General features: G+C 47.5%; 1 protein-coding gene across 5 annotated transcripts; it reads right to left on the bottom strand.

Annotated features, from left to right (window-relative positions):
- Positions 1 to 25655: 25655 nt before the first annotated feature.
- KCNJ15 (potassium channel, inwardly rectifying subfamily J, member 15) lies at positions 25656 to 66041 on the bottom strand. Of its 5 annotated transcripts, XM_005861294.2 has the most exons (4): positions 65799 to 66041; positions 31506 to 31645; positions 30616 to 30704; positions 26814 to 28430 (listed from the first exon to the last, which is right to left on the bottom strand). In XM_005861294.2, the coding sequence occupies exons 3-4, from the start codon at positions 30686 to 30688 to the stop codon at positions 27304 to 27306; spliced, it is 1200 nt and encodes a 399-aa protein (XP_005861356.1). In that variant the 5' UTR covers positions 30689 to 30704; positions 31506 to 31645; positions 65799 to 66041; the 3' UTR covers positions 26814 to 27303. The 5 variants fall into 5 exon arrangements, 4 of the variants coding, with proteins under 4 accessions (XP_005861356.1, XP_005861355.1, XP_005861357.1 ...); XR_001361118.1 differs by lacking the exons at positions 30616 to 30704; positions 31506 to 31645; positions 65799 to 66041 and adding exons at positions 25656 to 26801; positions 29411 to 29429 and having other exon boundaries at positions 26961 to 28430; XM_005861293.2 differs by lacking the exon at positions 31506 to 31645 and having other exon boundaries at positions 65724 to 66041.
- Between the last annotated feature and the right edge of the window lie 5484 nt (positions 66042 to 71525).

The following is a 71525-nucleotide window of genomic DNA, read 5'->3' as shown; positions in this document are numbered from 1 at the left end:
GTCTAAAGCACCTTCCTCAGACCACCTCCTCTTTCCTTCCCCAACGACGCCCCACGTTAGCACCTCACTGCCCCGCTCTCGGACTTCTGCCCGGGTGGGCACCTCCATCCATTGCGTTAATCCAGTCTTCATATCTACACCAGAGTAAACTTCTCTCAGATCCTTTTCCTGTCCCCACTCATCCAATTTCTGTTCCCAGCTCCTATATATAAAAAATCCCAAACCCCTATCCTCCGAAGGTTCTCAGTGTCTTGCCATTTAGCAGTAATCGCCTGCCACGCCATTCTACCTCTTCCAGACAAACACTATGTTAGCTCCTCTGTTTTCCCGATTCCTGGCGTCCTCAGTTTGCTCATACTTGGAAAATCCTCTACCCAGAGCTCCGGGCCCTGTATTTCTCCCCGCCAAGGACCTCTCCATCCTTCCAGGCCCAACGTCAGTGCTCTCCCTCTGTGGGGACGTTTGTGAGAAGTAAGCCACCACTCCCCTGACTTCCGTGTGCTATGGATGTTGCTGCGTAGCCAGAAAGCTCTTTGTATTCAGGGTGGGGTCTTGCCCATTCATCCTGCCCAAAGCCTGGCCCAGCACCAGGCATCCTGCAGGGATGAGGACACATTGATAGGCTGAGGGAATGAATGAACTGTTGATAAATTACTGTGTATGAATGACCCTCCTCACTATTTGAGCCTCATGATTTCCACTGATTAGTGGAGGTGATTGGGCAGAATGTTTTTGCACCTCTAACCCCAAATATAAAAGCAAATGTATATCAGTTTATCCTTCCCCCCAGAAGACAGAGGGTGACAAACACAAGATACTGTTGCTGGTGGAAATGGGGTCTTTCCATGGAGGCTCAAGGAAAGCATGTCCGGGACCCACGTATGGGGGTTGAAGTTGTGGTGAGATTTATTGGGATAGACCTGGAAGGCTGCCCCAGGTTCCCGATGTGTCATCTCCGTCCATCCCGCTGTGGGACAAGTCCAGCCTTGTCTCCATCAAGCCCAGAAGAAAGGCCAGTGTGCATACGTGCTGTGCCATGGTTCAGTCCCACTCAGTCCCTGTCCTCCTCCAGCTAACTTAGTCTGTGTTCCCGGCTGCGCTCTGGCTGCCACTGCATTGCTGTACCCGGGCTGCTGCTTGGGGCCTGCATTTGGAGTCTGTGGCTGCTATAGAGAGAGAATGTGTGAATGAATGGAGAGAGAGAGAGAGAGAGAGAGAAAGAGAGAGAGAGAGAGAGAGAAAGAAAGAGAGGGCTTTATTAAGCTTGGATTATATCAGCGAACCTATGACACGCTTGTCAGAGGTGACACGCGAACTCATTTTTTTGGTTGATTTTTCTTTGTTAAATGGCATTTAAATATATAAAATAAATATCAAAAATATAAACCTTTGTTTTACTATGGTTGCAAATATCAAAAAATTTCTATATGTGACATGGCACCGGAGTTAAGTTAGGGTTTTTCAAAATGCTGACATGCCGAGCTCAAAAGGTTCGCCATCACTGGATTATATTATCTCCGGCTTGGGAATGATCAGGTACCCACTATAACTAACCAATCAACTTCCCAATACTTGACCGGCTTGTGTTGGATCCTCCCCCTAACCAATCCATTTTCTAGATCTTCTGGGGTCCAGCGTCCCTTATCCAATCCGATCCTTTTCTAGGGCTAGGTTCTGCCCCTTATAACCACCGTCTTAGTTCCTACTGTGCATACCTCAGAGTGGAAGGACCTTCTCCCGCGCCATCATGGCTTCTACCGGGCATGTCCTCAACCAGGGAGTTTCCCCTTTATTGTTTGTTCCTTCAATAAACAATATGGATGGCTGTCCCCTGGGGGATGGACAGTGTCCTTTCTCCTACCCAGGGAAGGGAGGGTGTTAATCCCCTTGCAGGGCAATGCTGTGGTGCCCTAGTTTCATGGTCAGCAAACTGCGGCTCGAGAGCCACATGCAGCTCTTTGGCCCCTTGAGTGTGGCTCTTCCTAAGCCTTAGGAGTACCCTAATTAAGTTAATAACAATGGACCTACCTGTATAGTTTAAGTTTAAAAAATTTGGCTCTCAAAAGAAATTTCAATCGTTGTACTGTTGATATTTGGCTCTGTTGACTAATGAGTTTGCCGACCACTGCCCTAGTTGATGATGCTGAATAATGTCAGATTCCCTCTGCTCCCTTCCTTTATTAATATCCGCTGCCTACGCTACAATCCACAAAGGATTCATGCAAAGAAGAGAGAAGAAAACAAATTCTGATTGTCAAATAAGTAAAGTTATCTGCGTTTTAGAATCATTACTCTTACTCATCCGGTTGATTCAGAGCTATGGAAACTGTTCATGCTTTTATGCCATGGACTTGAACTGCCTAAAACCATCTTCAAGGTCAAGTTGAACAGTGTAGACTTTGGTTGACATGACCTTAAAAAAGAGCATGAAAACAAAGCCCTTTGAGGTTCGCTCTGGGTAGACGTCAGAGATGGCCACTACGTTCTTCTCTGGGGAGTGTGGGCGACAAATCAGATAAAGTGGATTCTCCTGTTTCTTTTTGAAGTCTAGCCAGGCTCCAGAGAGCACAACCTTCCCACCTTCCACTTCAGGACCTCAGTGCACGCTCCGGCTCTGGAATTACCCTGATCGCTGACGCGGAATGATGTTTTCTTGGCTGCAGCCTCCTGGACGGGCTGTCCACCCTGCCAGCGGTCCCCAGGTAATTTGCAAACACTGCTCCACTCTGCTCCCGGCAGCTCCAGCCAGGGCCTGCGGGACAGCGCGAAGAGTCATTGTTTCCATAACTGTCCACGAGCAATTTTCTCACTTAAACCACATCTCTCTGACCCTCCTCTCAGAAAACAACCCAAACGGAGACTATGTTTTCTTAACAAACCTCAGTCAAATATCTTGGCTGGCTGGCCATTTTCTCTTAGCAGATTCCAGGAAACAGGGCCGTCGGGGTGGCTGATGAAGCCCAGCCCGAGAGTTCCAGACACGTGAGCTCCTCCCGTCGGGTGAAAGGGTAGCGAGGGGTCAGGTGCACGGGCCTTTTCTCTCTCCTCTCTCTCCTGGCCACACAAAAAGTATAAGCTCAGCTTTTTTTCTTTTCTTTTTAAACAATGATTAATTTTTTTAAAAACTGTGCTCATGAATGTTTTTCCTCCCGCTTAGGTGCAGATAGTGGCAATCTTGGGAAATTTAGCTACTTCTCTCTCTCTCTCTCTCTCTCTCTCTCTCTCTCTCTCCCTCTCTCTCTCGATTTGAGCCCAGTTTTTAATTGTTTATTTATTTATTTATTTTTTAAAATATATTTTTATTGATTTCAGAGAGAGGAAGTGAGCGGGGGAGAGAGATAGAAACATCAGTGATGAGAGAGAGTCATTGATTGGTTGCTTCCTGCACACTCCCTACTGAGGATCGAGCCTGCAACCCAGGCATGTGCCCTGACCAGGAATTGAGCCATGACCTCCTGGTTCATGGGTCGACACTCAACCCCTTAGCCACATTGGTGGGGCTTATTGTTTATTTTTTAGAGAATGAATACCGAACGTTAATGTGCCTTTCATAGTGTTACCCTTGTTAGACCAGCTATTCAATACCAACATTTCAATCCCAAGGGAGCATATTTAAAAAACAAAAAGAGCTCCCACATCTGCATCACTATGAATACTACAGGCAGGGAGGAAGAGGTTCAGGTAGGCGACTCCTGCAAGATCTAGACCAGGTTTACTGACTGTCAGTCGTTGACTACATTTTACAAAAATCAGCTTGGAGGCTCATGGGAAGGGCGATGTGAAGGGAAAAATTCAAAGACAAGGGGTAGCATGCTGCTGCTAGAACTGCCTGAGCTTTTCCCCCGGGCAGTTCGCAGCAGGAGGGTGAGGCTTGGGACAAACTAGCTCATACAACATTGCATTCTTCACACACGCGACTTCCATGGATATGCACACTGTTACAGCTCCTTGTTCCGAATGCCAACAGTGACAGCATCTCGAGGCATCTCAGCAAAGGCCCTGTGCTCTTCCTTGAGGGTGGCTGGTGCCCTGGGCTGCAAGGAAGGGGGAGACCTATCTGTAGAACTCTCCCTCCCCCATGAAGTCCCGTCCCTAAGTCAGGCACCATTGTGCTCCCCAAGGTGTCACAAGCAGAGATGGTTCCCTCCCAGGGTTTGGGGTCTCCCTCTTCCCTTCCAGCCATCAGGGTCTTGGCTGCCCCATCTCCTGTCCGACTCTCAAGGTCAGAAGTCTCTAGTGTCCTGGGCAGCAGGAAAGCGTGCGACTCCGCCACCTGGCCTAGCACCCCAGATGGGGCCACGCACATGCGGTCCAGAGCCTCTGGGACTGGAGGCCTCAGCAAAGAAAACCTCTCAATGGAGGCTAAACACCACAGCTGCTCCTTCTCAAGGGAAACTCCTCGGGGGTCACAGGAGGTGCTGACCTCCCCCGGGAGCCAGCGGTGAGGAAGGAGAAGGATTCGCCATAGAGGGGATGGCTTCATTCATTATTCATGTGGAAAAATGACTGTCCAGTGTCTGGGACTCTCTTCACATAAACTCCTTTCCTCTGCATGACTTCCTCCTCTCACCAGCAAGTTCTGAGGTGGGGCTTCCTTAAAGGAAGCGAAGGCACACATTGTTGTGGCGGAACAGGGACAAACACCTGCGATTCAGGAGCATTCCTCTCCGGGAAGGTCCTCAGAGACATCCTTGGGGCGCAGGGCCGCTCTGCTTGCAAGAAAGGCCACAGGATTCACAGAGTGAGGACAGGAGGTAATGGGTGGCGATTCCGATGGTCTCAGGGATCCCAGGGCTGAAATCCACAGCAGTCCAAGAGAGATCAGCGACTATGGTGGCCTCTAGAGGTAATAATTGCGACCATTGCTCGCCTACTGCATGTCAGGCTCTGAGCTTATCTGTATCTCACGTATATCATCTCCTTGCATCCTCTCAGTGACCATACTTTACAGATAGAAAGACTGACATTTGGAAAGATGAATGAATTATACAAGGATTTAATCTCACAGTTCACAAAAGATAGGGCTTGGAATCTGTTATGCACTGAAATGTGTCACCCCTCCCAAATTCACCAGTTCACAAAAGATAGGGCTTGGAATCTGTTATGCACCCCTCCCAAATTCATATGCTGTGGTCCTAACCCCCAGTGTGGAGATACAGCCTATAAGGAGGTAATCAAGGTTAAATGAGATTCTAATCTGATATGTCTGGTGCCCTTATAGGAAGAGGAAGAGACCCCAGAAATCTTTCTCTCTCCATGGCCCTCGGAGAAGAGTCCATGTGAGGACACGTTCAGAAGGCAGCCATCTACAAGCCAGAATGAGAGTCCTTACCAGAAAGCAACCATAATGCATCTTGATTTGAATGTGCAGCCTCCAGACCATCCTATATAATAAAGAGCTAATATGCTAATTAGACTGAATAGCTGAACGACCTTCCAAACATCCTTCCGGATGAAGCCAGGGCTGCGAGGGCCGAGCCCCTTGCACGAATTTTGTGCATCAGGCCTCTAGTGTAACAATAAGTGTTTGTTGTTTAAGCCACCCAATCATTGCTATTTTTGTTATAGCAGCAAACTAATAGACACCGTGATGCCTGGCCCCAACTTCCCCTCACCGCCCCCACCCCCCACCCCAGCTGCAGGCAGAGCCATCAGCCTCTTCTCAGGTGGCCTTTGTGGCAGAGGATGCCTGACCAGGTGGCTCACAGGCAATGACAGATCAGCATAGTGATAAAGCCCAGCACGGTGTCAGCTGAGGCTGCCACCCCCACATCACACTGAACTTCTCCCTCGTCCCACGCATGCTCTCCTTGTCCTCCTTCCACTAGTTTCAGTCTCTTAATAAGCATTCTATGCTCTAGACTCCATCTCAGGGTCTGCTCCCAACTTGTAACACATAGGAGATAGGGCAGATGGGATCATCCGAGATGAGGAGAATGAGAAGGGCAGGGACAGACCTGCCAGGCATCGCAGTGTCTACTATGCCAGTCCCAGTTTCCTGCCCTCTCTGCCTCATTTATGGTTCCACCCTCTCTCTTACTCCTTCCCTGCTGATTTAATCCCTGTCAGTCTGGAAAGAACTCCCCGAATAAGTCTCTAGTGCTACGTGTCCTGACGATCAGGGGTGGCTGTGTCCCAGCGCGTGGGATGCTCAGTCTGTGATACCAGACACTAGAGCAATTGTGGGTCCTTGGTCATTAAAGACGAAGAATAAAAGCAAAGGGACATTCCTGTTTTTTTCCACTTGTGATTTATTTTCCCACCCCACAGTTCCTATTCCTCTAAGGATAATTCCTACAAACTGGTTGATTATGTAATGCGTATCCTTGCAAAAGACACAGTAGCAGCACTCACAGGCCTTGCTTCTGTGGGGCAGGTGGACCTCGGAGGGCTCCACCTCTCCTGCCCAGGTGGGCACAGCAGGCACAGCCCCTTCCTGGACCCAAGAGGACACGGTGCCAACTCACGGTGCCAACTCCTGGCACAGCTAAAAGGAAAACATGGGTTTCTCAACACTCAGATCTTTTCATTCTTTTAGGTTTCAGGGAGAAGGTCGGTCAAAGAGGAGTATCCTTTTGTGTGATGGTTTAACTTTTGTGCAAACATCTTTAGTCCTTTTATTGTCTGAGGAGATCATTCAAGCTGTAAAACTTGAGATCATTTGCTTTCTTTTTGGTGTCAGAGGGACATGAATCTGGTATTGGCCACATTGTTCCGGCAAACCCCAAGGGAGTCAGAAAGTGTAACCACCAGCAGAAGGAAGCAAACAGCTCAGCGGAGGCTTATTGAATGCACTGTCATTATGATGGCAGTAACTGTGATCATAGTTACTGTCATTCTTCTTGTTGTTTGGCCTCTGCAAAGATGGGCTCTGGTCTCAATAGAGTGAAGCCTTAAGTTGGCTCTTTGCTACGCCACTCACTCTCTGCTCTCTGCACTCGCAATATGAAAAAAGGCCTGTAAATCCGTGCTACCATCTCTGTTTTGCAGACAGTCTGAAGATTATTTTGACTGGACAAGAGATTGCTTTTAATTTTCCGCATGTAGACACAAGCTCCTATCAGCCCAGCAACCTGGCAACGGCTGTGACTTGGGCGGCTCTTTTTGTTCCTTCCTTTCCTGTCGGCGAGCTCCTAATCTCTCTTGGCATCGGGACTCTCACTGTGGGACCCGCACCAGTGGATGTCACTCAACCAAGTGACCCTGAGCCGGACTCCGCATAAACACGGCCCTCCTGAGCCAAGCATGGGGGTAAGTGATCAGACGCTGGGCGGAACACCCCGAACCGGGTATTGTTTAAGCGCTATCACCTGCTCCTCGATTCTCCCTGTCGCCCGGCCCACAGCCACACCAAGGCCAACATTTTATCAACACTCAACTGCCAAGTAAACACTCGACTCCCGGGCTTTTTCCTGGCTTCGCTCTGTGTGATAACAGAGGAAGTGTTCTGGGGAGAGAGGGAGGTGGTGGTGTCAGCAGAAATGACTGTTCCAGCCTCAGTGGTGGTCAACCAGATGCTCACCAGAGTTTACCCTCCCTGCTGGGCCATGGTCATGGACGGGAAAGGCTATTTCTCACCCAAGTCAACTGTGGCCTTTTTCACTGTGTGAAGCTGTTGCATTTGACTTCACTGAGAGTGAGGACGGGCTTGTTGATCATTCTGAGCTGGGGAAGACTGACCAGGATTGCTTCACAGTCCACATCAGTGAGACTTCCGGGTGAACGGGGCTGATCTTTCATCTTCACTCAATCCCTGCCATGCTCTGAAGACCTACCTCTAGCCTGTATTGCCTTGGGGGCATTTATGAAGTCCGTGTCTCTCAAGCAAAAGCAAGGCCAGAACCTGTAGTTATAAACATGGTTATGAATGTGTGATGACAGTGCAGTGTGGTAGACAGCCTGCGTACTTCACAGAGACCTTTACATCCTGAGTCGTGCTTCTATTTTATGATTGTTTTGGGAAAGTGAGGTGTTTGAGGTGGGGAAAGTGAACGGAGTTTGAGAAGATGGTTGTGGAGGGGATGTTTCCTCCTGGCTGGACCTCTCCATGTATTCCTGATCCCACTTGGAGATCCACTAGTGAAGTAAGATGATAGAAGAGGTCCAACCCCTGTCATAGAAGCAAGGAAGAGAGAGTGGGGCCGTCAGTAAGTAACATCTTTGTAATAAGGAGCTGAGGTTTTCTCCAGAGCAAAGGGCCCGCAGCTGCTCCTGGAGACCTTCTGAGGGTGGCCTATCAGGAAGGGAGGAGTGAGCCAGGGAGGGAAACTTAGGATGGACACGACTCTATCCTTTCATGATCCTAGTAGACACAGGTTCTAGCAGAGGTGGAATTTTCCACTCCTTCTGGTCTACCTGACTATGATTAGAAGTGTATCTTCTATTAGAAACATTGGAGAACAGGGGTGCATGGGATCAAAGGTAGTACAGGTGAATTGATGAGGGCGATCTTTATATCTGGTTGGCATGGTGATGAGGCCCTGCAAAGAAACCTCTGCAAACTCTGAAAAATTAGAGTGAAAGGGCTAATAAACAGTGGTTTCCTGTGTTTGCTGGAGTAAAGAGCTCAATAAACATCCTTTCAAATCAGAGTGATTATTCATTCTATCAGCACTTGTTTAGTACTTATTAGGTGTCAGATCTAGGCATTATGGATGAAACAACCTCACAGCTAAAGCGTTGCTGTGTGACTAGCTGGTTACAGACATGGCTACCACAGACAACTGTATGGGTTTTTCTGGAACCCTATCAGGTGTCAAACCTTTTGGTGGAAAACATGTGAGATCTGAGTATAAGACTCTGCAAGCTTAATTACCTGTGTAACCACAAGGGACAAGATCTTAGGGTGAAGACCACCCTGGAAATGTCCATTTAAGCCTCCTGCCCTCTCCACGGCTGAGACTCTTAACTTTGCTACAAGGGGATGGGAACCTCCATCACTCCAGGGGCACCTCAGGCTCTACCAAGGGTGTGTTTGGAGCAGCAATGACTTACATGGGGCTTGTTGCCTATGGCACTTGGAGACTCTACCCACGTGTGTCCTCTGGCTGAAGTTCCGATGATCACATGAGGCTCTTTTCCTCAAAGGCAAACACAAGGTTGATTAGCTAGCAGAGGGGGCTGCTGGCCCATGGCTAGGAAGCTGGCTGTGACTCAGGGTCACCAGAGGTGGGTAAGGGAAACCCTCCTTTATGAAAACAGAGAAGGGTCCTTGAGGAGAAAAAACAGGGACCTGTGGTGGGGAATCTGCATCTTGGGGTAAAAATAAACCTGGAAGGAAAGCAACGGCGTCATAGCTGCCAGGAACCAGGTCTGCTGGGAAGTGCAGGGGAAGGGCCAGCCAGGGCACCTGGTCAGGAAGCCAGGGACACTTCACCCCTGGGCTTTAGGGAACCTCTGTTGTCTGGGCAGGAAGGTGCGTGCATAGTAATGGGGATTCTGTGCTCCATGTCCCTCCCCCCACCCCCAAAGAGGACAAGTTATCTGACAGCCGTACATGCCATTCTGAGGATAACAGATCAACATATTGGAGGCTAGAGTCTACTCAGAAAATCCAGAATGTGTGGCTGTCATGTTGTAGGAGGTGCCACTTCTTCCTCATCCCCCCATGGAGGGATAGTACATGCTTCAGTCTTCTATCTGCCTTACTCTTTTTTCTTATTTACGAATTTCTTGAAAACATGGGCAGGTATGAGTGGTATTTTTTCCATTGATATTTATACGCCATGCAGTTCACATACACCTTAAAGAATGATGAAAAATCTATCTACCCCTGCGGGTATTTGTAAGTTAACATCTAAATATTTTCATCATAAGATTGAAAAAGTCTATTCCTTGGTAGTAAATAAGACAAAATATATTATTGTATAAGATGATATAAGATGATGATTTATGACAGCATGAATGTTGTATGACTCTGTAAAACAGGCTTTAAGTATTTTATTGACTAGAACACACCAGCTCTGAAAGGAATCTCATAAAATTTTCATCTCCAGACTTCATGCAATGCATCTTGAAGAATCCGATAGACCTACAAAGCATTTTGTTTGCATTGATAAGAATAGTGACCTAAACTGCCCTGGCTATTCTGTATTCAGGAGATCCCACTACACACCCGCCGCACTGCTTCCAATACCAAGCTTCACCACGAACAGAAACGTCTATCGGATGGGGAGGCCAGGAAATCCTGTGGGTCCTGGGCCTTGTTGAGTCAGAGAAATAGTATCTTTGTGCCATCGATGTGTTTCAGCCAAGAGCAGTGAGACACAGTGATGGTTGAGGTGGGTAAGGGACTATCCTGAAAGCAGGCTCACTCTCAGACAGGTCAATTTCAGGAAAGGGTGCTGTCTTTGTATAGGCCCTTTGAGACAGACTCAGAGAGCAGGCCGGGGAAGTTTACTGGGGAGTGTCCTTGGGAGATATCCATCTAAGGGAGTGAGGATGGTAGAACTGAGCAGAGGGAGAAACTAACCCAAAATGCAGCTATAATTGGTGCCTCAGTGTATCTACGGGAGCTCCACAGCCAGAGTGATCCTTCAGAGTTGTCTCAAATGGGGGAAAGAAGATAAGTGTATGTGTCCCTGCAGAAGCCAGTCGTTGGTGACAGTCATCCCCTGGGAGGAGGTCTAAGATTGGGCAAGGCAGGTCGCTGTGGCTGATGCCACTTCCCATTGAGGGGTGCAGCTGAGAGCCATCAGCAGTCACTGCTCCCATCCTCTGAAATGAGTACGTCTGCTCCTAGGAGCATCTGGGTGGAGACAAGAGCATCTGCTATGCAAGGAATGCTTGTGTCCTGCTGAAATCCCTGCATTGAAATCCTAACCCTACGTATTAGGAGGAAGGGCCTTTGGGAGGTCATGAGGGTGAAGCTTTTGTGAAAGGGATTGGTACCCTCATAAAAGGCACCCCAGAGAGCGCTGGGGCCCACTTTCTACCACGTGACTATACAATGAAGAGTCGGTAGCGGTCTGTAACCCAAAAGAGGATCGTTGCCTGAACCTGACTTGCTGGCACTCTGATCTTGGACTTCCAGCCTCCAGAACTCTGAGACATTAATCTCTGTCGTTCATACACCACCCAATCTGTGGCATCCTGTTATAGCTGCCCAAGCGGACGAAGAGAGTGTCATTACAGTCACTGCTTCGGGCATGGCTCAGATCTACTTGCTTCTTAGGATAAGTGTGTCCTTCTGGAAAGAGCCTCTCTAAGACCCTGGTTGTTTCCTGGGCAGTTATATGAGAAGCACTTTTAGAACGACCTCTCCCACCACTGCCAATGGTCTTAAACTGGTGCAATGACATTTCCTAGGAGTTTCTGAGGATGAAGTAACTTGCTATGTGTATGGTGTGAAGCCTAAAATTACACTTCAGTATTATGAGTCCCTGACGTGTGTTCAAGCGCCTAACATAGATTCTCTCCCCATTCGGCTCCTTCTGAAAAGGACCAAGTGCCGAGCTCACTTATCCCTGAGAGCTGGGCATCATTTCCCGGCCAGAGTTACTCAAGCGAGCCAAGCTCATCCTGGTGCCCACAGACCCAGCCTCACGCTGCCCGTTGGTTCCTATGAAGCCTGCCCCGGTGGTCCCAGCTTGCTTTCATCTGTCCAGAGTGGGATGTGTGTGTTTGGTCAGAACCTAGGGCAGGCATCCCTCCCTCGCCATCTGGGTGAATAAGAGGCCATCAGGACCATGTGTGGCATCCTGAGACACCAAGACACCAGTGTGAGCTCTCGCTGTTGTAATGACTAGTTTGGAGGAAGATGACAGTGTCATTTTTCATTGAGTTTGGTCAGTGTGTTTAGCTCATAGCATTAGTCTAGGCTCTTCTAGGGAATGTTTCTGGAATGTTCATTCCTCAGCCAGGGCACACATTATTTATGCTCACACTTTGTTGGCCAGAACTAATCACATGTTCCCAACCTAGCTGCAAATGAGACTAGGACATGGGAGGGGGAAGGGAGGGAGCGTCCAAGTAATATTGACAACTGCCATTGTCACTGCCAGGTGACCCTACTTGGGTCTTCTCATTTTAAATCCAGAATCAATATGGTCTTAAAGAGATATGCAATCTGCTTGCTCTTTGTACACCAGCCTACAGATGAAAACTGGGGGTAATGAACCATAATAAACCTTTTTCTCTGAATTAGACATTTGGCATTATCCCCTTGGCCTCTACGGTTTGTTAATTTTTTTTCTTTTTCTCCCTCATCTTTAATTTAGATAATTTTACTGACTTATATTCAAGTTTAACTATACTTTCTTCTTTCATGTCCATTCTGCTATTCAACCCATCTGGTAAATTTTTTATTCCAGATATATTTCTTTTCAGTTCCAACATTTCAACTTTGTTCTTATTTATATATTCTATATCTCTGTTGAGGTTTAAAATTGTTTTTCATTTATTTTCATTATATTTTCTCTACCTTATTGAGCATAGTTTTAACAATTGTCACCTCAGGGCTGACCTCTGTTAACTGTCTTTTCCCTTGAGAGTAGATCCCTTATTCCTCGTTCTTCATATGCCGTTTGATTTTGACTTGAATCCTGAGCATTGTTAGAGCCATGTTGTAGAGACTCTGAGTTCTATTAACGAAGTGGCTGATGTTTTTCTTTTAGTAGCAATCAACATGGTCAGATTAAACTTCAAACTTGATCTGTGGTTGGTGATGACTGACTAAGTTGGACTTTGCAGTCAACCCTGTGTGTGTCTCGGTCAGTGGTCACCCACAAACTTTTCTAGAGTGTATGTATGCATAGAATTAGGGATTTCCATCCCATGCTCTCTCCTTCCTTGAATCTCCCCCACCCTACAGTAGCTCTGATTGCCCTGGGCACCTTCCCTTTTTTTCTAAACCAGAAAAATGGTGGCCTTTCATTGGGTTTTATTTTATTTTTTAACTTAATTTCTTTATTGATTATGGTATTACATATGTGTCCTTATCCTCCCATTGCCCCCACCCCCAAGCAGGTACGTGAAACAGAGGCATGCAACATGTCAGAAAAAGAATTCAGAATAAGGGTCATCCAGTTCATAAACTGGATGGATGAAAAAATCAACAACTTATGTAAGGATCATTGGGTTTTAGTTGACATTTGACACACCACAGCTGCAATTGTCCTGAAGGTAAGGCTGAAAGATGGGAACTTCCCCCATGCCTGTGGCTTCCTATGAGTTTCAGCTTACCTCAGAAGGTTACTTGCTTCCGTTCACTCTATGGAGTCGTTGGGTAGTTGATTTTATGTATTTTTTCCCATATAGATACCTGTTCTCTGAGGCAGGGTAAGTTTGTTACCACAAGCAGAATTATTGTTTGTATAGTTTTGAGTCCATTGATTTCTGTCTTGTTTTAGTATTTCCTTCCTTCCATTTATTTTGGTTTCAATTTGCTTTTATTTTTCTAACTTTTTGAGGCTGGAGCTTAAATCACTAATTTTAGACCTTTCTTTTTCTCTAAAATAAACACCTGAAACCATAACTTTTCCTTTGAGCACTCTCACTGATCCTATCTTTATTTAAAATGTTGACAATTTGTCTGCCATGAATTTTTGGCATTAATTTTGATTTAAAAAATTGCTTCAAAATATTGTCTTTACTACTTAGTTTGTTAGCACCCCTTACATTTTGCACTTGAGGCAAATGTCTCATTATCTCACCTCACTTTATTCTAGTCTTATCGCAAGAACCAGTGGTCAGCCACTGACCTGAGTGAGCGAGGGCCTGGGAACAGTCTGTGGCAAGGCCTGGCTCTAGAGATACAGCTGAGCCATTGTGGGATGTTATCCAGAGGCTTGGTAAGCTCAGTCACACTCTCAGGAAAGCCTTCTGAGAGGTAGGTGCTATGCATCACAGGGAGTCCATAAAGTGCCCAGGAGTTTATCAGGGACCCATAGGCATGGTCAAGAAAGCCCATCATACAAGGTAGCCAGCAGAGCCAGCGGGAGTTGGCCGGGGACTTGTCAGACAGAGGGAGAAGCATAACAAAGGCCCGAAACTGGAAAGGATGCAGCATTCAGGGAACTGCTAATAGTTCAGGCTGTTTGAAGATATAACACAAAGGCAAGGGATGACACAGGAGAAGGTATTCAGGAGCCAGATCGAGAGGAGCCATTTACCCCATGTTAGGACATGTGTATGAAGAATCAGCTTTGGAATAGGGCGTAGAATGATTAGATTTTAATATGACCCATTTTAGGATGACCACTCTGTGTACAGTGGGGTGGATGGGTTGGAAGGGAGAAAGGTTAGAGGCAGTGTAGCCACTTTAAAACTTCTAAAAAAAAACCACCACAAAACACAACAACAATAACTGATGAGAGATGATGATGCAGGGAGTGCAGTCATCCTCCACAGCCAGCTCCCAGCATTCCTGCGCTAGCCCTGATCAAAACACAACAACAACAAAAACCAGTGAGAGATGATGATGGTTGATGATGGGAGCAGCAGTTCAAATGGAAGAGAAGAAACGGGCTTGAGAGCCATTTCAGGGGTGATGTGGACAGAGTGATGAAGACACTGGTAGTGAGGAAGTGGGGGACGACCAGGTGGGTCTCTGGTTCCCAGCGTTAGAGGCGGAGATGGTTTGGGGAGGAAGACAGTGTATAAGAGCATTGTTCCTGGAACAACATGGGACTACCTGATGCGACAAAATGGTGTAAGTGAGAGGACCCACCAGGCATACGTCAGCTTGTGGACTGGTGACGGCTGCAGAGACACCTTGAAGAAGGTGTCTCCAACCTTTATAGTAGGAGAAACAAGTGCCAAAAAATGACAGACACAGAATTATGAAATGCATCTAACAGTCAAGTACTTTCAAGTGTTGGGAAATCAGCAAGCTCTCCAGCACTTGGGAGGTGAAGCCAGTACATGATTAACTTGTGAGGTTACCGCTAGCCTCTGACCATTTGGAAATCAGAGTTACAACGTCTTCCTGTGTACAAACCAGTGGAGACCATTTCCAAGGGAGCAAACTCTTGCTCTCTGCCCTGAGAACCAGGAACCCTCTCAGGAGTGTCTAAGCATGTCCACTGGCCCAGCTTCTGTGCAGCTATGATCAAACCAGGAAGGGCATCTGCTCAAGGTTAGCTTTGCGTGCCCTTCTGCAGGACTGGGAAATCCATGGCAATGACCACGACTGAGGGGGCGTCCTTATCTCTTCCAAGGGGAAGAACAGGAGGAGGGTTGAGTGTAGACAATCTGTGATGACATGGATAGGGAATCATAGTGTTATCAGCTATTGTGTCCCCTCAAGAAGATATGTGGAATTTCTAACTCCCAGCAGCTTAGAATGTGACCTTATTGGAAAATAAGGACTTACAAAGGTAATAAGCCCAGCTGGCATGGCTCAGTAGTTGAGCATTGACCTACCAACCAGGAGGTCATGGTTTGATTCCCGGTCAAGGCTCGATCCCCAGTAGGGGGCATGCAGGAGGCAACCTATCAATGATTCCCTCTCATCATTGATGTTTCTCCCTCTCCTTTCCTCTCTGAAATCAATGGAAATATAGTAAAAATAAACAAAACAAAAAAACCCAAAGGTAATCAAATTAATCAATATGACTGGTGTCCTTATATAAAGGGGGAATTTGGACATGGACCAGACATTGAGGAAGATGATGGGAAGAGGCAGAGAGAAGCCATGGGAAGATGGAGGCAGAGAGTAGAATTATGCTGCCAAGTCAAGGAATGTCTGGGCCACAAGAATCTGGAAAAAACCAGAAGGGTCCTCCCCTACAGGTTTCAGAGGGACCGTGGCCCTGTCAACACCTGGTTTCAGACTTCACACCTGCAGAACTGTGAGATAATGAATGTCTGTTCTTCTAACCACCCAGTGTGTGGTCGTTTGTCATGGCAGTGCTAGGAAAAGATAAAAATCACATGACTCCTTCAGGAATCTGCTTTTATCTTCTTAGCACAATGAATGTTGCCAAATCAATATTAATGTGGAGACCGCACGCTCTAAGGGGCTGGCTTGGTGATCAGGTCATTGTTAAAGAGCCTAGTTTGATTGAGTAGATATTAAATGAACAAGGAACCACTCTATCTGACAGTGAAATGCACACCTATGGCTGTGAGGGTGTGTATGCCTCCTGGCCTCCACCCTTGGCCTTGAGGAGCACTGACTGGTGCCCAAACTGTGGCTTCCTATTCAGGGGAAGTGAAGACACTGGATCCTCACCGAGTCTGCCTTGCCCTGGTCCTGCTCTCCTGGAACCCCACTTTCCAGTGAGGAAGCCCTAGTGTTTTACCCAGTTCCATTCCCGTCTTGGCCAGCGTCCTTGTGCTCCGGGGTCCAGCCTTAGGTTTTGTCTGGCTTCTCCTCTTCGCTGACCCCTCCCAGGAGCAGGTCCTGCCTCTGATGTGGGTCCTGGGTCTGGGTCCGGTTTCTGAACTGTACTCCCTCGGCCTCACCCTTTGCTGTGCTTTCTGATGCACTTTCGCCCACGGGCCCTCCCTTTGCCCATCTGCCCCTGAAATGGACAGGTTTGCAGAGAAGTCTTTCCAAGCCTCAGACCCATCCTCAGAACCTCCCGCCACAGTCAGCTCCCAAGGACTCCCTTGTGCCCTTGCCCTGCGCTTGGAGCTTTGCTTGGTGTCTGGGTCCTGACCATTCCTGCTCTAGCCCTGGTCATTGTCACAGCACGACTGAGTGTGTGGGGCCCACTCCCAGGCCCAGCAGGCCCCTGACGCTCAGTATAGGATTCCAGCAAGCTCTGCTGATCCGTAGTGTTTGCTCATCTCTACAAAGCTCTCTCTGTCTCTCAACTCGATCGGCCAAGACCTTAAAATGAGACCTGCCTTAGAGTCCACTGCAGAGCCCAGTATAAATCCTTGCAAATCAGGTTCCCGAGCTCGGCCAAACATCCAGTTGGAAACTCCCCACTCCATCCACTCCAGCAAAATCCCCACGACTTGCACTGCCGCGCTTTAGCCTCAATTCAGCTTCCGTGAGTCAGGTGTGTGGCCACACAGCAACTCAACTGCGGTTTCGACTTCTCTTGACAAAAACACTTGAGGGCCACGCAAAGGCTTATTTGCTCCAAGAACATCAAGTACCAACTGCCTCCCAGCTCCTTTGGGTGCCCTGTGTGGTGGCCCACCCGGGAGGCAGGAGAGAGCTCGGGGAAGAAGAAAGGCTGTCACTCTGGTCAGTCCTGGGTTCTACGCCTGGCTCTGTCACTTGCTAGCTTTGTCACTTTGGACAAATTGCTTAACTTCTCGGAGTCTCAGTTTTATCATGTATAAAATGGGAATCCTAACAATGCCCACCTGTTTTAAGGAGATATGATGCAATTGTGGACAAAAAATGGTTCTATGGAAAGTAGCCTCACAGAGCCACCTGATCCTGAATTCCTAACTGAGCAGGTCCTGGAGAAAAGTCACACACCAATCATAGAACTTTGTAGTAAAAGGCTCATCTTTGCCTTAAGCAAGCCCTGTGCCTTGTTTCTGTGCATCTAGGTTAACACACGTTTGAAATAAGCATAACCACCCTCAAGAGAGCACATGATCCTGTTAGCTATCCTGTAATCCCGATCCCACCTTGCTTTCCCACCCTCCTGTAATCTTTCTTACATCCCCTCCTTCATTTCAAATGCATAAAAGCAGCTGAAAACTGACTTTATGGAGCATTTGAGATCTTGCTCCTCAGCAAATGTTGTCAGTTTGGCTCAAATAAACTCTTGTAAAAATTCTCCTCAGGTTTGGATGTTTCTTACATTGACACAGTCATAATGAATGTAAGGAACCTTGAACTAAACTAAGTACATTTACTTGGTCATCACGACTTTTTTCTGAGATTTCTTAATCCTGTCCACTCCATGTCTGTTCTTTGGCCAACTGTTTGACCTTACAAGGCTACAGCAGGCCTGTGGCTCTTTTTAAAAAATATATATTTTTATTGCTTTCAGAAAGTAGACATGATATGAAGCACTCAGCTTCATATTCCATGGGTTCAGCTCCTGAATAACAGAGCCCTGGGCTCGCTAAGCCTTCATATACTAGTAATCCTCCCATCCCCAGCTCATGCTCCCTGGGCAGCTCATTCTGCCTCTCTGTGGCCCTAGTCTTGACCCGTCTCACACCAGATTCAGCTGTACAATGGGAGTCCCATGTTGTAAGTTCCGGGGACAGAACACGCGGCCGGAAGGGAAAGACCTAGCTCTCTGCACTGGCTCGCAGGGTCACACTGGGTGAAGCATTGAACCTCGGTGAGTGTTCGGGTCTCCTGTAAAGTGTAGTAGCTGGACATGTCCTACCTCCTTCATCGGGTCTAAAATGGACTATTAAATATTAGAAGTTGTGTGAGGCATTCAGAATGAGTATTGATTGCTCCCTGCAAATCCAAGGAGTGACCTGAAGTCATGAGATGTGTGTGTATGTGTGTGTGTGTGTGTGTGTGTGTGTGTGTGTGTGTGTGTGTGTGGCTTGTTTGAGCAGAAGAGGCAACACACTTCAGAGGTAGCAGGTTCATGATGGGGGCGGGGCAAGGGAAAGCACATAATGTTCTGTGTGTATGTGAGGCAGTGAGTCTTGTTTTAGCAGATGTGGCAGATCTTTCCACACATGTACACAGTGCACAGGGGGGTGGACTGTTGAGAGCAGGGGTATCTCACAAACTCAACAGAGGCAGACCAAGAATGACAGAGAGGGCGGTCCTTGGGGCTGGAAAACACATTTGGGACATTCAACTATCCCACGTACTGAGCAGTATCATGGACGTGTTACATTCAAATAAAGGAGTAGAAAACTTGAAAAATATTCAGTTTTGGGGAAGAAGAGGGACTTCTGCATGAAAATTTAACCATTAAGCTTGTTTGTTTGACATTTTTTTATGACAGGTGAACAAAGTCAGGGACTTCTGAGAAGAGGGCCATGGCTGGCAGGATGCCGTGTTCCCAGCCCAGAACCCAATGCTACTGTGACAATTCCCATAGTCACGGCCCCATCGCCATAGTGTGGTGAAGGCAAAGTTGTCTTATGTCTTGGACATGGAGGGTCAGTTCTCAGCCAAAGTCACCCCATAAGGCAAGCAGATGCTTGAGGCAAGAGTAGAAAATAACACGTGTCTGGGAAATTCCGTGCAGATTAAAATGAATAAAGCGTGTCCTGCAGATGCGCTTCATCGCTGTATTCCAGGTTACTACACACTTTCTGGAAAGCGTTTTAGTGTGTGTTTTTTCCCCAACCAGCATCCACAAAGTTGACTTCCTGCTCTATGACCAGCCTTCCTTATTTCTAGCTGTCACATTCTCACTCAAAGAACAGTCTTGCCACCACTGAGAATGGTGTGCTCCTGTGGCAGCCACATGTCTGTCTGTGCTCCTATGGCAGCCACATGTCTTCATGTGCTCCTGTGGGGCAGCCACGTGCCTGCGTGTGCTCCTGTGGCAGCCACGTTCCTGCGTGTGCTCCTGTGGCAGCCATGTGCCTGTGTGTGCTCCTTTGGCAGTCACATGTCTGCATGTGCTCCTGTGGCAGCCATGTGCCTACGTGTGCTCCTGTGGCAGCCACATGTCTGTCTGTGCTCCTGTGGCAGCCATGTGCCTGCGTGTGCTCCTTTGGCAGCCACATGTCTGCATGTGCTCCTGTGGCAGCCACGTGCCTACGTGTGCTCCATGTGTGTGTGTGTGTGTGTGTGTGCTCCTGTGGCAGCCACGTGCCTGCGTGTGCTCCTGTGGCAGCCATGTGCCTGCGTGTGCTCCTTTGGCAGCTACATGTCTGCATGTGCTCCTGTGGCAGCCATGTGCCTACGTGTGCTCCTGTGGCAGCCACATGTCTGCGTGTGCTCCTGTGGCAGCCACGTGCCTGTCTGTGCTCCTGTGGCAGCCACGTGTCTGCGTGTGCTTCCCCAGGCAAGTGCTTCCAGGACGACAGCTGTCCCTGGGTGCTTATCTCTGCCATGCGAATATTGAATGACTGTGTTGCTTTACAATGTCACCCACACTGGTGTCTTTAAGGCTTATATAATTATGTTTTCTTTCTTTTAATCCATCAAAGTAAACGAGCTATGGAATGTAAGGGACTTTGGTAGGCAGTGAGGTGCTGAAAGGTTCTGTGAAATAATGACTTGATCTTTAATTGTTCGCTAGAATGAAATGATCAATAGAGCGTCAGGGCCAAAATTTTTTAAAAAAAGAGAGGTGAGGCAGGGATTTCAGTTTTTTTCTTTGATGAGAAAGGAAGTTTCTTTCTTTTAATCCATCAAAGTAAACGAGCTATGGAATGTAAGGGACTTTGGTAGGCAGTGAGGTGCTGAAAGGTTCTGTGAAATAATGACTTGATCTTTAATTGTTCGCTAGAATGAAATGATCAATAGAGTGTCAAGGCCAAAATTTTAAAAAAAAGAGAGGTGAGGCAGGGGTTTCAGTTTTTTTCTTTGATGAGAAAGGAAACAAAATGCAGTCCTTTAGGCACTGATGGAAACTAACATTGTAAGTTCTTAGGAGGGAGCCATCCCCAAATGACTGTCGTTACAACCATTGGAAACAGCTATTTTGAGTGAGTTTACCTCTGAGCCCTCTCAGGAAATATTAGCTTTGTCTCCACAGGGCACCACAACAGCACCGTCACCACTCGGATGAAATAAACAGACTCGAGACTATGGAGTTGGCTTTACTACATTTGTATTTCCTATTGTTTCACAGATTAGAGTGATTCCACATATTAACAAAGAAAGGTGATGGAGATTATATGCAAACAAGAAATGGTTTGACAAACAGAGGTATGGATTTGTAGACCACGAGAGCCCATCATTAAAGCTGATACGGGATGCTTCGGCTCAGCGGTGACAGGGTGTACATATCAGTTAATGTGAGATTTCCAACACGCACCCCATAGCAGCTCAACCGTGAGGAACATGAGTCACTGTTCTACTAAAGGCAAATCCAAGTTTAAGACCATGTTAAAATCAGAGGAAAGCAAGGACACTTGCGTGTCACGGTATAGCGATCAGACATAGAGCGATATATGGCAGGAGACCGAGGCACGATCCAGACGCTGGTTAGAGCACACCGCCAGGCTTTGCCGGGAGTGGGACTGTTTGCTTGCAAAATCCGCGTGTGACTTGGGATTTTAATCTTCATAACAGTCCCTTGAATTCCATGAAGTGGTATTTTGGAGTGGGTCCTTTTGGAATCCAGCAGTCTGTTTACCAAAGCGTTCTTTTTTGTAACTTACAATTCCATGACACCCTACAGAAATAATTCTTCAAAAATAGATCCAAGTTGGCTGTTACCCTGCCTTCCTCTCCTGGCTGCTATTTTACACTCTGGCGGCGCACAAACACAGCTTCCTCTTGTGATCTGGAAGTTTGTTTTTGTAAAAAGTCCCTGGTACAGTCATACTTCCTGCAGTGATTTGTTTTAATACGACATCCTTACTCTTAAGATTTGATTGCAGATGAAAAATATAGTTAAATTACAGTGAATGAAAAACAAAAGCATTTCTTTGAACTCCTCTCCAAACACCTTCTTGGAAGCTCTTTACTTTGTAAACAGTATGAAGGACATTTGCAATAGTGGCAATAGTAGTTACAATAAGCCAAAGAGATCACATTTCTTAGCTCAGAGTCAACAACTTGTGACTTTTTTTTTAGGAAATAGGTACTCTATAATCAATTGTAATAGCTCCATTGGAGTCTAATTTTGAGGGGCTTCTACCCTTAACTTGAGTATTTTTGGATATCTTAAGGGAGTGGGAAGGCTTGATACTAGGTAAGATTTGACCTCAGATAAAGATCACAGTGGAGCACTCCATCATGAAATGAGAGTTGCTAAGCAACAACCTTGGTGATGGACTTTCAGGGTGACTCCTTCATCTTTGGTTTTGCCCATCCACTGCTGGTCAGGACCACAAAACCCTTGGCCTGATTCTCCAACAGGGGGTTGGGAATGAGGGCTCCGGCACGCCACGTGGAGGAGGGCTCTGAGCCCAACACTAGAGGCTTCTCCTTGATGGACGGGCTCAAATAGCGGCCTGCTCTATGCTGCACAGACTGTATCAAAGGCCCCCAGTGATTGGTTGACATTTATTTTACTAATTGAGCAAGCCAAGAAAAAATTTTTTTGGAATACCCCCTTTCTCTACTACCAGCTGTATGAAAGCCGTAGCTTCTAAAGGAAGGGACATTTCTTCTTTGCTCTTCTAGAGAAGAGCATAGTTTGGGATTCTGTGAATACTTTCTGTAAGGTTGGCAGCATCAGCAAATAAGTATATAAGACATCCAGTTCCATGTGAAGGTTTATTTTCTAACTGCCTATGCAATTTTGTATTTATTGATAAAAATGAAGATAGGACATTTAGAACATCTCCATAAAGTCCACCAGAATGCAGTACAGGACGTGCCCTGCATACACAGCAAGCCTGGCATTCCTAATTCTGGGATTATAGTCAGAGTTATATGGCATTTACATACATATATGACATCTTTGGCTTCTATAAGCATGTATCAAAAATGATGTCCTGCCCAGCCGGCATGGCTCAATGGTTGAGCATCGACCTATGAACCAGAAGATCATGGTTCGATTCCCAGTCAGGGCACAGGCCCAGTTTGTGGGCTCAAGCCCTAGTGTGGGGCTTGCAGGAGGCAGCTGATCAATGATTCTCTCTTATCATTGATGTTTCTATCTCTCCGTCCCTCCCACTTCCTCTCTGAAATCAATAAAAATATATTTTAAAAAATGACGTCCTTATCTTACACAATCAATTCTTGTAATTTTATTAGGAATTACCCATCACTTCTAATCAAGAGCTTTTTCTTGGTCTTCTATGTTTATACACCAGCAACATAGCAATTGGAAAAAAAAATTCCTGTCCCCAATTTTTGGGCATCTACCGTAAACATCCAAGGATTATGATTTTGGATTGATTATTTTGAACCCACAGGATTATCTGACTTGATGGAATGGACAGCCAGGATAGAACAGCCAACTCCCACAGATCAAGCTGAGGGGACACCAAGTCCCCCAGGAGACGGACAGAGGACGAGAATGAAGGGAAAGGGCTGAAGCCTTATTTCTGCCTCATGTTTTATTGTCAGTCAGCATTTAGTGGAAAAACTTTGGGGGGAAAATTGGACTTAATCCGTCAGTGTTTCTGAAAGACTGGGAAAACTGGTCCTCCTGGGAAGCCAGAGGATATAATGACAATCAGTTGTAATGTAAGATGAGTGGCCTAGCTTTGCCTGCAAAGAAGTTCTTGTCCGCTGGGAGAAGGGCTTACGTGAGAGGTGCTCAGTCAACCCCTAGCTTTCAGTTTTTATACTTTTCTCAGTGCCTTCCTTACTGGAAAGGCGAAGATTTTGTTTTAGATTCTTTTAAAAAAATGAGAACAACATAACAACAAGAAAAACAGTTTACTGACAAATACCAATGCCTCAAGAAGTTAACTCTTTTGTTCTTTAAAATCTCAATTAGGTTCTCACATATCATTTCATTGGACATTCTAACTGTGCAGACTCTCAGCTCTGCTCTGAGGCCCTTCAGGCTGAGAACCAATACCCACCACTCACTGCGGCCCACAGGCCCGAGGTTTGGTTGATTGGCAGGTCATTCTGATTAAAGATAAACTGAAATTTACAAAGGGCAACATGTGTGCAGTTAACCCATTAGAAGTGAAATGTTAAGCTTTGGACCTTCAAGTGTACGTCTTCCCAGGGGAAGAACATCAATTGCGCCTTGGACCTACCCAGGGTCAAGTGCGGGAAGTTGGTGCGCACTCAGAGCTTGAAAACCAAGACTGCAAATATTGATGCCTCTCACTAAAGAGTCCCATCCCACGGAGCTATGATGAGATAACCTGGATTCAAAACTAGTTGTTTCAAAGGAGAGCGGAGATTGAGAGACTGGAAGTCTCCCTTATGCCACGTGATCAAAATGTCTGACCCTTAGACCTTGGTGACAAGGTAGTGAAAGAAGGCCAGGGTGAGATGATCTTTACTGAGCTACCAGTGCAAAGGCCCTGCGCCTTCTTTGCCTTGCTTTTCTATTTCCTCCTTCCTCCAGGTGATATAAGAGGACTGAGGATCTAAGCAAGGGAGAAAGGATCATCCTGTAATAGAAGCGTCACATGTCTCTACACCTTACTTTACATTTCAGTGATAGCGAAATCACAGTCAATTAAAAATTAAAAATTTAATTCAATGGGTTGTGTAAATGCAACTAAACATCTGGTCCACTCACTGATGGTAACTCCCCCTTTTGGACCAGCTATTTCAATTTCTGGTCTCCTCTCTGAGCTGTAACATCCCCATGAGTGGGGAAGGGCACCCCTGGGTGCCTCCACCCCCATCCCAACGGCGGCCCACTGTGAGGGCCAATGAATGAAACTTTGCTATGCTTCTGGGACCACTGGCTGCTGGGTACCATGTAAGTATAACACATCTTATTTCTGAAATAAGACATGGCTTTGTGGTTTCTCTGATGGAACACGGCATTTTTGAATGGTCTCACTGAGAAGGCCTGGTGCATTGGAAATCCTTCAAAACGCAAAAGCCTTTTTGGGTCAAAAACACTCCATTAGTTTGACTTCTTCTTAATTGGAGGGTCAAGCGTGAATCTCTTTCAGTCAGAAGACTGTTCACATAGAATCAGTTTGCCATCCAAATCCTTTTTTGTTAGCATGTCAACATTAGAGTGTTTCGTAGAAAGTAATAATAAATATTACTGGAAAATGCTAAGTTTCAAACCAGCCACGACTTTAGACCTACGTATGAAAAACTACACTGTAATATCACTTATTGACTTCCGCGAGTATTGGCTTTTAAGACACTGCATATTTATTTTGCGTATAGTGCGAAAGATCAGATGATCAAGTCTTCCACATTTGGCTGAAGTAGATTGCTAAGTGAACATAAAAGAGATTTTTTGATCTTATGCTACATCATTGTACCATATACAATATAAGCAGGTAAGATTCCTAACCTTGATCACATTCCAAGTGACATTGATGGCAATACTGTGAGAAGAATTTACTTGTGCGACGGAAAATCTGTAAACATGCCCCTGGCATTATTCTTCTGCCAATTAGACCACAATATACAATAAAAAAATCACACATCACAACTAAAAGGGGTCAGATCTAACTACCTGTAATGTTTTTAAGATCTAAGACAATCTGCCATAAAATTATAACAGAAATAGAAGAAAACTTCCTGAATAATAAGACAAAAGCTCTTGTGCATTGAGATTGTTCTTTGAAGCTTTAAGACTTTACCCCCATTATTCTGGCCCTGCATTCGATGGGCTGCTCCAGGTCAGTGGCGTTAGCCACATTTTCTGTTAAAGGACATTTGAAATCTGGTAACATCAAGAGACGACCACCCTTGCTGTGGTCCACATCACCATTTCACCGACAATCTGAATCCCACCACTTTCCCCATTTCCTCCAAGTCCCAGTGTTCCCCATCTTAGAGAACAAAATTTTAACTGCAAATGTCTTTCATTGATAATTTCCACCATCATGTTTCAAGAGCTAGGGTGTGCGTCCCTGTGTGTGTGTGTGTGTGTGTGTGTGTGTGTGCGCACGCGCGCGAGCGTGCGCACGTGTGTGATGTATCTGTGTGTGTGTGTGTGTGTGTGCTCGCGCGCGTGCGCACGTGTGTGGTGTATTGCGTGCATGTGTGTGCCTGTGTCTGTGTTGTTTGCATGCCTGTGCTTATGTATGAATGTGTGTATACATATGTGGCTTACATGTAGGTCCACCTACACACTTATAGTCACATTTTTCTTGAGGGAATATGCAAATTCATCGCGTTTCGAATGAAGTGAGAATTCACCTTGCGCACATTTAGCCAATCGTAGCCCATATTTTCTCTACCCCAAAGAAATGCAGGGTGCCTGGTCCCCAAATTCTGCCAAAGGCAAATGTTACCTCTGTAACACTGAGTTGCACAAGCTTTGTTTAAATGCTGAGGACATTCTTGACATGTTATCAAATTATCAAATGTTGTTCATGCTTCAAGGAGTGGCCTGTGTATGAATTATTTATCCTCAGCCACTCTCCTTCCTCATGGCTCCATCAGACCTACTAGATTTCAACATCTGAGCAAAGTTCTGACCATGGCCCAGCTTAATTTTCCTCTGGTTCTAACCATCATTGACAACCAGGTACTTAGCGTGAATGAGGTGACCATTACCTGCAAGAGTTTGATTTTGCTCTTGGACTGTCAGTGACCCTTCCCCTGTGGACAAGGTGTTTTACTAGATCAGGAAAGAAGTGGCTGAAAGGAAGCTTGGTGCACAATGAAGAACCGAAGGAAGGACAGATCTGGAGGCCACGTGGACAGGGGACCCTCACTGTCCCGCAGCTTCCGAGGTTACTCTGAATGCACTGCCCAGAGAGGAGCTTTTCAAACTCAAGTGTGCGTGAGTCCCATGGGGGTGTGGGGACCATACAGACTCTGGTTCTCTAAGTGGGGCAGGGCCTGGGCCTCTATGTGGCTAATAAGTTCTCAAGGGGCGGATGCTGCTGGCCTGGGAGCCACATGTTGAATAGGAAGGGGCTAGTACATTCCAGCAAAAATTAGTGCGGACAACAGCCTCAGTTCCATTTGTACATGTTTTCACAACTGTTAATTCCTGAGGGACCAATTTCACGCTGCACAATTAAATCCACTGGGAAAAGGCAGAAATGGAATTATTACATTTTGTGAGGACAGACTCCCCCTGCTCCATTTGTTGTATTAACAGATAGCCTCCAGAACATTACTATTTTCTCTGCTCGAAAAGAGTTTAAACCATGATGTGAGTGAACACTGAGCCACATTTCAAGGCCACAATGCTTTTGATATCGGATTGCATAAATACCTTATATTACGCTCCCCCTGCTCCATTTGTTGTATTAACAGATAGCCTCTAGAACATATACCATTTTCTCTGCTTAAAAAGAGTTTAAACCATGATGTGAGTGAACACTGAACCACATTTCAAGGCCACAATGCCTTTGATATCGGATTGCATAAATACCTTATATTACAGCTGATAGCCTTATAGAGAAATGCCTTCCCTTCACTCTCAGCATGCTGACTGTCTGTCCATCCTGCAGGACATGTTTGCAATCGCCCTACACCAAGTCCTGCCAAATGTAGCCCCATCTTAGAAAATCTGAACTTTGGGAATTTGCTTCAGACAAAGCATTTAAACAAGGAACCCTCTCGAAGGTGGAGATTCTTGTTGAGCCACCAGATCAAAGGAGAAGATGGATTTAGCACATCTGTGCAGTGTTTTTAGAATGCATCCACACATTTTTGTTCGAAGTAGCTCGGATGTGGAAATGGCCGCAGAGTCAACTGAGGCCAGGGCACCGCCATCAGACATTGCTCTGTTGTAACAGGAGAGTCCGCAGTTCTCTCTCCCGCTGGTCCTCCTGCCTGTACTTCTCCTCCAGTTTCTGCTTCTCGGAATCTGCGCAGTAAAACGTGCAATCGGAACTCTTCCGGATCTGCTCGAACTGACTGAAGTCAGCCACGTACTTCCCGTTCTTGGAGAGAGAAACCACGGGCACGAACTCAAAGCCCCAGTAGATCTCCTCTGGGATGTAAGACGTGCGGCTCTGGCAGACGGCGCTGGTGGACTCCACGGTGGCATTGAGGAGCACCACGAGCTCAAAGTCCTTCTCCTTCAGGTTCTGGGGTGTGAGATCTCTCAGGGGGCTGGTCTCATCCAGCACGTGGTAGAAGGTCAAGGGCAAAATGAGGAAGGGGCTCTCGGAAGAGGAGTCCACGTGGAATTTGACGGAGGCCTGGTTGAGGAGGATCCGCTCGCCCTCCTTGGTGACGTGGGTCTGCAGGAGCTTGCCGGAGAGCTGGCACTGGATCAGGAGGCTCTTGCGCATGTTGGCCACCTGGATCACCAGGCACAGCTTCCCGTTCTGCTTGGTGATGACCGCGCAGTGGCTGAACTTGATGGTCTCCGCCCGCTTCTTGGGTCTGGCGATTTTGGCCAGGAAGGTGCCCGTGATGAAGATCTCAATCAAGGTGGTGATGACCAGCTGAGCGACCAGCAGGAAGATGGCGTGAGGGCACTCCTCCGTGATGGAGCGGACGCCGTAGCCGATGGTGGTCTGGGACTCCAGGGAGAAGAGAAACGCCCCCGTGAGGGAGTCCACCTTCATGATGCAGGGGGTGTGGTTAGAAATGGGCTCGCCGGGTTCTAGGTCCCCGTGAATGAACGCGATGGCGTAGTAGATCACCCCGAAAAGGAACCAGGTCATGACGAACGTGGCCGCGAACAGGGTGAGTTTGTACCTCCACTTCATGTCGATCACGGTCGTCCACAGGTCTTGAAGGTAGAGTAAGTATATGCCGTCCACCTTGTCGATTCTCACGTTGCTGTGCCCGCTCTTGGACATGACGCGGGGCCTGTCCGAGTGCCTCACCAGGGGCGCGCTGGACATGCTGAGGTGCACTGGGTCCATGCTCAGCCTCTTGGGACCACCTGAGGAGGCGACAAAGAGACGTTTTATCACTGTCACAGTGGCAGACTGCCCAGAAGATAGAACCAGGGTAAACAGGTGGCGTGACTATGAAAGCATGTGGATGGGCAGAAGAAAGGAGACTTCTGCAGGCAAGACTAATCCACTCGGACTTGAGGAAGGCAGTGGGGTGAGGTGAGGAGCCCTGGAGACAAGCAAACCTGGGTTAAATGCGGACTCTCCCAGTTATCCGCTGTGTGAGCCGGGACAAGCTACTAACCTCTCTGGACCTCAGCTCTCTGATCTGTAAAATGAGAATAAAGCCTAGTCTTTAGGGTTTTGTGATGGTTAAATGAGATAGTGCTATAAAGAACCAAAACCGAGCCCCCCCCCTCCCCCCCCGTTAAAATACGATGCTAATCGTCCCTTTGAATACCATACTTGCATGCATCTACCCCACAGAGTGTTAGGAATGCTTATGTATATCCAGCTACCATAATATCCAATTGTAGAGAATTTAAAAATAAGTTGACTAAGCATAGGGTCAGTATAGATATAACTAAAATTTACCATCCACAGATAGTTCTTGATAAGTGATAGAGAATACGAATACACATTTTTAAAACTTGTAATAAAAATATTTAAAACTTACCCTTTTGCATGATATTCCCTATAATAGCTATTTATCCCCCCCCCCCAATCTAACAAATACTTTAGAATCCATGACCTCCCCTAGTCTTGATTACATCGGAAAAGACTAAGTTATCACCAACCCCAAACAAACACGTAGTGAATAATTAAGCTTGACGAATAGCTTAATCGATATGCTGGTTAATCTTAGCAGTGCTATCAATATCTCATATCAAGTATGGCATTCCGGTGTGGCACGCACATTCTGCCTTACTTCTTTAGAACTAAGCAGAACCAGCGCAGGGATGCACTCTAAAGAGTTAAAGAACAAGTAAACACGCGCAGGATGGAACAGTGGGGCCAGCAGACCTACCAGGAAGAAAGCTGGGCTCCCACGCTGCTTGCTGGTTCACAGACAGGGACACGCTGGGTGTGAGGCCACCCAGCATCTTATAGTACCTGCCTGGTGACTGAGATGAGTCACCCCTACATTCCTTGAAAAGATAATGGGAGTGATTAGGGGGAACTCTACCTGGCCGGCATGTTTATTTTTCCCACCCCAAATGGCATTTTTAAAAAAATTCTAAAAATCCCTGTGATAAAAAGGAACTGGTATGCAGCGGTCTGTGATTCATGCAATAATCTTGCTTTAGAGCAGCAGGACCTCAATAGGGGGTTTGAAAATAATCCTCAGCAAATCCCTCCAAGGAAAGTGAAACTGTATCCACCCCAGGCGGACACGTGGGGATGCAGGGGACTGTGGGCTCTTAATGTTCCTGTTCCTTTAGCAAGAGGTGTCATTTACTGATTGTCCCCTGGAATGATCTTTCTTTTTTCTTGGAAAGGAAAGTCATTTTCTCTTTTTTCCATTGCAAAGAAGGGCCATGAGCTATTCAGAAGTTATTTTACCCACCGAAGCCTATTCCACTTATTGGGGATCCATTTAAAAGAAACGCACAAGGTCTAATGGGTGAGCCTGGGTCTAGGGGGCCCGCCAGCTTCACGTCTCCGTGGCCACCGGGAACGGGACCAGGGGGAACGTTTGGAAGCGAGGCCGTGCTGGCGTGCCCAAGTGCACCGTCAAGCTCAGAACTCCTGCTTCGCAGAGACAAGTAACTGCATGCACTTAAAAAAAAAAAAAAAAACCTGCCGGGGAAAGTGCATGCCATCCCAGCCACTGCAATCAAAACGGAGGCTGCAGTTTTGGAGCGTGAGTGATACACAGGGTCCTGCGGGCACAAGCAGCTACTGGAAAACTTGGCTGGGTGTGTGAAGGCTGTGCCGCGAAGCTCCTGCCTTAAACTCTCCCACAGGGGCAGCGGGCCAGCCTGGGAAGAGCTGCATCCGCTTCCTCAGCCCTGTTCCTGCAGGCCTGGGTCAGCGCTAATGACTCCAGCAGCGCCTCCTAGCAGAGCCGGGGAGCGTGGCCTGGGGAGGAAGACCCGGAGCCTCTGGGTCTTGGCTTTAGCATCTCTCCGTGGAAAAGAGCAGCTGGTGGACAGCACTCAAAGGGAGGCGCCTTCTGCCTCCCTCGCTGCACCCCGTGCCCCCAGCGCTGCTTGCTGCCTGGTCACTTACTCAGCAGGTCAGAAGCCGTCTTCTTCAAGGCGGGCGCACCGTCCTGGCTCCCCTTCGCCCACCTGGCTACCATGGGGTGCTGCTCCTGCCTGGAAGAGAGAGGGACACATGGGGTTCACAGGTGTTTACAAAGAAACTGACCCTTAACACTCCCCCTCCCCCCTCCTCAAGGGCTGGGGCCTAGCATTCATCTCCAACCCCTGGCCGTCTGGCATGGTGCCAGGGCACAGGCTCAGGAGTGTTTAAGGATTAAAGTGCAGCCCCAAGCCCAGCCCTCAGGAGGGAATTCTCACCCTCCGGAGGGAGTTCCACCGTAAAGCCCCCTGGAAAGAGGGTGAACTGGCCCCCATTGAGGCCCACTGTCCACTGGCCCGCGGGCAGGAGGCAGGAAGGGGAAGTGCGGAGGAAGTAAACACTGCGGACTGAAGGGAAGAGTCTAGAATATTTTTACCGCCTGTGGAAACGCATTCTTATTGTTGAGTCACAGGCCATCAGAGTTGAAAGGACTGTCAAAACCTAGGCATCTGACACCCATTTTGCAAGCGAGGTGGCTGAGACCTGGGAGGTGGCACACACCCGCCTTCCTCACACAGACGGTTCACGGCAGGAAGAATGAGGCCAGAGTTCTTAAGCCTCAGCCGCCAGCGTTGAATGTGATCGGTTTCAATTCAACAGGTTCTGTTACCTCCTGCTTTTCTGAAATGCCTCTTCCTGAGCCACACACACACACACTCGCACACACACACACACACACACACACTCGCACACACTTCTTATCCGTCTTACACAAAGAAGGGTACATACACTTCATGCTTCCTTTCTAATCCACCAATTATTGTAAATAATTGCAATAGTTACTCTTTTATCATTAAGAGGTCCCAGCTACCAACCTGTGTAGCCCCTTCTACCCGCAGCTCTCCCGGGTGTTTGTGAGTTTTGGCAAATGACCTCTTTCTCCGTCATCCCTCTGTGGGGGTCCAGCAGCAACCTCACTCGAATGCCTGCTTTATCACTTACACTTTATCAGATGCTTTTTTTTTTTTAAAGAAAAATAGATTTTTATTGATTTCAGAGAGGAAGGAAGAGGGAGAGATAGAAACAGCTGCCTCCTGCACGCCCCCTGCTGGGAATCGAGCCTATCATAAATGATTAGATTTCTCTCCTATTGCAGGGAAACCTGGCAGATGAGAGAATTCGTGTACAGTGGGGCCTTGACTTACCAGTGTCCCGACTAATGAGTTTTTTGAGATACCAGCTGTCTCTCGGCCAAATTTTTGCATTGAGTTGATAGAGTAATTTGAGTTAACGAGCTCCTTAACGAGCTCGGTCTCCGAACGAATTAAACTCGTAAGTCAAGGCCCCACTGTATTTTATTCCTTCTCAGGAGGAGGGAACTGAGGCACAAGCAGGCTAAGTGAATCACCCAAATTCTCCGCAGCTGGCAGGCGACAGCAGCCCTTCGGAGGCACCTGCGCCCATGCTGGCCTCCACCTGACACAGGTGCTCAAGCTTAGCGGCCTCAGAACCGCCTGCAAGGCTCGGAGTTTCTGATTCAGTAAGTCTGGGTGGAGCCCAAGAATTTGCATGTCTGACTCGTGGCTCCGGGAACACAGGTGGAGAACCACCAGGCCGTGACATACAGGTAAGTGCTACCCTCCACTCCCCCCACCCCCACCGCCTCTTGGCATTCTCAGATAAGACTATCGCACACAGGCAAGGCACGCACCTGTTGATTAGTTTCCAGAATGTCCAATCTATACCATCTTTCCAGGTGAATGCCAGCTACTGAGTGGACCAGTGCTAGGTATTAACTTTTTAGAGTATTAATGTGTGTTTTTTTCCTAGTTAGTGCAACACTGAGACCTTCTAAAAACCTAGAGCCCTGTTGAGTCCAGGTTTGGAAGTTTTCCATTTGCCCGTGCTGGGAAAACTTCTTTCCGTGTTCCGGGGGGGGGGGGGGGGGCAACAAGGCCTTTGATCCTGCAGAAACATGACCAAATGAAAGTTGGGGAGGCAGCAGGTTCCCAAATCTGGACTTTCTCCCACCTCAGGGAGTCCTTCTCTGTCCCTTCAGTGAGGTGGTGGGTATGGAGGAGTGAACCCCAGCTCGAACTGTAACTTTGGCTTTAATCAAAATTTGATGGGAATTTGACTTTAAATCTTTAGCAAAACAGCTTCCTGTTAGTAAGAAAAGTTGCTCAAAAACTCAAAAACCTTTCTTGGATGTTGAATATTATTGACAAAACAATTTTTTGGTGATCTCTTTCTTTTTCCTTTGTTTTTTTTGCTATGAATCCAAAATACCTGGATTAAATTTCGCTTTAAAGGCACACGGGTTTAAATATTAAGTAGGCAAAGAAATGCTTGACAGGAGGTTCACTGGACTCAGAAGGTTTAAAAGTAATTGACAATAAAATCAGTGAGGCTTAGCTATCCTCCCTTTGGATCCTGGGACCGTGGCCGCACGGCACACGGGACCTCTGGCACTGGCCTCCTGCCATGGTCCCCTGCTCCTCCCCGCCGTCCAGGACGTGCTTCAGTGGCTGGTCTGACTGTTCTCAGTCCACTTCTTAATTCCGCCCATCTCCGCCGAGGACACGGATGGCTGTGCTCAGGTGGCCTTGGAAATGAACATACTCAGTAAAAAAGGATGAGGTGGCCAAAGTTGACTCTCAGCGGATTCCCAAGGGCGGCCTCTGGTCCTTGTCTGCAGGGAAATGACTCTTTCCTCCTGGAGCCCCATTCCCTCCCTCGGGCCCGGAGGACTGGGGATGGCCAGCCGGAAGGGTGGCAGCTCCTGGGCAGCTGGGGAATCGGCCATGGTACCTCAGAGAATCACACTGCCATTGGGGGAAGAACTAGCTGAGATTATGGCACATTCATTGTAAAAACACCAGGCAGGGATGATGACTAAATCTCAAGCCCTGTCAAGACACAAACCAGACCTCTTTGGAATTTCTTTGTTCCCCTCTTGCCCTCCTGCATGTAACCCCTCCCTTATGTGTGATTTTTGCCTATAAATATCTGAAAAACTCTTTGTTCAGGGCCCAACTCCTCTGCTCCTGCGTGAGTTACGAGTTGAGCCCCAGCGCGCTGGAATAAAGCCTCTTGCTGTTTGCATCAAGTGACGTCTCCTGCGGTTGATTGGGGTCGCCGTCGATCTGCGGGACAGAGTGAGGGTCCTTCTTCGGGGTCTCACATCATGACCCCATTTCCTCTGTCCTAACGACCTTGGTCTTGAAGATATGAACTGGGATCTAACTCGAAGAGCTGCGGTCATTGCTGTCATTGCTCTTTGTTTGTTGCTGCCAGTTATTGGCCACCAGCATTTGTCCATAGAATCCCTCCCTGGGCTTGTCCCTGCAGGGGAGTGTGTTTTCACCCATGTGTCCCATGTGGTCATGTGACCGTTTTGGCCAATGGTGTGTGAGGCGGGGTGACTGGGGCCACACCTGGACAGAGGGACGTAGCACGGTCTTGGATGAGGCGCGGGTTGGGCTATACCTTCTATGGGGACCAGGAGGAGGGACACTTGGAGCCAAGCTATAGCTGAACCAAAGCTGACTCATAAGATGGTGAGAAAAACTTCTGTTGCCACAAGCCATTGAATTCTTGGAATTGTCACCGAGACAAAACCCAGTGAATGCCTGATTACAGACACCCTTTCTACAGATTTTGTGCTGTAGGGTGATGGGCTTGACCTACAAGGTCCTGTGCTTAAAGAAACATGTAAAGCCTTCGGCTATCCTTAATGTAAACTCTAAATCTCGGTCTGTGACAAAACACGGAATAGAAAAAATCCAAATGAACAAGATTCCAACTGGAAGATGGAGAACGGAGGAAAGGAGTGAAAAGTTGAATACCTTTTCTCATTAAATACTTCTCAATCAGTATTTAAATGTATCTGCATCTTGACCAGACAACTTTTCAGGGCAAGGAATAGGGCCTTAGATACCATGACTCGAATGTTCTGTGGAGCAGGAAGCCCTTGGTTGGGGACATGGTGGCCTGGCGGTCTGTGAGGACAGACACACTGGGCGGTGAGGGGGCCATCATCATTAGGCCGCTGCTGGCTTTTGCTGAGAAGGGGGCACCAGACACTTCTCAAAGCAGCTTCAGACAGTGTTCTAGCTAACCCTCCTCTCTACCTGGAAACAAAGTATTTTCTCAATGTTCTACTAAATGAGGACGCTAAGATTAGAGAGATTAAATAATTCACACTTGTTCATAAAGTTAATCCATGGAGGGCCATGTTGGCAAACCAGATCTGTCTGTCTCCACAGCTGTGCTCCCATCTACCCACTGTCCTCAGATTCACTCACAGAGGGCACCTCTTCGCACATGCACTGCAACACCGTGTACCTTCGTTCCTGCTCATTCCGAGTTAGTATCTGTTCTAGATAAAGAGCTGTGATTGACTAGTGGCTCATCCTGTGCCTGTTCTTACAGCGGCGCCATGTAGTAATTGAGTTCTCACGTCACTTCTGAAAGACGGACTGTGACCATTCCTGTATTCCAGGTGAGGCAACTGGTGTAGAGCACAGGGTCTGGGCCTGAGTCCATGCTCCTCACCTCTGCACCCCTGGTTCTCCAAGTTCAGAAGCATTCGGATGACCTGGAGGTCTTGACCCACACTTGGCCGGGCACCACCATGAGTTTGTGACCCAGCAGGTCTAGAGAGGGGCCTGGGATCTGCATTTCTAATAAATCCCTGGAGCTCCCCAGTTCTGAGACCGCACTGTGAGAGTAGGTGCTACACTGTTCGCCCCTCAATGAATTATGTAGACAGCATGGGAAATTCACAAGCACATACACTGGGTTGTCTGCAAGTTCAGACTCACTACCTTGAAACAAAGGAGCAGAAACAGAAAGTCCATGGGGTGAAATAAACAAATATGGTAGCTGCCGGGCGGAGTCTCGGGGGAGCCAGGAGAAGTGCCCCAGGGGACAGAAGTTCAGGCACACTGGCTTATTCTACTAGGACGGTGGGTACCATCCCAGAGAACATGGGAGGCCTGAGGAGGGAGCCTGGATTCTGGGGCCATGAGAGCTGCAGCCATAAGGACCTTAACCGGCCTCCTGCTCAGCCTCCTCCTGTGCGTGGTGATTACAGGTGTTCCCAAAGAAAGTGAGGTGGTCAGATGACCGGGAAGCTTTACCTACCAAACCTCTAAACACCCCACTGTCTGCACCCATTGGAGAGTCATACCACGTGTTTGTACAGTACAGGCTCTGAGAAGTCCTACAGCAAAGACACCTGCCTAACTGGCGTTTACCTGACATTTCCAGGACTTTGAAGAGTTCCAATCTGGTCTAAACTGTACTTTATGTCTGGGGCGGGGGAGGGGAGAGAATAAAAAAGAGAGTGATTTGTTCAAGGTCACTGAGCCAATGGCAAGGCTAATCCATTCTATAGGCAGACATCTCTCTTGGTTGTCATGAAATATCCTAAGATCCGTGGTCAGCAAACTGCGGCTCGCGAGCCACATCTGGCTCTTTGGCCCCTTGAGTGTGGCTCTTCCTAAGCCTTAGGAGAACCCTAATTAAGTTAATAACAATGTACCTACCTATATAGTTTAAGTTTAAAACATTTGGTTCTCAAAAGAAATTCAATCTTTGTACTGTTGACATTTGGCTCTGTTGGCTAATGAGTTTGCCGACCACTGCCCAAGATGAGTGGACACTGAAGGTAGGTCAGCACAGAGTAGGGGGGCCCCCAAGGGCAGCATGGCATCACTTGGGGTTCATTAGAAATGCCAGTTCTCAGCCCACACTTGACCTTCTGAATCACAATCTCTCAGTGCTGCCCAGGAACGTGTCTTACAAGGAACGCAGCCCCCCAGAGGCTCCCGTGGCTGGTTCGCCGGTGATGATGACCTGTGACTTGGCCAGCTCTTTCTTTTGTCCTATTATCCACTGGAAAATCAACAAGTGCGCCTTTCAAAACAAACCCCACATTTTGCATTGCATGGGAGCGTCTAATGATCCAATTTGCCTCTGTGGTCAAATATTTAGCCTTTTCCCTGTGTTTCCATTCCATTATTATTGTTTTGAATTCCATAAGTCCTAAAAAGTCCCTTTCCATCTCTAAATGCGGTTTGCATAGTTATACCCTTTCCTCCTCAACGCAGAGTCTTTTTTTAGTTTTTTTTTTTTTTTTTCATTCCATAGAACATCAACCTTTCTCCACTCGGCAAAGACAAGTTTCAACAGATACTGGGTTCAACGGGAGACGCATTTTCCATTTTCCATGGCAAAGAATCCGAGCACCGGAATAAGTCAGAGGTATCATTTGCCGAATGTGTTTGTAAAGACAGTTTAATTTCAGGCCCTTTATTTGCGAGAGAGCTGGCTAACCCAAATAAAACATTATCCATCTGTCTGCTGTTACGAGTGACCAACTTCAGCTGCACGTTATTACTTAATAGCAGCTAACTTTCCTATATAGAGCAAGCCTGCGCAGCAGCTGAAGGGAGAATGGAAATTTCCTTTGGTCTACCACCCTGGCCTCGCCATGCTCTGACATGTGAAGAGCTTGGTAATCAGCACAGTCTCCCTGTAATCACAGCAGGGCTCGGATGTGCATTGTTGTGAGATGACTGGGGAAACAGGGAAACGTATGACTGAGGGGGCGGGGAAGGAAGCCCAAGGCAGACCGACGGCGTTAGCCTTCCGGAGCCGCTGCCCCATCTTCCCGGCAGAGAAGAGGCTCCTGGGATCTTGTCCGCATTAGTTCAAAGGCAGCACAGACAAGACAGCCCCGTTCCCATGTTCCCATGAGGAGCGCATTGAGCGTTAAGCAGAGTATTGGGGTCCTTCTGGTGCGACCTGAAGTAAGTGAGAGTGGAAGGCATCTGCTTTGTCAGTCAGCACTGGTGGAAAAAGGTTTTTTTTAAAATATATTTTTATTGATTTCAGAGAGGAAGGGAGAGGGAGAGAGAGAAACATCAATGATGAGAGAGAATCATGGATCGGCTGCCTGCTGCACGCCCCACACTGGGGATGGAGCCCACAACCCAGGCATGTGCCCCGACTGGGAATGAAACCATGACCTCCTGGTTCATAGGTCGATGCTCAACCACTGAGTCACACCGGCCGGGCCTTTCATTCAGTGTATTCCACTTCAGGAAACCTCAAACTGGTCTCAGTGGGAGCATGAGAAAAGGGAGAAAAGAACGGGGAGCAGGCACGGGTGCCGCTTCCTCTCACCCTCATGGTTGTCCTGGGAAGTGGCTCAGGACAGATTCCGGAGTGTTTATGAGGCGTCGTTGTAGAACTTGCAATGTCTCAAGGTGATTTTCCCCTAAATGAACCTCTCATTTAGGGGAATGCACCACCTTTAGCCACTCAGGTCTGTCTCTGTCTCGCATTTATAATATTTTCACGACGTGAAGGCATGGAGATATAGAAAGAGAATCACATTACGAATGTACACACTGACTTCAGGCCGGCTTGGTTTCCTGGCTTCATTCTGACCGCTTTTCCTTCTGTTTAACATGACTTTGGAACTGCTGGTCTCTGACGGATGATTAATGGACGTGGGTGTGACTCACCTGCGTACGAGGGTGGAATTCTTCTCCTTGGTGATTTCTATGCTCATTATTATCGCGATTGGAATCTCGTCCCGGAAAAAGGCAAGTGTGACTTTTGCTTGATTTGGAACCGAGTTACTTAACAAAGGGAGGAGTGTTCTGAAGGTTCTGAAATTCACTCACTGTCAGTCTAATCTTTGACCGCATTGCTCTGATATGGAAACTGGATAGCACAGGGTCTCCCGGGAACACAGCTAACACCAACATTCTTGGATTGCGGTCCATTTACTTTAGGAACTGGCAGTATTTCCGAATCATCTGCTTGTCCCAAAGTTGAAAACATAGACGCTGTGAGCAATGAGTGATAATAAGGAAATTTCACATGTCAACATACTTCCCTTCACATTCCATCAGAGCCTGAGCCCTCCGAGTAAAGCAACACCCATTGGTTAACAGTGTGAGAAAACATGTTCTAACCATCGGTGGTTCATCAGCTTGAGTACTGTTGGCTCAATTTTGGTGTTTTTAGGGTCATCAGGTAAAATACAAGATGTTCATTTAAAACTAAATTTCAGATGGACAACAACTAATTGTTTAGTACCAGTAAGCGCTGTGCAATATGGAATATAACATATACTAAACATTATGCATTGTCTGTCTGAAATCCATCCATAGGTTCTCTCTAGATACAGTACAAAGGAGCTTAGGCCAGAGCCATGCGGGGAAGGGCTCAGTGGGCTCCCTGAGGACCATTGATCCTAGGAAAAGAAGCATCTCAGGGTTTCAGTCACAGAAGAGAGAGGCTCAGACTTGCTTTTATTGTTTGTTTTGTTCATCCTCACCTGAGGGTATTTTCCATTGATTTTTAGAGAGTGGAAGGGAGAGGGAAAGACAGAGAGAAACATTGATGTGAAAGAGACACATCGATTGGTTGCCTCCTGCATGCACCCCAACCAGGGTCAGGGGTCGAGCCTGCAACCAAGGTATATGCCCTTGATTGGAATCAAACCCAGGACCCATCAGTCCACAGGCCAGTGCTCTATCCACTGAGCCACACCGGCCAGGCCAGACTTGTTTTTAAAGTCATCACTTTGACCCAGCATGGGGAGTGGGTTGGAAAGACACAAGCATGGATGCTGAGAGTCTGGTGAACTGGTGCTTTCAGGAACCCAAGCCTAAAATGCTGCTGCCTGGACAAGGGTGGTGCCAGCAGATCGAGAGAAGCGAGGACCCCATTCCAGGTGGACTCAAAGGGCAACTCTAACAGGTGGGGGTTGGGGTGAGGGTGGACAGGCAGACCAGGTCCCAAAGCTGACTCCTGACATCCCTGCATGGAAATGAGGTGACAGGGGTGGTGGGAGTTTACTGGCTCCAGTGATGCTGGACCTTTCTCTGTAATTCAAAAAGCATTCCTATGTTATCAGGTAGCCGGTCGTCCCAATGGTTTGCTATCCTATGGGATTGGAGCTCACTCCGTACTTTCTTTTTTAAAAAATATTTTTATTGATGTCAGAGAGGAAGGGAGAGGGAGAGAGAGACAGAACCATCAATGATGAGAGAGAACCATCGTCGGCTGCCTCCTGCATGCCCCACACTGGGGATGGATCCGCAACCCAGGCATGTGCCCTGGCTGGAATCGAATTGTGACCTCCTGGTTCATAGGTCAATGCTCAACCACTCAGCCACACCAGCTGGGTCTCACTCAGTACTTAATGTCACTACAGGAGGATCAGCCTGGGGTGAGGTTTGAGGGGGCGCACGGGGTTGCCTGGGACACCTAAGCAGAGATGAGACCGGGGTCTATGTGTCTGATGTTCAAGGAAGGGCCAGCCAGGAGGACTGCCTTTCGTGTCTAAGTCTACAAATGGAGTTTGAGACATGTAAGCAGGCGAATTCTCCTAGAGAGTGTGGGAGAAGCAGTCCACACTGAGCCGGGCAGCTCCGGGGCCGGTGGAGCGGGGCCACGGGTCCAAGAAACACAGCTAGTCACTGATCACAGGTTTTAAAAACCATGTCAGCATTCCTCACGGACAAGCCTATGGATATGAATGGCTCTGTACATGGCTTCCAATGGAGTGATTTGGCGTCGCTTTTTCTGGAGGCGATTTGACAAGGTATACTCAAAGTTCACAACGATTTCTACTCTGACCCAGTAAGTGTATGTCTAAGAATGAATAAGAAATGTCAGGATTATACGTAAGCATGTTCTCTGCATTAGTTATACTATTAAAATATTCAAGCCCACTTGGGTCGCCCATAATACAGGATGGATTTTACATTTATAAATATTGATACACTGAAATATTAGGTAGTCTTTAAAAATCATGGCAAAGCTAGACAGGTGAAGTTAGAGGAAGGCGTAGGTAAAGCTGAGTGCACGGTGCGATCGCTCTCATGGTCTCTCTAGGCGGGATTAAAAGGCAATGCCTCTAAAATGTTCACCGTGGTTATCGCTTCAAAGGAAAACAAAATTAGGAAGGTTTTCAATCAGATTTTCCAGTTTTATGAAGTTAATCTGAAAAGTCAATTTCCCCAGCACAGACCATCCCCAAACGTTCCGGATCGTACGGTCAATGGGCAGCACTGACTGCGCTCCTCCTGAGAAACTTCCCACCCGCTGTCGTGGCCAAACCGTAAGGAAGAAGTGACTCTCAGACACACTGCGACTGTGCAGATCCAAGGACCGGGTGTCCAGTGAGTGAGGGGCGACTGTTCCTGTTAACACAAGGCTCCTTCTCACTGACTCGGTTAGAAGAGTTTGCGCTTCACTAAAGAGGAACGCTGGCAAAGCAGCTTCCTGCCCAGGGCCTTTGCTCAGACAGGTCCCTTCACCCTAAATTCCTGCTCTGTGCCCTCAGCCTGGCAAACTCCTAATCACCCCTGAAGGCCCCATTCAAATGTCCCCTCCTCCCGCTCCCAGGGAGAGAGTTCCTCTTGTTCCTCTCTTCTGCCTTTTGCAAACTGTCCACACCTCATGACCAAACTCAAGGTGTTGGTGTAATGATCTGTTTAGAAACTTCTCTTTCTCTTTAAAAGAAGCTCTGGTGGGTATTTAATTTGTCTTTCAACCCTAATGCCAGCGCGAGACCTGCCGAATGGTAGGGACTTATTGTTGGAGGGAGAAGTACGGGCAGAGAGGCCGTCCCAGCGAACTCAGAGCTGTCCAGGTTTAGTAACTGGCGGGGCTCATATGAAGATATGGGATATGATGTTCTGGGTCAGAGGGGAACCAGTTCAAAACTAAGTAGGGTTGGGGGGTGGGGCTGGGGGAGGGGCACATATATGTCACTGACTTGAATGACCGAGCTAAAAATACAGACTTAAACTCGATTTGGATTCAGAGTATACAGACTATCCTTCAACGTTCTGCCTTGAAGAGAAAATGGGTTTTACATTTCTCAAGCTGACCAAGTTAATAAGCACTTGGGGTGTCATATATCCCATTTGGTCCAACACTTCACTCTCCATGTGTGTTTCCTATCCCACGTGGCCTTCCGCACGCTGACCAGTGTGCACCTCAGGTGCCCCTTGGTTTTATTTGCTTTCTTAGAGCAGGCATCTCTGATGTGTTGAGCCACGGGGATCCAAGAGCGGGCAGCAAGGAGGTAATAGCAATAGAATCGTTCAAATGTAGACTCTACTGCATCCTTTTAAATGTTTATATTTTGTGCATATTTAAAAATGTACATCCTATGTTAGTACAGCACAAAAAATGTATGTATCGTTCGTGTATGTCTTCGTGTGTGTGTGTATGTGTGTGTGTGTGTGTAGGGGGGTTGTGAAATTTCGAAGCCATTGCTTTAGGCTAGTGGTTATTAAACTTTAATGTGCAGATTCCATGGGGATCCTATTAGAATGAAAATTCGGATTCAGAGGGTCTGGGCTGAGTTCTGAGAATGTCACTTCCAACAGGCTCCCAGGTGATGGGAGGCTGAGGCTGGAGGAGGCTGCCCTGTGAGTGGCATCAGCCTTTTGCAACCAGGGCTGCTCATCTGAACTATAGACAGAACACAGAAGACAGTGTCCGTGACGGTCCTCATCTTTCCCACAGTGGCCATGGGAAAGCACCACTGCAGATGCTGGGAGAAGGCACCTCATTCAGGTGGAGGCCAGGAAGGCTGGTTTCTCTCATAGAACTTGGCCGAGAAGGGGCCTCTCAGAAGCTTGCTGGGCATACGGCTTTAACTATGGGAGAAAGTTCAAGGTCACTAGGGGACTTTATGATGTTTTTTAAAGGACTGTTTATAAATCACCGTACAGTATTAAAAACAGTCCTGTAGTCAGCAGTTCTTTTCCAGTGTTTGGCTTCTGTCTGGAAAGTTCCTTTATGAGAAGCATAGCTGGAAACCAAGGTCTTGGCCACTCCCTATTGTCAAAGGTCCTGTGATGCTACTATTAAGGGGAAGGGGGCTAAATCGGGAGTTTCTGACTAATAAGAGCTACCTCCACACACTCTCACCCTGATGGGCCACTGAGGTTGGGAGTCAATGGTTTTCAAATGCTCCTTGACCAAAGAAGAGGAGAAAAATGAAACACACATACACATAGTCCTCAATAAATGTGAGTGAACACACATATACACACATACACTCATTATTGACAAATAAAATTCTCTTAATTCACAAAGTCTACCCACTGAGTCAAGTTTGTGTGTCCTAGTACAACTTCCCAAAGGCTACCTTGGTCTAGGTGGAACCATATGCCTCAGCCTAATTTCGGAGCCAGTATGTGCTATGCAATAGTGGTTGCAAATGCATTTTCAAATATCTACATCATCTATGCTATGTAACTGTTGTCAGTGAATAGTGTCATATGACAGAATTATAAAGATGCTTCCCCTGAATCTAGGTCCACAACCACACACCCATAATGCAGCCAAGCAGGACTTGGTCTCTAACCAACTTGACATCCAAGCAAGACCACACATTCCTGTTTAACACACACAATGGAGAGGTTGGGGACCCAGAGTCTAGGCTTCCTGAAGGTGGCATCTCAAGCTGTGGGAGTGGGGAAGGAGTGTGTCTAGTGAGGAGAATAGTTTGGAATATAGGGATTTGGAAAAGTGCCGTGTAAAGGACTAGAAGAAGAAGAAGAAGTGTCTGAAATGGTGCTGAGAAGGAACCAGAAAAGTCATCACGAGGAGACCATAGCAATAGTATGAAATACTATGAAGTGTTGAATAAGATGAGGAATACAATGTGCCCACCGGCTGAGCTGCTAGTGATTCTGGTGGAATGTGTGAAGACATACTCCTGTGGGCTGAAGGGTCATCACACAGCCAATGAGGAAATGGAGGAAAGTGGCGTTTCTTTCCTCCTTAAAGGTCTTGTCCACACCCATTGATTCTGTTCCCCCGGTGCGAAGTCAGTGTTCCCTGACAGGGAGTCAGCATTGTGCCACACCGCTTGCAACCCTTGACCATGGCCACATGGCTTGACCATGGCCACATATCTTCAATCTTATCACCTAGAGAATTCTCGTTTCCGTCCCCTGCTCCCTTGCCCTTTCATAGCTTCACCCTGCTCATCTCCGGCTTTTTCTTGACCTCCTTCCCAACTGACTCCCTTTTAAAGCCAATATCTCTAAATGCAAATATAACCTTTCAAAAGTCTGTGTTTCTTCCCACAGCAATCTCTTCCCACTGCAGGTTCTTTTAAGACCCCCACAACTCTCCTTTACCACTAAAATGTAACATCACCACACTTAGAGCAGCATCATGATTTTCTCTCAATGTACCTGCTTTTCCCTCCACGTGGCAAGTTCTTTGAGGGCAGGGTTGGGGCCATGTTCATCTCTGTACCCACAGTAACACTGTTCCTGGCATTCAATAGGTACCCCCCAAAAAGTTGTAATGACTCATACTCATCACTCTAAAATGAGTCAACAGAATAATAAAAAATGGACTAACCCCAAAAAGTTGTAATGACTCATACTCATCACTCTAAGTCAACAGAATAATAAAAAATGGACTAGTAATCAATCCATAAATTAAAATATGTGAGTGGTTTCAACACATTTATCATTACATGTGAAGTTTTCTAAATTGCTTCTTTGGAGTGATTTATAATATTTACACATTGTTCTATCTCTGTGGGAAAGGAGTTTCCATAGTGTTGAAACCCCCTGGGCTAAGAAACACTTCTTTTATCTCTCCTGATGCAGGCACTCCCAGAAGCTGGACTAACCCTGTCACTCAGTCAATGACGTCTGCTGTGGTTCACAAGTGTCCTCCCAGAGTACATGTCCAGATCTGGCTTTCCCCCACTGAGGACAGTGTATTTCTTATGGGGTGATGAATCAGACCTGGAGTTGCGGGGAGGATTGAAGATTTCCAATGGAGAAGCACAGATACTTTCACAGGTACACTGGCTCCTTGGTCCTGTTGATATCCATTCATTTGGGTGCCATTTTAGCAGCTTTCTTGACCACATCTTTAAGAGGCCCAAGGGCTTAATTTGAAGATCATGGCACAGTCATGAGGGGAAGAGGGAAGCCATGGATCTGTTGGGTGTACAGATGTTTCTACTTATCCTCTCCCAGCCCCCTAGTTCTTCCCATTAGACAGCAAACCAGCCCATTGATCTCTAGGATTTGTTTATTAAAATCAAAGGGGCTAAGTTTATTTACCACCTTCTCCATCAGGAGGAAGTGGACGTAGTTTCTAATATGCTATTCTTATCACCATTAAAAAAAATGGAACAATGTTAGAGGGTAATTTTAAAACTCACACACAGCTTAGAACTGTAAATGATGACATGGGTCTTTGAACTTCCTAGAGATGGGCACCTCAATGCAAGGATACCCCTCTGCCCTGGCCAGGCACTGAACTATGGCACTATTTTCTTGGAGGTGCCACTCTTCTCCAATGACCACTAATCTCCAACATACCATTCACTGACTCAATTATTCAGCAAACATGTAATACTATTATATGAAAGATGTGGTCTTTGAAATACATAAAGGTGAGTGAATGATGCATGGTTCTGGCCCTCAAAAATATACCATCCAATAGAAGAGATGACATATACATAAATTGTTATGACACCAAGCAGAACAGAACCCTTCATGTCTAAGCCCTGTCTCATGAACACTTCTATACTTCTACCAGAAAACTTACATTATTCATTGGTTCATATTTTTCTCTCATTCTAAATACTATAGGAGTACTAAGGCAGGGACCTTGTCTTATTCTACTCTATATTGCTGTATATAACAGTCTTCTCGACTCACATGCATGAATGAGATATATAGAAACATACTAAGGATTTCCAGGAGAAGGGGGTATTCTTTCCAACTGAAAGACTCGCAAAAGTTTTCAAGCATTCTGTTGGGAAGAAGAAATAGGGGGAGGAGGATTGATTGCATGGGGAATTTCCCACAAAGAAGTATGGGGTGGTGGTAAAGTACTTTCCTGAGTACTCATTGGATGCAGTCATAGAGTACGCCAAAGATTCTCAACCATCTATACCAGTGGTTCTCAACCTGTGGGTCGCGACCCCTTTGGGGGTCGAACGACCCTTTCACAGGGGTCGCCTAAGACCTTCGGAAAACAAATATATAATTAGATATTGTTTTTGTGATTAATCACTATGCTTTAATTATGTTCCATTTGTAATAATGAAAATACATCCTGCATATCAGATATTTACATTATGATTCATAACAGTAGCAAAATTACAGTTATGAAGTAGCAACGAAAATAATTTTATGGTTGGGGGTCACCACAACATGAGGAACTGTATTAAAGGGTCGCGGCATTAGGGAGGTTGAGAACCACTGAAATAAAAGCCTATGTGGTCATGACGCCCTCACGCTGTGATGCCCTCACGCCGCAACGAGCAGTCACCAGGAGGCTGCGTGCACAGCAGGCGTGCGTGGGTGGGCAGGGCTGCATGTGCACACGAGTGGGTGGGGGCTTGATGCTGCATGTGCAGTGCAGAGGTGGGTCCCACTGCTCCAAGCTGCAAGGCCTGGGGGCCCACGGCTCCGTGTGGCATGGAAGCGGGACCCCTGGCTCCAGCCTACCTCTTTGAGTCAATCTATCGAGGAGCCCTGGATGGGTGGGCGGGGCCTACCACTTTGGGGCAATCAATCATATGGAAGCGGGACCCCTGGCTCCAGCCTACCTCTTTGAGTCAATCTATCGAGGAGCCCTGGATGGGTGGGTGGGGCCTACCTCTTTGGGGCAATCAATCATAGGGCTCCCGCACTGTGAAAGGGCACAGGCCAGGCTGGGGGACACCCCCCTACCCCGACTGCACGAATTTCGTGCACTGGGCCTCTAGTGGCTACATAATAGAAACACCTAGGGAGATTTTCAAATGCCCAAATACTATGGCTCCACCATAGGTCAATTGAATCAGAATCTCTCGTGGAGGCAAGGAGAAGGATATATGAGTAGGAGCCTGAGTTTTCTACTTTTTAAAGCTCCCCATTTTTTTCTAATGTGTATCCATGGTTGAAAAGCACTGTGGTACCTCAAGAAAGTTAGTATGAGGCCAGATTGGAAGCTACACTGGTGATAGATTTTAAAAGACCATGGAGGTTAAACTGAAAAGTTTGATCTTCCAACAGGTCAGAAGCAGCCAGGCCCAGCTAGCCAGGTAGGTTGAGACAGTAGCTATAGAGAGATGACTTAGGAGGCTTCTGCATTCATCCAAACAATGCATGAACTTGGGAGCATCACTGCTTTGGGTTACCACCAGGTGGAATTCGTGCCCCTATGAGATGTGAAGTGGTGATGGGGGAACTGGAGCTGGGAGAACTATGGGGTTTGGTGCCTGGATGAAGAGGAAACCTTGAATGATAAGGAGAGGGCATTGAAGGCATCATGATGACGTTGACTCTGAGCTTGCTTGCATTGAGGTGCTCGTCTCTAGGAAGTAAATCGGGGGCTAGTAGTGAAGATTTGGGAGTCATTGCCCAAGAAGTAGAAGTTGACCAAATAAGAGTCAATGAGATTTGCAAAAAAGAAAAAATATGAAGAGCAGAAGGCAGCTGAGAGCAGATTCTTGGAGACTTCCTGGATTGAAGAGGAGAGAGGACTTCCCAGCAAAGAAGCTGGAGAAAGAGCAGCCGGTGGCTGAACAGCTATGTCAGTTCCTCAGAGGGGCAACTAGGGAGGCAATATTTCAAAAAAGGGGACGTGACCTAGAGGTCCAAGATTTGAGAGTGGACAAGGAGGCACTGGTTTTCCAGGGGTGGGGTAAATCTTAGAAAGGAAAGGGACACCTATTTCCCTAAGACAGGAGGGAAAGGGAAGTGATATGTCCATTGCATAGGTATGTATTGAACGCATGTGTATATTGAACACCATTGCACATGTATGTATTGAACACAGACTGTTCTAGACACTGGGCATACAACAGTACAATCAAGATTCTTGCTCTCATGCAGCTTAGGTTCCAATTGTGGAGAAGGAGAAGAAAAGGTACAGAAAAAATGAGCAGTAGAGGATGAAAATGGAGGAACTGAGCTCTTAGTCCAGGGAATGAGGGTCCTTGGTGTAAGAGGAACAGGCTGAAGGATGGGAAACAAAGGTGGGTTAGCTCGGGAGTAGCATGTAGGGATGGTAATAAGAGATGAAGAAAGGAATTCAGCCAACTGCAAGGGCCCCTAACGGCTCCCAGGCAGGAACTGGTATCTTCGGTTACACCTATGGTGTCCTTGCCATGGCTGGGCAGCCTGGGAACACTGCTGGGGTATGGAAGAGGTGGGCTGCCCAGAGCTGAGGATTGGCCAGGCCTCTGTGGTAATAGGTTACCGGGACTGGGGCTTACAAATACCACATTAGAAACACAAACATTTGAGAAACCACAGAATGTAAACGCTCAAGGTCGCAGCACACTCATCAGCTCATGGAGTCCGTATAGTGATTGAGCACATTAAGAAGCCTGCTAGCTCTGCTATCTAGTTTTAGAAGAGCTATAATTTAGTATCGCTAGGTATCCATTAGTCCTGTTTTCCTCATCTGTAAAATGAGAGGGTTGGGCAGAATGACCTCAAATTTCTCTTCCAGGATGGCCCATGGCGAATATTTGAGCGCACGTGAGAGTCTGAGAGTTAATTTACTTGTTTAACGTTCTCATCGAATGCTTAACTATCAGTGTCCAGCATTCAGCTGCAGAGCTAATGCTGCTCTGTGAGGTTAGTGCATACAAAGCCCTTTGTTCTATGGGCCATCCTGGATTTCAAATGAATTGCCCTGTGAAAATACACAACCTAAATTTTGGTGGCAGAAATCTCTAGTGCTATGGGTAATTGAATAAGATAGTTGATACAACATTAAAACAGATTGGCTAAAGTGATTCAAGATGAATAGGTTCTTATATTTGCAAGCTGGGGAAATTGCTTTGTGAATATTGGGAGAAAAGGGAGAGATATTGGTTAAAGGATATTGAAGAAGAAGGAGGAGAAGGAGGAGGAGGGAGGGGGTGGAGAAGAAAGGCGAAAAGGAGCTTTTTAAATATTAGGGTGGCCGTAGCTAGGGATATTAAAGAAAGTTATACAAATGTGACTCACCTCACAGAGCTGGGATTAATTTAGAGTAATATAAGTGGAATCTCTCTTATCACTCTCAACAATTGTGAATAAGAGCTAACCAGGCCTTGGGTAGATCCTGAAAACCTAAGGTAAAATGTGGTGGACTGGACAGAGTGTAGAGGTAACTGGCCAGCTGCTATTGTTTAACAATTTAAGAATGGTGTCACTTCTCACATGCAATGAAACTCGTGAATAACACAAAATCTTGAGAGAAATACACCTAAGTAACTGTGCCTTTTCAGACAGCTGGACTTGTTAGACATCTTCTCATTGGAATCCGGGTCTTTAAGACCAAAAGCTCTGCACTCACTCTGCCAGTTACTTATTTGTAAATGTAATCTGAACGAATAGCTAATTGCTACTTTTAGAAGCGTGTTTGAGGCTTTATTATTAGCTTCACACCCAAAGGCTTTGTTTATGGTACAGTGTTAATCACTTGTTTTCCTTACACAGTTAATGCCATATTGGCAATCATGTGGTACTGCTTGATCTTTTTTTTTTTTTTTAGCAGTTTCACAAGTTGCAGCTTCAAATCTGTAAGATAGACACTGGTTGAAATTAAAGAGTGGAGAGTAGGAAAAATGTTACGCCTGAGGTCAAGATGCCTCACTTTGGTCGAACCTTCCAGAAAGCCCGGTCCTCTGAGGTTTGAGTGCTTTATTTTCCCTTTCCTAGTTGATAAGTGGGCAGCGCTCCACTCAAGGGGTCTTACCTTGAGTCCAGGTGTTGGGGTCCAGCTCAGCTGAAGATCCCAGAGATCTGGGGAAGTGAGGAAGGGCCCGGCTCTCTAGGGAGGAAGCTGGGAGGACCTGTGTGCAAACCAGACCTATGGGCTACTGCTTAGGTGACAGCTGAGGGAGTGGGTGGAACACCCCTCCACCCCAGGAGGTGGGAGCCGGGCAGTGAGCAGCCTCACCCACCTCCAGGGCAGAGGTCCTGGACACCGGGCTCCCAGCACGGGCCTTTGGTCTTAATGGGTGAAAGGCAGCTCCCTTGCATCGAAAGGTGTTTATATCCGATATAACTCCAGTTTTTTGTAAAGTTATTTGACAACCAAACCTGCTAGCAGAGCCACCACCCAGGCCTGAAGGGAGCAGTGTTCTGTCCCTTTTCAGAGGTTCCTGGGGACACGAGGAATCCCCCCCCCCATTCTCTCTGGTGGGAAGGAGGGCGTCGAGCCTCACATGTTAGCAGTTCTCAGAAAGCCCTTAAGCTTTAACTTTCTATAAAGTAAAATTTCAAGTAAAAGCTCAGAGAGACTGGACTCCAAACTTGAGCTCATGGAAGCAGGTAGGGAAGTTTTATAAAAACACCTGTCCTGGGCGTTGCCCCGGCTGGTTTTGCCACTAAGAGGAGATGGAAGGTAAGAGCTCATTCAGCTCAGACCCCACTGCTTTGAGGGTTTTCTGGTGCCCATATGGAGGCGGCTCCATGGATGAGAGCAGGGCTGCCCCTCAGAAATGTCCTTGACTATTGGAGAAATGGAGCTGTAAACATACCTACTACATTTAAAATTTTTATGAGACATGTGGCATGTATGGAATTATATGTGACCCAGGTGACAATAACACGAACGTGCTTATAAATCTTTAGAGCCTGTTACTATAAATCAAAGAAGAGGAAAGGTCAAGTGTTGCCTTGGTCCCATCATAACTACCTGGGGAGAGCGAGCCACGGGCGTGGAAAGACATGGAGGAAGCATCAATGCCGATCAGTAAGTAAAACAAGCTGATCTGAGAGGACTACTGCATGACCCCAGCCATGTGACACCGTGGGAAAGACAAAACTGGGGAGATGGGAAAACACTAGTGGTTGCCAGGAATTGAGGGAGGGAGGGATGAGTAAGGGAAGCCCAGAGGGTTTTAGGGCAGGGAAACCACCCTATGTGATACCATATTGGTGGATGCGCGTCATTATACCCATAGAACGTACACCAGCAAGAGTGATCCCGATTGTCAACCACGGACTCTGGGTGATGACAATGTGTCCATGAAGGTTCACCCTTGGTCTGAAAGGTACCACTCTGGTAAGTGATGGTGATAATGGGGAAGGCAGTGCCTGTGTGGGGCGGGGGGATATGGAAATTCCTGTATCTTCCTATTAATTTAGTTGTAAACCCAAAATTGCTCTAAAAATAAAGTATTGAGAAGTCATGCATATGCATATCTAGGATTTTTATGTATATTAAGACTGTGTGTGGCTCTGGTCAGATTTATAGCTTGTTGTCCTATTCCCTTGGTTCTGACAACATGGGACGAATCATCACATATTCATCTAATATTGCCCCATGCTCAACTTCGTCGTGAGCATATTGTTGATAGGGAAGCAACGCGATATAGTGGAAGTAAAGGTTGGAGCCAGATACGCAGACTTGGGTTCAAGTCTCTGGTCTTCTGGTTACAACAGTGGGGCAAGGTACTTAATGTCAGAGCGCTGTGTCCAGGCTGACGCAGGGAACTGGGCTGGTGACTTTGGACAGGTGATTTCATCGCCCTGATTTTCAGTTTCCTCCTTTGGGAAAAGGGAGATGATGAAGCTCGCCTGGCGTTAGACTGAGGTTACAAACAGTGAGCCGTGCCCCCAACTCAAGGTGCAAGGCAGGACTCAGCGAGGGGTGGCTGGTTCTTGCTCAGCCCCGTGCCCTGTGCCCTCAGCTGTCCAGGGCCCTGTAACCTGATTGGGGAAAGCGGTGGGGCCCGCACTGCTCACATGGGGACATGATAGATACGTGCTTCATGGCACAGACACGGGCTGGGTTTGGTTCAGCCTAGAGAGATGAAATTCAGGGAGGACGTGGTCTGGCTCCGTGGGGAAGGGAAAGCCGAGCTTAACGGGCCTGAAAGGGTCTTAAGGGGAGAATGAGACTCTGAAAGGGAAAGGAAAGAAATGATGGCTTCCAGGAAGGAGACCACACAGGCAAAGGCAACAAGGTGGGGACGAATCCAGACCAAGTGACCGGGCGGGGCTGATAGGGAAGAGAGGACGGAGGTGGGGAATTGAGGTCAAGTGAGGGAGAACCTTGGTGGTCCGCAGATCTAACACAGAGCTCCAGGAGACCTGGTGGATGCACATGCGACCGAGGGTCCTCAGACCCAGAGAAGCCTGCTACTAATTGCAAACGTCCCCAAGTCCCAGGACACCTGGTGCTCTCTTGGTGCCAAACTTACTCTCTGATTTCAGAGAGCGTGTGGTTTCTTTCCATACCAGCCTGCACAGTATGTACTCAATTTCTAGTTTACAGGGATTTCTCACACACCCATATATGTTTTCCACTGGAGTCTGTACTTTTTCCTAGACCCACCCGAATTCCAGAGCATGGTTCACTTGTATGCCAAGTTCCTAGTCTTTCTCTTGCTCACTCTCCTCTCCTTATAAAGCTATGGAGAAAGTTACCATTGTAATGCTGCTACAGGTTTTTAACAGAAGAGAATGGACCTCAAAAAGATAATTACGAGGGTGGTTTCTGTTTCAGTTTCCGTGGAGAAAGGCAGTCATGTCTAGAGGCAAAGCCAGAGAATGAGTTCGTCCAAATCTCAACTTTTGTTCATGAAAGTTTGAGTAGCTATCGGGGCATGATCCCTTTTATAAGTTAAAAAGAATTAAAACAATGCTTTAAGGTTTTTGTAAGGGTGGTGACTTAGATTCTGAATTCTGAGTTTCTTTATAGTAACTTGATCACAACAACAACAACAAAACAACAAAACAACAAAAACACAACCACACACACGAAACTGTAAAAGGGAAAGTAAGATCATTTGGGGTGATTTTGAGAATTGTTGCCTGTTGATTCATAGAAGACAGAAGTAGCTTCCCAACACTTTCCCCGAAATCATCTCATTTGACTCCTCTGTTATCCCCGGGGGTGGAGTTGCTCCAAGTTTACAGAAGAGAAACTGAGAAGTTAGGTGACCTGGGAGAGTATCACAAGCCAGGGCTTTCACTTCTAAGTGTAGCTTTTCTATTTTATTTTTTCACCAGCTGCGTTGAGGAAAGCCTGTGTTGAGCTGGGGTGGGGGGGGATGGTGAGGACTCGGTGCGGGAGGGTGGAGGCCTGCGGTGGGAAAGAAGGAGCCGACCTCTCCTGATCTTTCCCCCACCTGCCCCACAGAGCGCTACGACCCTGAGGCTCAGCTCCCCACCCAAGGGTGCTACGGCCAGGAGTTCACACACCTGGACTTCACCCCCAGGAATGTCAGGGCTTTTGCTCACTGCCTTCTCATCTTTTTATTTAAAAATATATTTCTATTGATTTCAGAGAGGAAGGGAGAGGGAGAGATAGATAGAAATATCAATGATGAGAATCATTGACCTGCTGCCTTCTGCACACCCCACACTGGGGACCGAGCCCACAACCCAGGCATGTGCCATTGATTGGAATCAAACCTGGGACCCTTCAGTCCACAGGCCGACGCTCTATCCACTGAGCCAAACCAACTCAGGCATCTTTTTCTTTTCTTTTTTTCTGTAGGACTTCAAGAACTCATATCAGGTATTTATATTCTCCTCTCCAGAAGTTTTCAAAATATTAATTATTTGACGTTTTGCTAAGAGAAAGGCTGCAAATCTTTTAACCCACCTCCAGGGTTTTCCAAATGACTAGACCATAGCACTTTAGCTTTGCTGAAGTTTAACTTAGTTCCAGGACGGCACTGGGAAACCAGAAGAAGGTCTCAGCACAGCACACCCCCCCCCCCACCCCCCCACCCCCCCTGTGGGGACAAGGCCAGCAGCCATGTACTGTCCCAAGGGAACTGGCATCGTTCCCTCATTTGTGCGCCACGGTATGACTACCTTTGTCAGATCCTGTTTGTGTTCAAAAGGTCGCCAAGTTTATGAAAGGCTGCACTTGAAAGTCTTGCTTTAATCATCAGTAATTAGCAAATTTGGACACTGCATTATCTTCCCCCTTTTATTGGAAACACGTTCAAGAATGGGCTTGTAGTTAATCCAGAGCGACTCAGAACACCAAAGCACGTAATCTGTCAAATCCAGGTGTTTGCCCAGTTCTAAGTTGCTGGAATCTTCCTTCAGGAACACATGTAACCGTCCCTCCATGCTAAGCACACAATTTCAAAATCATGATAAATGTTAATCTATTGAATAACTTGATTGCCTTCAAGGGGGGAAGGAATGTACTAGCCACACTTAGAACAGGAAATAGAGGAAAAGACATTCACCACTACCAGGCGTAGAACGAGCCTTCCCCCAGACATCCGGGGACTCTGGTCTACCAGCCAAACAATAATCTCTCAATCCCTCTGACTTTCCCCCGGGAGGGGGAGTTGGGAGGGGGGTACCATCTTCCCTGTTGGCACCTTCAGACTCTCCACGGCTACGTTCCTTCACATCCCAAGCGTGCTTCTCCCCTTCTCCGATTCACGAGTCAAGGTGGTACTCGTGGTAACCAGGTTTCACTCAGAAAATGCCCATTCTCGGCTGCGACTGGGTCAGAAGACTCTTCAGTCTCCTATCTGCTTCTCTGATGGTTCGTTTTCTCTCTGCTTGGTGGATGTTTCCTCTTCCTCCTTCCTGCCCCTCGCAGTTATGTTCCCCAAAGTCTTCACTCTTTCTCCTATTTCTCTTCGTGCTCTCTCAGCATCCTACACCCCACCTGACCCTCTTGCCCATGCCTAGCCCATCACTTCATGGTAGCTCACCAGGAGCACCTGCTCTGAGATCCAATCTGTGACTCCAACACCCCCTGGGACGCCTCTCCTGGACAACTGCCCAGAAGTGACTTGTCCAAACGGGGCTCGTACTGTTCTCCCTAAGTCCAGTCACTTCTCCGAAGTTTTGGTTCCAAATGCTGGCCTCCTGCAGGTCCCACCTGCCTACCTTTAACCCCTGCTCTCCTGCCTAATCCAGTGCCAGCCCCGAGGTTTGCCTTCTCCATGCTGCTTGCGTGGTGTCTCCCTTCTCTTCCCACGGCCTCTGCTCTGCTCCAGGGCTCCAGTCCTTTGACCCAGCCTCTCCAAGTGTCCTTCCCCCAGTCCCTTGGCCACCACAGCCAGACTGATAGTCTACCGTGCAGCTCAGAACCCCGGACACCTGCAACCTTCAATGAACCCCAAACGTCCTTCCCAGACAGCCTGCCCTTGAGTCCCACATCCCAAGGCATAACACTCAAGGGTGTGGCATTTAGTGGCCAATGACCTCGCTTCAAAGTCCAGCTTCACCCCTCCTGAAGTCTGTGACCCAAGCGAGTTCCTTTGCCTCTGTTCCCTGCTTCCCTCATCTCTAAGCCAAGGCCAATAGGAATGGCTACAGGATGGGTGGTTACTGTGTGGATCAAGGCGTACCTAGAACGATGCAGCCTTTAGTGAGCACTCAGCAGTGTGGCCATCGGTATCATCATGATCATTGCCATCTCTCTCCCTCCCCATCCCTGCAGCAGACAGCCCTCGGCACACATGGGCCTCCCTGTGTTTGTCCTCTGGTGCACCCTGTGCCTGCGTTCCCCGGGCCTCTGACAGCTTCTCCTCCCCAGGGTGACTGTGCAGTCCTGCTCACTCTTCAAGGCACTCGCAAATGCCCTATGCCCTTCTCAACTGTCCCGAATGGATCTGGTCTTTCCTTCTTTTTAATTTTATTTTTTTTAAATCCTTGCCTGAGGATATGCTTTTAATGATTTAGAGAGAGAGAGAGAGAGAGAGAGAGAGAGAGAGAGAGAGAGAGAGACATTGATCCACTTCATTGATCAGTTGCCTCTGTATGTGCCCCAACCAGGGATCAAACCAGAGAGAGAGAGAGAGAGAGAGAGAGACATTGATCCGTTTCATTGATCAGTTGCCTCTGTATGCGCCCCATCCAGGGATCAAACCCAAAACCTGGGTATGTGCCCTGACCGGGAATTGAACCCAAAACCTTTTGGTGCACGGGACGACACTCCAACCTCCTGAGCCACCGGGCCAGGACTGGGCTTTCCTTCTTGACAGTCCCCAGTCCTTTGTGAAGCCCTCGTGTCACTGTCCTCGCGTTTTTCTGCATCAGAGCCATTCCTGTGCTAGGGAAGTTTTTACTGTGTGTCCTGCCCCATTCCCACCCCCTCCTCCCAGCAGCAGATGGAGGCTCCTGAGATCCAGGACTGGCCTTCTCCATGTGTGTCTCCTGGAAATTCCTGAGGGTTAGAATGCAGCTACCCAAATCCTGATGGGAGCTGATGAAAAACCTCATTAAATATACATTTCTACCAACTATGGGGCGAGTAAGTCAGAAGCTGCTTTTTCAGATACTGAAAGCTAAGCAAAGCGCTGTACAAAAGCACAGTTTAGAGAACACTCCCAGGATATTGGGCTAGACACGTTAATATCCATCATTATGAGTTTTATGCTTAGATATACATACCCTCCGGCTCTGAAACACCACGTACCGGTGCACAGGCTGCTCCCAGGCGGGATGAAATGCATGTGATTGTAATCACGGAAAAGTGGCTCTTGTAAGTGTTAGTCCTATAATATTTCATCTTTAAAATGGGCAAATCTTAGAAAATTCTCTTCAGCTTACAATTTAAAACACATTGAGAGCCAAATACCCTTGTTGCCACAGGTATGCTAACATAGACCGTGTTTAAACACAGCATTCAAGGGAGACTGAAATCATGTGAATTCCCTTGTCTCCTGGATGGGCCACACCATGGATCAAATCGCCGTTCCCACCCTGGACTGCAGCACCTTCCTCCTTTCTTTTCTTCCCCAGGATCCAATGCTGAGTGCATACTCGACACCGAACCCTGCCAGCTCGGCGCTTACTTCTGTTTTATTTCAATTTCCCTCTTTCCGGAGTACCCTGCATGTTTCCTACCTTCCCTCCATGGGCTTTACACAAGCACTATATTGTAGGTACGTGGTGCCCTGTTTCTTGTCATTCATAAGCACGCGTCTCCCTCCTTAATCATCCTGTGTACGCCATTCCAGCAGCCAATCTATCCCTGTGTCATGTTCACCAAGGGAGAAAAGGCACCGGTCAGGAGTTTTCAGATCTAAGTAATTTTCAAAACACTTCAGTTGAAAAGGCCTATGTTGTGTGTTTGCAGGGTGGGATGGACGTAGGTCATGACTCAACGGGAGAGGGAGTTATAAGAAAAATTGTGCCTCCACGTTGATGTATGCAGATTCAACAGGCATCGTCTGAGGAAACACTCGGCCCAAGCTCTGGGAACGTGGGAGAAGAATCAGGTAGAACCTCCATTGCCACTGAGTTTGCAACCCATAGGGAGAGAGAGAAGTGGACAGGCCATAGGAAGGAGGGCCAGGTGGGATGCACCAGCGGTGTCCGGGATTGGAGGGAGGGCTAGAGAAGGTTCCTAGCTCAGGCCTGGCAGGTCATTGATGTTGCTCTGGCGGTGATGCTAGAACAAGGCTAAGCCAAAGGAGAAAGTTTATAATCTCACTTATAGACAAATGCATTATACACATAGTAATGGAAAGAAAACAAGAAGACACGGTCTTTCAAAAGAATTCTAAAATATGGTGCATGTAAAACTAGATTCAATGAGGGCCTAAAAGATCCCCAGGTTCAAACATGAAGCATCTTTAAACCCTACATTCAGTTCTGAAGTCGCAGATGAGAGGTGCTCTGTATGCATTTCATTCCTAGTTCCTTTAAAAATAGATAACAAGCCTGGCCAGCATGGCTCAGAGGTTGAGCGTCGATGCATGAACCAGGAGGTCACAGGTTCGATTCCTGGTCAGGGCACATGCCCAGGTTGCGGGCTCGATCCCCAGTGCGGGGCATGCAGGAGGCAGCCGATCCATGGTTCTCTCTTATCATGAATGTTTCTCTCTCTCCCTCTCCCTTCCTCTCTGAATCAATAAAAATATGTTAAAAAAATAGATAACAATCATGTAAGTCTATGATTCTATCAAATTACCTCTTGGAGGCATACCCTACCTTTCTTTTCCACCTATACTAGTAGTACTTTTAACTCACATTACATTTGGGTGACAGTATTGGATGTGTCTTTGTAAACTCACCTACATCCTTTCTGGAATAAGATGGATTTAACAAAACTAAAGGTAAATCAATTTGGGGAGCTGCCTGCCCATGGCCACATTGCAATCCCAAAAGCTGGCCAGTCACCTGCGGGGTAGCTAGGGTCCCCAAGGTACAGCTCACAGTCCAGGGGAGCATGGACTTCGTGACCTGCTCTTTCTTGGAGCACATGACACCTTGAACCCCACACCAACCACAGTCTGCAGAAGTGCCCCCAACGGGGTTGCACGAAATGCTAATCAGAGGAGTGACTGATGGTTGTAAGGAGGTAGGTGGCGGTGGAGACAGTTCTGTAGTCCCACGTGGTTGGACACCTTGGCATGCAAGGTTCCGGACGCCTTTGCTGCAGCATTAATGTGGTAACGACAGCTGTGAAGTTCCAAGAGGGAACTACCCAGTATGACAACGAGACGGACTTCCCCGATCTATCTGAGCACAGACCTTCTTCTTTCTTGTGGAGCCAGAATGACACAACACGCTCCTCAGGACTCTGCAAACTAAAGGTAAATCAATTTGGGGAGCTGCCTGCCCATGGCCACATTGCAATCCCAAAAGCTGGCCAGTCACCTGCGGGGTAGCTAGGGTCCCCAAGGTACAGCTCACAGTCCAGGGGAGCATGGACTTCGTGACCTGCTCTTTCTTGGAGCACATGACACCTTGAACCCCACACCAACCACAGTCTGCAGAAGTGCCCCCAACGGGGTTGCACGAAATGCTAATCAGAGGAGTGACTGATGGTTGTAAGGAGGTAGGTGGCAGTGGAGACAGTTCTGTAGTCCGACGTGGTTGGACACCTTGGATCACCTTGGCATGCAAGGTTCTGGACGCCTTTGCTGCAGCATTAATGTGGTAACGACAGCTGTGAAGTTCCAAGAGGGAACTACCCAGTATGACAACGAGACGGGCTTCCCCGATCTATCTGAGCACAGACCTTCTTCTTTCTTGTGGAGCCAGAATGACACAACACGCTCCTCAGGACTCTGCTTGCCAATAGAACCTCCCAGAATAGACGGTGCTTACTGTCAAACGTGATAGTGTTTCAGAACTCCCCTCCTGCCTTCCGGCCAGGGGAACCGCTCCTGCCCCGAAGCCCCTGAGACAGGAAGCAGAGGCCCAGCATCTAAGGGGTCTCCCCACTTTTCCCAGGAAATTGAGTCATGAAGGCTGGAGCCCTCCCTGCCCTCCTCTTCCTCAAACAGCTTTGACCTGCCTGGGAGACGCCAGTCTTTCTCCTGCCCCTCAGAGACATGCAGGGGTTGGTGCCAGGAACTGGAACGCTGAGTGTGTCTCGGTCAGATTATCACAGCGTTCCTATTGCCAGGAGCCCAGTCATGTCACCTGACACCCAGCTCCTTGGTTAAAGAGCGATGGTAAGATCAATGTCACTGTGACAGAACTTTTTTTAAAAACACTGTTTAGAGGAGAATTTTGGAGGACACTTAATCTTTAATATGAATCTTAGGTGGAAACTGTAGACTTAAAATGTATTAAACAAAATATTAAATGTATTAAACAAATAAAGCACCACTGTGTTGTGCCATTGTTGACACTGAGATATTCTCGCTACACACACACACACAGTCGGTTTCATGATGGCTGGCCTGGCTGAATACCCACCCATGCCGCACTTGTAAATATGTGTCTGTTTATATACAAATTCTTTCCTGGACTTTTAAAAATGTGAAGCAGTCGGGGTGGGTCCTCATTCCTTGGTATTTAGAGAATTCGAGACAAAGGAGCAAGGTGTTCTCGAAGTTTCCTTAACTCCCAGCAGGTGTGTGGGGATGGGGTTGTTAGGAAGACAATGGATGATGCCAAATTCCATGATGTTTCTAAGCAGAAGGTCAACTTCAAATGTGTCCTCAAGGGGCAGGAATAGACACAGAGGGCAACTGGGGAAGTAAGAAGCCAGAGGCGGGGAGCCGGCTGTGCTCTTTGGCAAACAGGACGTGGAGGGAGCACGCTATCAGTCAGCAAATATTTGAAGACGTAAACATGGCTACGTGAGAGCACGATGTGCATGGTAGGCAGGAGGTTAGCAAACATTCTTCCCGGGAAAGGACACCCCCAGCGGCCATCGGGACTGGAAACAGCAGCGGCAGGAGCCGAGGAAGAAGGGGCTGTTTCTTGCCAGATACCAGATATTTCACTGGGGCGCGCCTCCAGTGACAGGAGAGGCCTGTGCTTCGTGCATTTGGAATCATTGTAAGTTCTAGGCTCATGGCTAGCCTGCTGTTCTTCGAGTTCTAACATGGCCTTTTCACATGGAAACGGTGGGGCATTCATTTTAGAGCCCACACCCCCAGCTGCAGGAGACACAGAGCTTTCGTAGCATCTTACCCTTGGCCTGGTTATGACCCAAAAGGTCAGCCACGTGCGGGAAGGTCTACATCTCGCGGCAACGTGCCAATGACACGGGAAACGTTCTAGATGTTGCCCAGATTGATTTCCCATATAGCCTCGCTGGTCACTAGATATGTAGCCGCATGATTATTTGGTATCTTTGCTGATCATTTCTCAGTTACTCAGAGGGCAGTGAGCAGCTAAAATTTATATCCATTAGTTCAACCATCGCTTCAAGAGACAAGTACGGGCCTTTACGATGTATGACTCAGTGTGGGCTTGTCATGAGGTCGATGAAACTCATGCTGCACTTGCTCCCACCCTCTCCACAGCTTCGTACCTCATTTCATAGTCACAATTTTTCTTGAAGAGGGACCCCCAAGTTGGCATTCATTTTAGAGCCCACACCCCCAGCTGCAGGAGACACAGAGCTTTCGTAGCATCTTACCCTTGGCCTGGTTATGACCCAAAACGTCAGCCACGTGCGGGAAGGTCTACATCTCGTGGCAACGTGCCAGTGACACGGGAAACGTTCTAGATGTTGCCCAGATCGATTTCCCATATAGCCTCGCTGGTTGTGACCCAACCATAAAATTATTTTCGTTGCTACTTCATAACTGTAATGTTGCTACTGTTATGAATAGTATGTAAATATATGATATGCAGGTAACTGTAATGTTGCTACTGTTATGAATCATAATGTAAATATCTGATATGCAGGATAGTCTTAAGCTACCCCTGTGAAAGGGTCGTTCAACCACCAAAGGGGTCGTGACCCACAGGTTGAGAACCACTGCTCTAAGCGTTGCTTGGTTCTTCTCCGTTTTTTCTGTAACAGGATAACCTTCAAGCTCCATCAAATGTGTGTTGTTGTTTTTTAAATCCTCACCTGAGGCTATTTTTTTATTGATTTTTAGGGAGAATGGAAGAGTGAGGGAAAGGCCGAGAGGAACATCGATGTGAGAGAAACACATCGATTGGTTGCCTCCTACACATGCCTCAACCAGGGCCCGGGCTGGGAAGGAGCCTGCAACTGAGGTAGGTGCCCTTGACCAGAATTGAACCCGGGACCCTTTGGACCACAGGCCGATACTCTATCCACTGAGCCAAACCAGCCAGGGCAAGCTTCATCAAACCTTGATCAGCCTCTGGTGCCGCTGGCACTGGAGAAGCACACGAGAATTTCAGCCGGAACCCAGGCAACTTCTCCTGAAACAGGATGTGGGTCGCAACCCAAACCCCACTCCTGGGTCCTCAGCAGCCCCTGGGAATCGGATCCTGACTGTGGTGTGTGCCCTCCGAGCCAGCTCCTTTGTCCTCCGATGACCCCGTCTGACTCTGAGGACTGTGCTCTGTCATCTCAGGGACATGGTCGGTTCCAGGATGTCATTTCCCTGAACTCGGAGCCCTGGATGGAGGTGTGAGGGGCCAGGGCAGCTCTGTGGAGGACCGGCTGGCCCTGTTTAATGTGGACCCTGCACCTGTGGATTGCTCTGAGTTTGGCCTGCAGGGAGAACTGAACAGAACTTACTCTGTGGCTAATTCATTCCCACATTCCCTCTAGGCCCTCCGTCCAGAGGCAGCACAGACTCACTCTTCATTGCTTCCTACCCTGCATGTTTTTGCACCAAAAAATCATGCACCTTACTCTTCTTCCCGCTCACCTTCTGGTGCAGTGAGCATGAGCAGTCAACACTGGTTCATCTTATCCCATGACAAAAATCCCTGGAATTTTGTACTGGAGGCTTTTAGGTCTAAAACGGGCCGGATCCGGCCCGCGGGCTGTAGTTTGCCACGGCTGCTCTAGGCCCTCCGTCCGGAGGCAGCACAGACTCACTCTTTGTTGCTTCCTACCATGCATGTTTTTGCACCAAAAAATCATGCACCTCGCTCTTCTTCCCGCTCACCTTCTGGTGCAATGAGCATGAGCAGGCAACCCTGGTTCATCTCATCCCATGACAAAAATCCATAGAATTTTGTACTGGAGGCTTTTAAGTCTGGAAGCACAGACCGCATTCGGGAACTAGGCTGCATGCAAACGAGAGGTTCACGGGACTGCAGCGACCTTGGGTTTCCCGACCCCCCAGGGGAGGCACGATGCTCGGGGAAGCGATGAGGCACAGAATCCTCCGGAGCACAGAGCTTTCTTCATGAAATGAGCAGAGTCTGTTTTGGCTAAAAAGCCCTGGGACGTGGTGAGGGGTTCTGTGTGGACTCCAGCTGCGTCACAGTGAGTGAGAGGACCACGCTGCCATCTGGGTGAGCCCAAGCGTGCTTTGCAGAGCAGACAGCACCTCCTCCACAAGTACTTCTTGCCTTGTCTTTATCAGGATGTCTGTCTGCTCTTTTTTTTCTCTTTCAACTCAACCAAATAACACTTAGCAAATAAAACTTCTACCCCAGACCCTGATTTTTAAGATTATATACTAGCCCTGGCTGGTTTGGCTCAGTGGATAGAGCGTCAGCCTGTGGACTGAAGGGTCCCAGGTTCGATACCAGTCCAAGGGCACATGCCTGGGTTGCAGGCTTGATCCCCAGTGTGAGGCATGCAGGAGGCAGCCGATCAATGATTCTCTCTCATCATTGATGTTTCTCTCTCTCTCTCCCTCTCCTTTCCTCTCTGAAATCAATAAAAAAAAATCTCTATATATAAAAGCCCAGCAACCAGAATGGGGGAACAACTGGAACGACCCGTGGCTATGATGTGCACTGCAGCAGCCAACCAGCCTAATCCGGGCCCCCATCAGCTCCCCACCCCCGGCCGGCCTCAACCCCTCCATCCAGCTGTCCCTGCTCCTGATTGGCCCCCAACACCCCGATTGGGGGCAGGGCTGGCCGGCCAACTGCCTGTGGCCCCTCCTCCCCGTCAGCCGGGCCCGATGGGCCCCTATCAGGGCGGGCCGGCCAACCCTTCCTGTGCATGAATTCGTGCACTGGGCCTCTAGCATATTTATAAAAAGATGATATGCTGTCTTCTCTCCCTCTACACCCTCTGCTCTCCCTTTCCAAGTAGGGGGCAGTCTTCCCTGTGCTCCTGTCCTTGGGGGAGGCCTGGCCCTTCAGGCCACAAGCCCCTCCAGGTTTGGATAACCTGCTCCAGGAAGCGGCCTGAGTGGCAGCAGAGAGCCAGGGGTGCTGGGTCAGATCTGTGTCCTCCCACAGCACAGCATCCGTGAGGGGCACACACCCAGTGAACCCCCCTTGGCTCCCTGTGCTCCTTTGCTGTCCTGGTGCCCAGCCCTGCTACACAGCTCACCCTCTAAGGGCACCAGAAGCCCCACCCCAAGGTGGCAGTCTGCCTGGAGGGGAAAGGCAGGCAGGAGGGAGGGGGGCGAAGAACCCCAGCCTGACCCTCATCCTGCATTTCCCTCCGTAAGCAGCACACTCCCCTCTGCACACACAGCAGCAGTGTTAACCTGCCAGAGCTTCCTGACTCTCTCCAGAGCAGAGTTATTACCACTTCAAAGAAGAATTGAAACAACACATTTGGAGACACCGATGTACTCTGCTGGGAAGTACTGGAGTTGTGGAGAAAAGACAGTAGCTGAGTTAATTCTAAATGAGCGGCTGAGGGAAGCGATTGGGGAGGTTGCTCTGCCTCGACCCAGGGTTCCCAGGGGCCGTCACAGCTGTGCGGGGCCCGGGGCTCGTTCTGCGGGGTCCTGAGACTCTGACGGGTTCACCGGGCAAGTCTACACATGGCCCTGGCTTCTGAAGCCACGTGTGAGAGGAAGCCAGCTGCTCGGCCGAACAGAGGGGAGCGGGTGCGGCAGGAAAGGAGATGTCAACCGCTTGACATTTACTGATTAAGTCCGAAACGCTGGCCTCTGTGCAGCGCCTAGAGCCACACCTCGGTGGTTTTCCTTGCACCAAGCATGTTGTTGTCATTTAGGTATATAATCACACACACACACACACACGCACACAAATGCACACATGCACCAAGATGAGACTGTGCAGCCTTTCCAGCCTCCTCCTCACAGGCGTGTGCTGAGCCCCATGCAATGCAGCCAGCGACCTGCTTTTGTTGGCTCTCCGGGACGGTGAAGTGGGAAGGCTGGGGTCTCGCTCGCCCTCCCCCCCCCGCACTCTCCCCCCCCCTCAAGCAGGGCTGTCCACACTGGTTAGAAGTGTGAAAGGCGGAAATTGGGGAAATAGCACTTTCTCTAAGATGACCACAAGTGTTGGAGGGAGGCAGGAGTGGTAAGAGGGTGGGAGGACTTTTTAAAAATGTGTTTTCCTTAAGCAACCAGAATCACAGAATTCAACGGGGTCTATGTCTATAAAATCCCCAACGGTGTATGCGTTCATTTAACTCGGAGAAGAAACGTCAGCTCCGTGATTGCATGAGCACGTCTGAGATGTGGCTACTGGCGATTTGGTGAAACTCCTCCACCGCCTAACCTTTTGTGAAGACTGGCCACATGACCTCTGGGTCGCCTCGCCCTCGGGTAATTTATTATATTCGCAGCTAGGAGGGAGGAAGTCTGCTAAAATAAAGCCCAGGAAAGCGCAGCCGGGGAGCTGAGGGCGAGGTAAGTGCTTTGCTGTTCACATGGAAGTCTCCTGGTGTCTCGTTTTCATAAAAGAATGACATTGCAAAGGCATTGTCGTTGAATGTGACTCTTTTCTTTGGATTCCTAGGACAATTTTCAATGGAGAGAGGTTTGCACCCAAGGCTAGTGTTGATCATTACATATTTGCTTAAACATTTACCAGAGTAGACAGCCTGGGACAGGACCTGGGGTAGCAGCTGGTTCTGTGTGTGAGCGTGATTTTCAGTTTTCAAAAAAAAGAACTTTTAAGCATCACTTGTAATGTTTTTCAAAGTCCTTCCTTTAGGTCAAGAGGGGAAAAAAAGGTTAAGGTATTTTCCGATCAGAAGAAATAAATCTTAGTGTTTGAATGGAGTGGAACCAATTTGGGTCTTTCATTTTCCCAAGTGAAATACTGCGTGTGTTGTAAGTGTCTGAACCTGGGACTGAGAAGCAATTGTGAGGTCAAGAAACATCCATTGAACAACAAACTCTTATTTCCTCCAGGCAGCTAAACGCGGAAGTGCAGGGAGGAGATTAAAACAAACTAGTTTCTCGGGAGGAATGTGGAAATTTCACCCCCGTGTAACACTGATTAGCCGAGCAGGGTCGGGAGGCACGCGAAATCATACCCAGACGATAAAGCGCATTATGTAGGGGTCGGTCGTGGGCAAGGCTCCGAAAGTTTGCAAAGTCAGAACTGTTTACATTCCTTATACCTACCACGGAAAACTTACATAACTCTTTCTCGTAAGGATAGGTAGCAGACTTTTAACTAGTCCAGTGAGGTTTCTCGCCTTACGGCAACCTCAACTGATTTCTCTACCTACCAAGGAGAAATCAGAGCCGGGGAATGACCCCAAGAGCTCTCTAATCGCTGAGAATCAATAACACACTCGCCCTGACCTGACAGACAGCAGGAGAGACCCACACAGACAGAGAAGTCGGAGCAGTTCTTCCCCCTCATCTGGCTCACTTACACCCGCAAAAAACAAGACAACATCTGGATACTGTTTCACAGGCAAGAATGAAGCACTCTTTTTGCCCCATCGTTAAGTAAGAACCCGTTTTCCACATGCAAACAGCACTTGTAAATTCCCGCAGATAAGCTTGGCGGTCTTGAATGATTGCAGGGAGTTTGAAAAGAATCCCACTCTTCCATTACCTTGAGAAGAGCCGTGTTCCAGAGCTCGCTCCCACAGGCTGTGGGCTCTGGGTCTGACCCCCGCCTGCCCCTTACCTGCAAGGGCTGCAAGGCACCCTCCTGGCGGGAGGTGAGCTGCTGTCGGGGCAGGGAGAGGATCAGCCCAGCAGGTCGCCTTGGGAGCATAGGTGTTCGGGTTCCCTCGGAATGAAGACAGCTCTCCTTGCTCCCTGTCAGTCAAAAACAAGTTGGTACAAGCTTGAGTAGGGTTTACCTGGAGGAGCTGAAGAGAGAAAGAAAGAGATTGGAAGAGACTGGGCGGAGGGAGGGAGGGCCAAGGAGGGAGGGAGGGAGGGAAGGAGAGAAAGTGAGGGGGAGAGAGAGAGAGAGAGAGAGAGAGAGAGAGAGAGAGAGACCATGATGTCAGCAGTGTGTCTTAAGGAAATCTACAGACCAGGAGAGAATGCTAATGGACACCCTGCTTCAGCTTTGCAGACACCTGTGTAAAAGAGCACTCTGCCCTTTTAAAGAACGCCAGTTACTCTTTGAAGAAGTTTCAGCCACTCTTCTCAAAGCCTTTTTAAGGTCCCTTTGCCTAAATAAACTATAAGTAAATAAGCAGATTATTTTTTCTAACTAACTCTCCTTTACCCCAAGCTCTCTCTCCCTTCCTGCTCTCCCCACTCCAAATGAAGAGTGACAATGAACCCTGCCCCCAGGAAAAGTCAGGACAAACCCATGCAGATAATACACACACCAAATACGAATCTACACAATGGCACAGGGGGAAACTCGGTGTTTCTTAGCGCAATCCTCCATGGCCATGTTGATTTTTCCTATAGGCTGTTTTCCTTGATGGGAAAGTGTCAAGAAGTTGGATAGATGTGGGTCAAGATGGGTTCTTCTGGAGCTTAGAAACTGGGTTTGGGCACCCGGGTTGGAATCTCGTGTCCAGCATCTATGCACAGAGTCTGGCACTTTCGTGAGAAATGGGCAGAAGTCCACCCTCGAAGCAGGAGGCTGAGGGGGCGTCTCCCAGTCTCTCAGAGCGGAGGCAGGGAGCTTCCTCCTTGGACGCAGATGTGTGTCTTCTTCCTGCCGAGGGAGGGAGGCCAGGCCCATGTGGGCAACCACTTCCCAGGGCCAGAGCACGTGGAGACCCTGGTAGATTCTGAAAGAGGATGACTTTCCCCCGGGCGCTGTCGCCACGAGATTCCTGCCCTGGGGCAAGGTCAACTCCGAGTGGACGCTCACATGTCCCCTACACAGGCACCTGGGCCAGGTGGACAAGGCTGCTTTAAGTTGGAGAGAACAGTGGGTGACAAGCTTTATTGGAATCAGAGGAGATATCGCCTCCCCTGTGTTCTGGGGCCTGGGGGGCAAGGTGTGAGGCCTCCTCATTTCTCCTCCCCTCTCCCTTGACTCAAAGCCCTGGCCGAGGTCATGCCTTTTCCCCGCTTTCCCAGTGGGAACTCGAGCCAGTGTCCTTCCTTTTGGTTCTTCTCTTTCCCATGAAGCAAGGGTTTCCTCTTCAGCCGGAGAGAAAACGGTGACCCACCAGCAATGTCAGGGCTGGAGAGACTGAGGAAGCCATGCAAGGTTCAGGCTCTCAAAGCTGGCGGGCTCTCTCCAGAGCTGCAGAGTCAGACAGACCTGGGAGGAGGAGATTATAAAAGTCCCATGTAAAACAAGTGCACGCAGAGGTGGAGAAAAATGAAAAGGAAAAACCCAGAACTCAGACTGAGCATGTCCTACCTCAGAGGATTTGCACAGGCTGTTCCCTCTGCCTGGAATATCCTCAGGTCTTCATTCATCTGCCTGGTCCGTTATCACTGCTCAGGTCTTAGCCCAAATGGTACCCGCCCCGCCCCCAGGACATCATTCTTAAGGTCCTCCCTTCATATCATCCCAATCCAACTCTGTCTCAACATTCCCTTCTACTCTGGATGCCACTTAGCGCTGTCTAAATTGTGCCAACTTGACTCTGTGTTCCACTTCAGAGCACCACCGCACCTCACTCTGTGACCCTCAAGGGACATCTGACATCGCACAGTCCCCCCAAAAATATACTTGTCAAGTAGATTGATAAAAGGTTATAAATGGAGGGTATAATTTGTTATTACGGTTGAATTTTCATTCTTATCTTCTTAGTTTTAATTCGTATTTGCAGTCCCTCCTTTAATTAGTAAACTAACACTTGAGTACTCTCTCTCCATCTATAAAGCTCTTTCAATAATGTTTTTAATTTTATGCGCGGGCCCAAAAGGCATGATTAGCTGCATTTTAAGGGAATGAAAGTGAAAACCAGAGAGGGCAAGTGATTTGCTCAAAGTTACAGCGCTGGAAAGAGGTGGATGGAGGCTCCACACAGCTTTTCTCACTCGCAGGCCATGCACTTTTCATTAGGCCACATTTTTCTCAAATTAGTCTATTGCGGGCATACATATGCATGTGTAGATTCCTTTGAGTATCAAGTAATACATGACATGAATTATAATCATGCTCTAATATGCTGGAAAGTTTTATTTCTTGCAGGACCGTGCATAGTAGAGCTTGCATCCATTCATAACAGTCTTAAAAGTGATGAAAGAAGAAAATGAGTCCAAAGGAATATGAATCCATGAAATAATTTAAATGTTAAGCCAATATTCTTCAGTTTGGTGATGTGTGCCTGTTTTCATTCTTTTTCATTTGGAGATATTAAAAAATTAGACATTGAGGTTGCCGATCTGACAGAATTCACAAAAGGAGAGGCATATAAATGTGTGATTAAAGTGTGGAGAGGTGAGTGGGAAAGTTCTAGAATAAGCATCTACACATCTATGAGATTTCAGTCACTGAAGACAGAATTTATTTTACATGTTTTAATAATTGAATGATCTAAGTATTTCTGGAAATTTCGGGGCTAATAAGGGACAATAATCAATCTTAACAAAAAATATTGTGTTTCTCAATCTTGAACTCATTTACTTCACAACCTGAGTCTAAGGAGTAGGGTCTGGGATCCACCATACAATATTACTTCAAATACACAGTTAATCATTTTGTAACTGAAGATGGTCAATGTTATTGGTCTTGTGGCCTAAAATAAAAACAAACATGAATGGCTATTCAGTAAATCACCTTTCTTCCTTCCTGTTCTTCCTTCTTTTTGTTTATTTCTTCTTTCTTTCTTTCTTTCTTTCTTTCTTTCTTTCTTTCTTTCTTTCTTTCTTTCTTTCTTTCTTCCCTTCCTTCTTTCTTTCCTCCCAATTAATTGCAAGCAGAGTTCTTGCATGTGTCCAATTTAAATAGAACATACATCCAAAGTCTGGATTTTTACCCAAAGTTCTAAAAAGATGTCTAAAAACTGGGCAGAGAAGATGACAAGAACCAGCTTTTTCAAGGGAGCCATTTCCCAAGAACCATTTCCAAAAAAGAAAATGCTGTAGCGCGTCCAATCTCATCTTGGCTTCATTCGAGACATGAAAAGCTTTGAAGTGTGATGAGAGGGAATAAAAATACATTTTTACCTTTGAATAGATCTACTTAGGTTGGGTTAGAGATAGAACTATTGGGTGGGTGTGGGGGGGCGGGTATGTCAGTTTTTAAAATGTCATCAAAGCTTCCTATGATCCCCACCAGCTCAAAGAGTCCTCCACAGGCCAGGCCGGATTTGGTCATTTGCCTTCAGTTTGCTCCCACCATCCCTGTCCTGGAGGCGTGTAAATGTCGCCCTGGAAGGTAGGTGAACCATGAGAATGAAGGTTGTCCATTTGAGGCGGGGACCTGCCTGCCTCTGGCCTGTCCAGAGAGAACCTTATGTTAGGAAGCCATGGAGTTGAAATCTCCTCCAGGAGTAGATATTCTAGAAGCAGATGTTGAGACAAACATTCATGTGCAATTAATAAAAGAAGTGCTCCTGGAGGAATTGGAAGGAAAGTAGGGGAAGCAAGTCAGGGGAGGGAGGAAGTCAAGTAAGAGTGCGATTGTAGGCCAAGGCCATTCCCTGCCTGACTCTGGAGGGAGTTCTGGAGTGAAAACAGCATCTTGGGCAAGGGAGCTGGGCTTCCGTGCCCTTGGCCCAGTCAGCTTTGCTAAGAGTAGAAGGGGTGATGGGCCTATCAGGATGATTCTCTCACCAGCTGAGCTACCTGGCCAGGGCCCATAACAAGAGGCTTTCTGTTAGCCAAACAGGAGGAACTGGACTTGTCACAAGGTCTAGGAAACTTTGAAAAGCCAGCTCACCCACAAGGCCAGCTTTTCCATTAGGTTTCTGGGAAGACCTTTCCTTGGCCTTATTTGTTCACTGCTACCCCTATGACTAGAGTAGTTGGCTTCTTAAGCTCTTCTTCAAAATTTTTTATTGTTGTTGATAATTTCAAAATGGCTCAGGTCTTCTGCCTTATTCAGGTGGGACTTGGTGGTTTGTACAACCTTACACCGTATGTGAAACACACGCAGACCCACTTTTACTGAATGGGCTGTTCTGTGGAAATTCCCAGCAGTGACAGGGAGATGACAGCCTGGGACAGTGAATAGAAAAGCAACATCTAAAGGGGACAGGCGCCACTGCCAGGCCACAGCAAACAAGGATCCCACTCTCTGTTCTGAGCCCAACCATCTCAATGATGTGGCAATAGTTCAGTCTTACTGCTGTCAACTCTGAATGAGCTTTATGGGTAACACCTGTGGCCAGGGACCCTGTCCCCACCAGATGGCCAAACTCACTATTTCACACACAGTAGGTTGAGCCGGAGTCCAAACTCCAAAAGCCAAGTTTATTTGATTTATTTTTAAGCACCTCTGCAATGATTTTATTTATGTAATTATTTTTGTACTTCGTATTATATATGTAATCATTTTTATGTTTCCAGTTTTATTGAGAAATGATTGACAAACACCATTGTATCAGTTTAAGGTGCACAGCGTGATGGGTTGATTTACATGTACTGTGAGATGATTACCACAGTATCAGCCATCTTCTTGTATAGATACAAGAAAAAGAAAAGAAAAAAAAACAAGAAAAAACATCTGTTTGTGATGAGAACTCTCAGGATTCACTTTCTCAACAATTTCCCTGAATATCATACAAAAGGCACATTTAGAACTTTTGAAATGGAATAGTACGGAAAATGCTGTTATCACCCTGAATAATTCCGATGATCTATGGGGAAGACAAGCGTAGTGAATTATTCTACAATATGCCCTGTTTTCATACTTTAGCGATTGGGTCTTAGTGATGAAGCACATATTTCAGCTTTAAAAAAATCAGAGTCCATGGGGCATCTTCCTTTTGGGGTTGGTGATCTCAATGGACAGGCAACATTTCTGATTCTATCTGCGGGTGCAGCTCGCCCCTTCATCACCCAGTCCCCTCTAAGTGTCCCCACCCCACAAGCCTCACTTGTCCTGACCTTTTTTGTGGTGAGAGTTTGGTCTCTGAGCACAGGTACAGTCTCTGTCCCACTTTTCCCAAGTTCAAAACCTGGCCTTGGGCACAACCCATTGAACGCACATTGTATGTTTTCCTGCCCTTTATTTGTTTTAGTGTTTAATGGTATTATTACGCTGGGACTTCCTTCTTTGTAATGATCTCAATAACTTCTTTGTGAATCCATGTCATTTCTACCTCAGAACCACAAAGAAACATGTCATCAAAACCCCGATTCCGCATTAGCACCCCATTCCTACACAGAAGGAGAGCCTTGGAGACTTCTCAGGACTCGTTATTAGCAGAACTGGGTAAACAACTAGGTTTTTTACTTTGGGATCATTTCCATTGCAAAGTTGTACCTTTTGCCAAATATCATAGTTAGTGTGGAAAAACTGAGCAATTCAAAA

Source organism: Myotis brandtii, unplaced genomic scaffold (assembly GCF_000412655.1).
Source record: "Myotis brandtii unplaced genomic scaffold, ASM41265v1 scaffold147, whole genome shotgun sequence".
In the NCBI taxonomy this organism is placed as follows: domain Eukaryota; kingdom Metazoa; phylum Chordata; class Mammalia; order Chiroptera; family Vespertilionidae; genus Myotis; species Myotis brandtii.
Note: the sequence above shows the minus strand (reverse complement) of the source record. Positions and strands in the feature narration are given on the sequence as shown.

What these genes read in the sequence shown, in the direction of transcription:
- KCNJ15 (XM_005861293.2), bottom strand. Translation starts at nt 30,688, where the DNA reads ATGGTAGCCAGGTGGGCGAAGGGGAGCCAGGACGGTGCGCCCGCCTTG. An exon ending in GACGGCTTCTGACCTGCTGA is followed by an intron (nt 28,431 to 30,615) that starts GTAAGTGACCAG and finishes TCGCCTCCTCAG; the next exon opens with GTGGTCCCAAGAGGCTGAGC.